Below are 72,089 nucleotides of genomic sequence, written 5' to 3' on the forward strand. Positions count from 1 at the left end.
CTCTCTTAAAAAAAAAGAAAGAAAAACAACTCACCACTGGAGCCCATTGGGGGAACAGTGTGCAGGCCCAGAGTCCAGCCGCCTGCTTAGCAGACACTCTCCCTCCCCAGCAGTGTGTATAGTGGAGAGAATCCCCACACCCTCCCACAGGGCAGGCTGTCAGCTCAGAGATGTTGGCTGGACAAGCCTTGGCCCTGCTTACCCCCACAGCCCCCACAAGCTCAGGTATGGATCATCGAAGATCAGTTTACTCCCAAAAGGAGTTATAAATCAGTCCTTTTACAGGGATGGTTCCCACAAAACACCCGCATCACTGTTGAAGAGTAAAAAGGAAAAGAAAAAAACAGGCGAAGACAAAAAGGCCTGGGCTCAAAGGCACAGAAGAAGACGCAGATATTTTTTCAGCAGGGCTGGAGCCCAGCCCCTGAAAGAGCCCAGCGTCTGGGAGAACCAGTCCTTTGAACTATCCCACCCTTTGTTATCCTAAGAGTTTGATGATAAGCCCACCCAGCACAAAGATATTCTCAATTTGAGGCATATGGACTCCATTAATCTGCCCTCGCACCTTTTAAGAACTTTGCAGCTCCTGCCGCCCACGAACTCCAAGCAGAGGGTTAATTTTCTTAAATGGATTTTAGTCAGGCGCGTCCAGCCGCTGTGGAGTGCGTGAAGTTGACAGCTCGCCCACCGGCTGCGATCTGTCCTTGGGGGTAACGATGTCTGCCCGCCCTGTGCCCATGCCAAAGTGAGGGACATGCTCGGTCAGCCAGCTGAGGGGGCCCTGCTTGGTGGGGAGGGCAACAGGCTCACATCTAAGTCTCCACCCCACCACTGCCCAGACGGTTGCCACTCTGGGCATGCTCTTTAGCATCCCTGGACCTCAGTTTCACCCTCTGTAAAACAAAAACTACAGTAACTGCCCCATAGCATCGTTACATAGATGACATGAGTTTCAACGTGCAAAAGAATGCTAACAGTCTCTGGCACATAATAAATGCCCAACAAACAGTTATCTACTGGTGAGGGAATGGGAAAAGATTGGCAATCAAGACGCATGGGTTCTATGCATGCTGGGGCTTTAGAGATGGTGTTTCTCAGCCCCCACTCACCCTCCTGGGGTTCCAGAGGCTGATGGGGCTGACAGTGCAGACACCCAACAGTCTCCAGCACAGCAGGGACTGGAGCTGAGCTGGTGACCAAACCACAGCCAACAGAGGCCTTACAGGGGTTCTAGGCAGGGAAGTCCTCCCTACTCACAGAAAGAGGCTCTTGGAGGATCTGCCCTCCTGCCTGTGAAGGCTGCTGTGGGGAGTGGAGCCTGGAGCTACTGCCAGCATCTCGAGTCAGCTCGGAGCTGGGAACCAAGGGGCTGAGGATGGCGGCAGAAGGAAAGAGGTGAGGTCCCCGAGCACATCCGTGACCATAGCCAGTCTACACTGCCTTGTTTTGTGAGGGGACATAATTCTGTCTTGTTTATCTCTGCCACCCAACGCTAAAGATTATAAGGAGGCTCATGGGGAAAGGGGAGGATCAGCCAGGTGAGAACGGTGCAGACAGCCCTGCATGCCATCACTTACTTCCCTCATTCACCCACTCACTCAAAAAAAGGTTTATCAAGTACTTACTCTGTGACAGATGACTTCAAGGGACCAGGGGCTTTTATACTTAGGCATGCGGGTCCTCAAATGGGTGTTCAGGTGAGTGGCCCCATGTGCATACTGAGAGTCCACACGGGCCTCTGGGCATAAGTCATCTGTTTCACAGCTCACTGAAGTGGGCCCCAGACATTTAAATGGGTTTTTCCATTTGTTTTTCCTTCAGGACTTTGCAGAGCCTCGAAAGTGCTCATGGGTGCTGAAGCTGTCTGTGGCATGTGGCCTTGGGCCATCATGGAGCTCTCTGGCCTCCAGTCGTTCATCTTTGCAGTGGGATAATAATACCAGCAGCCTCCCAGGTTTGACAGGTGGTTGGGAGGATCTGGGGGCTAAAGCATCAAATCCACCCATCACTGGGGCAGCAGGCACACAGGAGACGCTCATCAGTGGGTGTGCTGGGGACTGGCTCCTCCTCATTTCGAGCACCTCCACTTCATAGGGAGAACCTTGGTGCCAGATCACAGGGGCTGCCAGGGTGGGCTAGAGAAACGGCAAGTGTCTGTCAGTCCCTCTGCGGCCTCAGGTTTGTCTGCTCCTAGAACCTCCACCAATTCATGGTCCTGGGATACCTAGAATAATGATTTGAAATGAGAAAAGAGGTCAAAATAACAAATATAACACATTACACAATCCAGAAAAACACCATAATATTTGATCAAGTAACAGCCTGACAGCTCCCATGCACTTACCCTCAGTAAAGACCATGCAGGAATGTACCTGGAGAGACGTGTGCTGTGGAGCCAGAGTGCCCGCCTCCTGATGCTGGCTATGCTGGCACTCCTAGCTGGGTGGCCCTGAACCAAAGGGTACCTCACATCTCCATGCCTCCAATTCCTCATCTGTAAAATGGGCTACTGCTGACAACTGAGCTCTCTCCAAGTGTCATGGTGAAGGTCAAGTGATCGAGCTTGCCTCTGCTGTTCTAGTGACATGAGTGCCCACCATTCCTCAACAAAGTAGGACAAACTAGAATGGCGAGGACATGCATGGTGAGCTGGGACTGAGGCCACCCCAGCAGCTGTGCTGGTGAGTTGGCACAAACAGCACAAAGAAGGGATGGGAGGAATGTTTACTTAATCACAGAGGTGGTGTCTTGGGGTGTCCCAGAAACAGGCTCCCAGACAAGAATTGGAGACAGTGACCTTGACAGGGAGGTGCCCCAGGAAGCCCTGGAGGGAGTGGGGAGGTGAGGCCGGGAAAGGACAGCCAGGGAGGAGCTGTTTCACCAAGAAGCTCCCACTGTGGGCAGTGGGGCTTGTTCCTGTTAGGGCACCAGGGGTAAGTATAGGAGTTTTTTATTGCTGCTGTAACAACTCACCACAAACTTATCCTTGAACAACACAAACTTACTATCTCACAGTTTGGAGGGCAGAAGTCTGATGCAGGTCTCCCTGGGCTAAAGTCCAGGTGTCAGCAGGGCCGGTTTCTCCAGAGGCTCCAGGGGAGAATTTGTTTCCTTGCCTCGTCCAGCTTCTAGAGGGCCGCATTCCTTGGCTTGTGGCCCTTTCCTCTGCTTCCACAGCCAAAAATGGCCAGTCAAATTTTTCTCAGGCTGCATGTCTCTGCCCTTCTCTTCCACTTTCAAGGTCACTTGCGATTGCACTGGGTCATGCAGATAGTCCAGAAGAAGCTCTCCATCTTAAGGTCAGCTGATTAGCAGCCTTAATTCTATCTGCAGACTTACTGGCCCTTTGCCATGTAAAGTAGTACAATCTCGGGTTCCAGGGGTTAGGACAAGGACCTCTGTGGGACTTACCACACCAGAATAGGACCTGCATCTCAGAATATTCCCTGCTGAGGCCCTGGCCAGGTAGCTCAGTTGGTTGGACTGTCATCCCCATACACACCAGGGTTGTGGGTTCGATCCCCAGTCAGGGCACGTACAAGAATCAACCAGTGAATGCATTAAAAAGTGGAACAATAAATCTATGTTTCTTTCTCTTTGCTCCCCTTCCTCTCTAAATCAATAAATACAATTTGAAAAAATAAGTTTCCCTGTTGAAGAGAGGGAGCTGGGGTATTATACATCATCAGGCACCCGTGGGGCAGCTTTGGGTGATCATTCTTGGCCATGGGCACTGCCCTGGGCCAAGCAGAGCAGCCTCCTGCTAGTAAAAGGACTTAGACAAGGAAACCCCACAGTGCCGGGGAGGGAGCTGGGCCTGCAGGGACATAGGACGCAGGACATGGAGGGGCCTGAAGCAGCGCTGGGAAAACCCCTGATGCTGTCCTGCCATCACTCTGCCAAGAGCTGCGAGTGACGTTCAAACTCTGTCCCCACCCCCCCCACCCCTGTCCTTCCTGTAGGCCTGGAGGGTGCGAGGCCACAGAGCCCTGTGGGAGGAGGGCCCCTGCGACTTCCTGCCCTCTTCAATTGTGGCCATGCCCTGGGCCTTGCTTCTCTCGCTGCACATGTATCCGTCCAGCTGGAGGGCTCAGGGACTCAGCTTGAGGCAGGAGAGTGAAGTTTGGGGTCCCAGTTAGGTCACAAGGGGCCTGGGCCTTAATTCTGTCTGGGAGAAAAGCAGCTTCTAGAGGGCAATGAGCCAGCATCCACGCCCTCTGAGGGAGCCTGGACTTGAAAGGCAGGCGAGAGTGTCCTTCCACCTTGTGGAATCGGCTGCACGTCTGTCCCCTGCCCACACACAAAAACCTCTTTATTCCTCAGACACCAAAGGAGCTCTTTTCCACCAACTCCACAACCTCCTCCCCAAAGTGACATTTCTTCAGAGGCCCCCTTCTCAGCCTGGCCTTTTAATCACCTGAGCATGCCCGCCCCAGGCCTGTCAGGCCCCCACCCAACGGGAGAGCAGTTGGCACTGGCCTTGCCCCACACTGAGGGGCCTGTGTGCCCGAGAGGGCTGGTTCTTACCCACTGCAGCTGCACTGGCTCGGGTTTCAGCCAGCCACCAATTTCCTTTCCCTGACGAACGGCCTCAGAAAGCACCGGCCAGAAACTCTCCACCTTAGAGAGGCTTCCGCTTGCCTGGTGGCTCCCCTCCCTTCCACCAGCAAGGTCACTGGGAGAGCCCAGGACAGTCAGACAGACAGACAGGCAGACAAGCAGGAGTCTCTATCTCCTTCTCCCTCCCTCCCTCCCTCTCCCCCCGCCTCCCCCCACCCCGTCTCTCTCACACACTCTTCTTTCTTTCCCTTGTTCTTCTACGCTTTCTTCCTTTTCTCTCTTATGATCTGACTCTATATTTATTACACTAACTCCTGATTTGGACAGGATGGGGAAATACCAGCCTATCAGAGGAAGAGGGGCAGAGGGGCCTCTGAGGGAATGTGGGTGAGCAACCCTCGAATATCTGCTTCAGCGGACGTCCTGAAAGGTTTCTCCCTTGTAACCCACAAACACACACACAGGCACACACTCATGCACACACAGAGACACACATGCATAGACACAGATACACACATATGCACATGGATATGCACACACATGCACTCACATGTATTCCCCAGTGCTATGATTTCCCAGTCTGGGCTGATGAAGAGAGAAGCCCAGCCTAGCTGACTGACACCTGCTGACAAGCCTGGGCCTTGGCTCATAAGGAGCCGCTGGGAAGGCTCTCCCCACCTCTCAACCCCCAGGCCCTGCTCTCCCTACAAGGCTGAGCCACAGCGACACCTCCTGCGGGAAGCACTCCTGATGCCAGCTCAGCACCCAGAGGCAACTTGCAGTCCTCTATTTGTCCTTGCTTTTTGTCACAGAAATATCTACACACAGACTCAGAAGTTGGCACGTATCCCTTTAAATACTAAGGGATAATAACGCAGCCCCTCCCCAGTGGTCCCGAGTCCTCATAGCCAGTGGGTTCTGGGGCTGACATATGGCAAGAGAGACCAACAGGGCAGGAGACCCCTTGGCCAGAGAACCAGCTTTGTTCCACTCAGAGCAAAGCAAACATGCCAGTTAAAAGGTGAAAGGTCCACCTGGATGCTCACAGAACTAGGATGGACACTGCACCGTCTGTCCTCTTCAGGCTACTACTGCGAGTCCACATGTGGACTGAGGAGCACAGCCCCCACCTGCACCCTGGGCCCTGGAAAGCCCAGTGGGGCTTCACATGCCCTTTCAGCAGCTGCCCAGAATGAGAGACCCCACATGCTTGTTCCTGCCTGGGTGTCAAGAACTCTAGGGTGGACTGGGGCCCAGGGTGTCACAGGCCATCATGTTCTTGCCACGCTGTTAGCAACTGCCCACCCTATAGCCTCCACTGTCCCCAGTTCTGAGCTCATGAAGTGGCTTCTGGAGAAGTCGGACCAGACCCTGGCTTGCCCTATACCCTCTCTCAGTTCCTGATGCTCCAGGCCTTCTGAGAGTCTATGTAGCAGGCACTGTTCCTCTTCATACATAACCCCAAGCAGAGCACTCTGGGTGTCTCCTCCACCCACCCCAGCCCCGGGCCCAGCTTGTCAACTGCCTGGAGATGCTCTGGGGTGAAGTGTCTTAACTTTGGTAGCTGGTAGTCCAATTGGGGGAAATCATCCTAACAGATCTACCCCACCCCACCTCCTTGGCCTCATCCACCATTGCCTCAAGCTTGCTGGCTGGAATCATCCCCACTGACCTCCTCACCTTGCTCTCATGTGTTCCCTATGCTAGAAGGCCTCTCCCCTACGCAGCTCCTCTCTCACCCCCTTCAGGTCTTACTGCAAGTTCCTCAGCTCCAGAGGCCTTCCCTGCCACTGTGTTTAAAATTGCAATTTCAGGGAAGTGAAGGTCTAAGACAATTCCTTTCCTTTCCATTAATAAATATTTCCCCCTGCACTAGGCTCCAGAGTCTGAGCAGACAGCCAGATCTGAGTGATGGCTGTGGGGCCCGCTGCGGGGCCCGCTGGAAACTGAGGCTCGCATTCGACACGCATTATTCCCAAACAACCCTGTAAGGCGGGTCTTATTACCTTGCTTACATGAGTGCAAAAACTGAGGCACAGAGGTGGGGAAACTGAGGATCAGGGGCACACATCAACTTGCCCGAGGCGACACAATTCTGACTGAGTCATGACCCTACATTGGGAGAGAGGCTGCAGCTGCCGCGCAGAAGAAGGCCTGCAAGCCCTCCTTAGGGAAGAAGGCCAGCCAGTGATTTATCACAGACACCGTCTCAGGAGCCGTGAGACAGAGCTCACTCAGGCGGGCAGTGATGGCTTTCTCAGCAGACAACAAGCCCCTGTGTGCACAAAAGGTACCCAGACAGCTATAATTTCCGTTAATGTGTTGCAGTTTAATCCATTTTAAATATGGGTGGGCGGGGGATGCTGGACTTGACAATGAGTGAAATCCAAAATGAAAACTTCTCAGGCACTGTTCTCAGGCACTGGGTGGGTAATAGATTGTAGTGAAATGTACCAAGTGCAGGGCCTCCGACACGTCCTGACCTTCTCCAGCTTCAGTTTCTTCACAGGCAAAGTGAGAGTGTAATAAGATAATAGGTTTTAAATCACCAAAGATCTCAACAGGATCTAACTTCACCTTTGAACTATCAGGGTGATAATAACAGCCCACACGTACTGAGGGGGGACTTTGTACCCGGCTGCCCTGCACAGACTGACCCAGACAGTCCTGCTGGCAAGCACAGTGGCATGGTCACCACCCCTCTGTAAAGACCAGGAGGCTGAAACACAGAGAGGTTAATTACTTTCCAGAGATGGCACAGCAAGGAAACCATGAAGCCAGGATGACACCGGCATGCGGCTGACCACCAGGCTTCGGAGAGTAAGAGTGGGGGTGGCTGGACACCTGGCAGTAAATTTCAGGCTGGAGGAGGAGAAGCCAAGGGGACAGCAGACATTGAATGCTGACACCCATCTGAGGCGGGAGGCAAGCTCCCGGGGCACGCCATCCAGTGAGAAAAGGAAAGAAACAGCATTCTGATTGGACAGGAAAAAGTAAAAGTAACTTTACTCACAGGTGACCTGATACTGTATATGGAGACTCCTAAGGGATGCACACACACACACACACACACACAACTATTAGAAGTAATACTCAAGGTTATGGAACATGAGGCCTGTACATAAATATCTGTTGTTTCTACACACTAGGAATGCACAACCCAAAAATGAAGCTCAGAAAGCAATTCCATTCACAATGGCATCACAAGAATTTAATACTTAGGAATAAATTTTACAAAAATGTGCATGAGTTGGAGAGCGAAAATTATTACACTTTGCAAAAGGAGATCGAAGAGGATCTAAATAAATGAAGGGACCGTCCATGTTCCTGGGTTGAAAGACTTGTTCTTAAAACGGCAGTTGTCCCAAACTGAGCTATAGACTAATGCAGTTCCTATCAAAATTCAAGCAGGCTTCTTTTTTGGCAGAAATTGATAAGGCAATTCTAAAATTTTTATGAGGATGCAAAAATGTCTAAATTTTCTAAAACTCATTTGTGGTGATAATTGCACCACTTTTTAAAAATAAACTTACTAAAACCATTGAATTACACATTTGTAATGATTGGATGTTATGATATATAAAGTATATCTCTGTGAAGTTCTTTGTAAAAATTCCCAGAGAACCTCTGTTTAGAGAAAGAACACATGGTTTCCGCCCAGGACTCTCTGAACAAGGAAAGATCTTCCTGACCCTTCCTGCAGAGTCAGAGCAAGAGAGGTGAGAAATTCAGGTTCTTCTCTCCACCAAAAGAGGTGACAGAGGGGTCAGAGGTCAAAGGTTAGGGCTCTTTTGATGTGCTTTGTTGTTGTGGCTGTCATTTAATCCCAAGAGTCTATCTGACTTTAAGCTCCACTGGCCACTGTATAAGCTGTGTGACATCGAGCAAGACACTGACCTCCTCTGAGCCTCAAGTATTTCAGCTGTAAGGTAGATATAATTGGCGCATTGCACTGCTGTGCTAGAAATTGGACCCAGGGCTCCTGACTTCCAGTCTAGAGCTCTTTCCATTAAAATTCTATATCCTGTTCCCATTTAGTCATTAAAGACTCCATGTCTTTCTGTAGCTAGTGATAACCTGAGTTAGCCACAGTGATTTATAATGGGAAATGCTGCTGCCCCAGACAGAGGAGAAGGACCCAGTTCCCCCCACCCTCCTGCAATCCTCATGCCAGGGGATTCTCAGCTTCCACCCCAGGTAGGTACAAGCACCCATACCTCTGTCAGCATGCCCTGCGACTCCCCTCAACCATCCCATTTCACCAGGACATGATGTTCTGTGATTTCTGGTTCCCTCCAGATTCTTCCCAACCCTGTGCAATGCCCACCTCCTCTGGAGCCTCCCTGCCCAGCCACCCTCATGGCTTCCCCTCAGCTGAGCACCTAAAACAAAGACAGTCCCTGAGGCTCCAGCTGGAAATATCGTTGGCTCTTACTTCCTGAACTATAGGCTTTTTCCCCCCTTCCCCTCTAGAGAAAGGGTCACCATGGTTTGTATTTCTTGTTTTACATGACACTCCCAAGCTCCTGTGTGTCAGATCATGGTGGGTGGTTCAGCGGAGACGGGAGTCTGTGAACTGGCTAGCTGGAGGAGAAGTGACCTCCTCAGCAGGCCAGAAGCAGCATTCTTCTTGGCAGGAAGGCATGGAATAGAAGCTTGCAGGAAGGAGAGGAAAAGAATAAGAAAAATCCAGGATGGTGCCAGAAGCCAAGGCTCCAGTCCCCATGGTAAGTTGGGGCAGGTGGGGATGCAAGTTGGAGAGTAGAGGACGTTGGCTGGTAAACTGAGGCAGCCCTGGCTCTGGGGCAGCTGGCAGCGAGGCCCCAGGAAGGCTGGAATGGCGGAGTCCATGAGCCAGGCTGGGATGTCAGAGTCCTGTATCCCCTGCCCTGTCCCCTACCAGTGACTGGCCCAATCAGGCTCCCTCCCCAACATGTCATCAAGAGCCAGGAGCCAGGAGCCAGAAGCTGTCTGGCTTGCGGAGCTGGGGGATGGAAGCCTAGTGCTGGTGGGGCACTGAGAAGGGCTGACATGAGCTCACTGCACCTGTTCATTCTACAGATCATCACTGGTACCCACCAGTGTCAGCAGTGAGCAAAGTGACAGAAAGGGTTCCTGCCCTCCTGGAATTTGTATTCCTGGGCGGGGGGAGAAACATGAAAATTTAAAAAAATAATAATATAAATACCTGGCATGTCAGATGGTGGAGGAAAAACAAAAGAGGGGGCATGGGGCTGGGATGTGGAGCAGAGCGGGCAGGGTCAACAGGTAAGGGGTGGGGCACACCTGGCGGACCCCCCAAGCCACTGGGAAGTTTAGGCCCTACCATTCCACAGGGCAGGCACTGGGCAGAGCCAGTGTGGGGCGGGGTGGGGGCTGAATGAGAGGTGCAACTGCTCTCCCACTGCCCTCTGGCTTCTCTCCCAGGTTTCTTCCAGCCCATGCTGCAGACACATCATCAGATAAACTGACTCATGATGGAACCTGAGAGAAACTTCTGGCCAGGTCGGCCTGCCTTAGCACGGGGTGTGAGACTGAAGCCCTCCTCTCGTCTCCCCGCCCCATTCCTGCCCACCTTTCTCCATGACCACCACCTCCTGATCTTCCTCTCTCCTCCCTCTTTCTCTTCCTCACCCTTCCTGCCAGGGCTTCAGAGTTGAATACTGTTCTCAGTCAGAGAGGATCCAAAATGCTGCACTCTGTCCTCCCTTCTTGGCAGTGGACCTAGACCAGAGTTGGCAAATGTCTTCTGGAAAGGGCTGGACAGTAAATAGTTTAGACCCTGAGAACCGAGGTCTCTGTCCTAACCACTCCACTCCCAACCACAGATGCTATAGAAACAAATGGGCACGCCTGGACTCCAATAAAGCTTTATTTACAAAAGTAAGTGGCAGGCCGTAGGTGGCCCACAGGCCCTAGTTTCTGATCTCTGCCATAGAGCATCCATTGGGCATCCTATATTCATGAGAGTGAGTTGAGGTCCTGAGTGAATCTGGAAGAAATAATAACAATAATGGTGGTAATAATGATGCCGATGATACACGCTAAGGGCCAACTTTCTACAAGGCCATTCTTCTATCTACTGAATATTTACTAAGCTGGGAATACAGTGATGAATGAGACAGTGGGATACCTACCCCAGAGCTTTCTGTCTGATAGAAGGTTCCCAGATACCACACGAGGTAGGTGCTGTGTGTATCCCCATGTGACAGGTGAGGAAACTGACAAATATGCCCACAACGACATAGAGGGTGAGTGGTGGACACAGGTGAATCCCAGCTGTTCCTTACTCCTATTCAACACCTACATGGGCCTCACAGCCTGCATCACTGCCCGGTAGCGGGACAGCCCACAGCCACAAGGTCACGCCAGAAAATGGCCCCTGGTGGACGCAGAGAGAAAAACCACGGGGCCTCATGCCTCCCAGAGCCACCACATGAAACAGCAAGCTAGTATTGCTCCAGTGACACGTGATGCCTGTAGGACATCATCTTTGACACTCCTTTTTAAACAAAGACTTTCTTCTCTTGCCAATGTCTTCATCCTCAGATGGGAAGAAGCCTTTTGATCTATGAACTACATTTCTGCGTTCCTCGGGGCTTCAGTGGGACGACTTGTGTCAGAGTGACAGGCGTCCCGATCCCAGCACCATGGATGACGGACGTGCCTTTGACTAACAGGGTGTAAGAAACTTGACGTGGCCCCAGCCTGGCCAGCCGGCGCCCAAGTGAAGAACAGGCTCGGGGGCGGAGGCGGAGGTGAGGCAAGCCCCTGCCTGCCCCATGTGGGAGCCCACAACAGCCCACACCAGGAAGCTCCTGGCAGGATGCTGAGTCTTTCCCAGCAGCACCCTGAGTCTCCCAGAGTCCAACCCACGCTGAGGATGGACCCCCGTCATCACGCTTCAGCCGAGGTCAATGGTGCGGGAGTCCCTTGATGACATAAAGGTCCCAGCAAGAGAAAAGAATGGAACTTTCACCCCCAGACTCAGAGGCAGCGGGTCAACAAACTGAACGGGGTTGGGGTCAGCCGTGCAAATGGGGGTTTGGAGCAGCCAGAGATGACTGTGCCCAAGGATCTGGCTCCAGGTGCTACCTGGATGGAGGACCCTGCCCCGGGAGCGACCCCCTGCCTTTGTCAGAACTGTGGCTGCTCCCTCCCTCAGGCACATCCCCACAACCCATGGGTCTGTGGCTCCCACAGGCAAGGTCACTGTTCACAGGAGGCCATGCTTTGGGAACAGAGGGCCCGAGCGTTAGGCTGCAGGAGGTGGGAAGGGCCTCTCCCTGTCACATCATGGTCTGTGACCTATTCACAGAGCCACTAGGCCTGGCCCCAGGCAGGGGAGGGGTGAGGGTCACTGAGTTTCCATGAAATCACTGCTTCTGTCTTTACCCGCAGACTCACCTCACCGACTGAGATAAGTTCTGACAACAGCCCCACCTTGCTCTCCAAAAGGCCAAGGCTCAGAATCCTTGGTGGTGAAGGCCCCGATACTGGGCAATACTCGGCTCCACAGGGCTCCTGTCCAGTCACTGCATGTTCCCTTCTGGGGGAGGAGGGGTGCCTTGCAGCTCCAGGAGGCCAGCAGCCAAGGGCCCACGGACAGTCAGTCAGGCACCTTCAGACACTCTGGGTGTCCGGTGAACCCAGGAGAAGTCCCTGAACACACACACTGGCAATGGCTCATGTCCCGTCACTACGAGGACCTGCTCGTCGGCCAGGGCCACAGGAAGCAGGTGGCACAGGCAGACCAGTGTGGCCTGCTTTCGAACAGCCTGGGAGCTAAGGATGGTGTTTACATTTTTAGTGTTATAAAAAGTAAAAACAAGAACAATGTCGGAACATATGAGTGTGTTTCACAGAGCCTAAATATTTGTAATTGCCCTTCACAGACAGTGTTCCGTGACCCCAGAGGAGGGTCTAATAAATAAGGGGGAGGGAGCAATTGCCATGGTTTACAGAACTCAGAAAGCAGGAGTTTGGGGAAGGCACTGCCTGTGAGGAGCCGTGTGAGGAGGGACGAGGCCAGCTCATGGGACCCTGCCCCCATGGGGAGCTGGAGACCCTGCCTTCCCAGTCTTCTCTCTTCCGATGTCACATCAGGTCTCCTACAAGCCAAACCCACCTGGAAGCGGAGGTCGGGGGTCCCACTGACAGAGTCCACACAGGCTGGCCTCCCAGGACAGAAGACAGGGGGTAGGTGGGAGTGGGGAGCCCTGTAGAGTGGCCACTCACCCTGACTTTACCTACGAGGAAGGAAACCTCCGAGAGGTGAAGTGACCTGCCCATAGCCACCAGGTCTACATGCCTGAGCAGGGAAGAGGACTCTGCTCTGTCTCTGCTCTGTCTGTCCCCAACCTCAAGTCCATGTGTCCACACGAGCTCGGATGAAGCCCCAGCAAGTGCTGAATTTGCTTTGCCTCTGTTGCTGGAGAGTTCACTCTTCTGCTTGGATTCTATACTCACTAAGCAGCCTTCTGAGAAAAATTCCCTCTCATGCAACATTCTTGCAGGGAGAAAGTGTGCTAGCCAAGCTGAAGTGAACATCCAGCCTAGGCACAGTGTGGGGGCGGGTTATGAAGGTGTCATTAGGCCCATGGAGGAAGGCACTGACTGGCTGATACCAACATCTGGCCCACCGCGGCCCCCTGCTCACCACATGCAGCACTCTGGCATCCTCATTTGCACATTAGTCTCTCATGAGTCGGGTTAGTGTGAGTCATCCTTCCAGAGTGTGGGCACATCTGGGGCCCAGACTAGATCACATTTCAGAACCCCCCCTTAGGGTGTAGTGACCTCCTTCAGGCCCTGCTTCCTGAGTGCCCTAGCCTGGGCCCAGCTGGCCTTCCCTGGTGTCCTCAGTCAAGCCTTCCCCAGACCGTAGCAACAAAGAGCCCCCCCCAAGGTCCTCCATCAGAATTCCTGGGGAGGGCTGAGAGCTGCAGTTGCATCACTGCAAGGGATCAGGAATCAGAAAATCAGCTCTTTTAGAGAAACTACATAATGGCCACTTTCAAATGCAAAAGAAAGTAAGGACTGTCTTTGAAAATGCGGAACAAGGATGGGTCTGCCATCAGTGGCTGCTGTGGCGAACCTTTTGCATTGAGGGTTCGAGGGCAGAAACACACCACCACTGCTCTTGCATCTCCAGGGATGCTTCGGCCTTCAGAGGGGAAGGGTCCCCACAAACGCTGCAGACACGGACCAGACACGTGACCCTGAGTGCGGTGGGGCTGCCAGCTCTCAGGCCACGCAGGCTGGCTGGGCGTTGGCACAGGCTCATAGCCTCTTCTCCAACACACAGAGAGTGGGGTGGGGTGGGGGGATGGGCTTAAAGGAAATAACATTTGAAAGCCACTGAGCTCAGTGGCCCCTGATGAACTGTGAGGGGCAGACTGAGGGGTGGTCACTAGTACCAGGAAGAAGGGCCCTGCCATTTCTCATGTGCTCTTATGGAAGTTGTTCGCTGATGGGATAAGAATTGTCACCATTATCACTCTGCAAACACAGGGTTGGCGCCTTTTCCCCAGAGGAGTACCAAGTTCCACCCTTTTCCTGGCAACTCTGGGGGAGACTGAGGGGTGTCCCAGTGAGAGAGATACTGTAGAGACCCACAGACAGGCACTGTGGGGTCACGGCCACCAGGCGCAGTGCCAGCCCATCAGGGCTGCCACAGACCCACGTGCAGGACACCTCCACCTCAGAGCATGTGCCGGGGAGCCCAAAGCTGCTCCCAGCACTCATGGCTTCAATTACTCTCTCCCACACTGACTCTGGGCTTGTCCATGCGACTTGCTTTGGCAGATGGGATATTAGCTAATCTGAGAAAGCAAAGGTTTGCTAAGTACTTGCACACTGTGGACCCAGTGGTCCAGCTGTAAGGAAGCAGAGGCATTTCTGCTGGAGAGAGAGGACCCAGGAGAGGCGTTGGGACAGAGACCCCATGGGAGGGAGGGGGCAACCTGCATGCTGAAGCACCACAGAGCTGCCAGCTGAAGGCAGCCAGCCAGTGACCCCTGACACTGTGAGAGAACTCCCACCTGGACAGCCCACGGAGTCATAAGAAACACAAAATCATGGCGTAAAGCCATTAAATTGGAGGGTGGCTTATTAGGCAGCAGTGGGTAACTGAGGCAAATGCCTGTGCCATTCCCTGGGAGTCCGGAACACCTCGCCTCTCTAGCTCATCTCTAATTGCACTGAAAATTACAACCTAGTGGCAGCAGCCAGCAGCCCCCTCCTGGGCTTTGCCTTTGAAAAGGAATGCCAGGAGCCGGGACAACCCAAATTCTAACCACCTCTGCACAAGCAACCATGAAGAACCGCCACCATCAGTCATGGTATTTGTGCTGCCGGAGTTCAATGGCCCCGTTGTCACTCCTTGTTTTCCCTGCCCTCCATCATCGGCTGTAGATCCCTGGCTGAGCTGCCCAGGCTGTGAGCTGTGATGTCAGGACCCAGTAGGGCAGTTAGTGACCAACCCAAAGTCAATAACCTGCACAGTGGCCCTTTGACTTGGGGAGTCCCAGGGGCTGCTCGCTGGTGGCATTGGAGCTATTTAAGAACACTGCCTGCCTAATTGCATGGCCCTTTTCTGCTGACAGGGCTTGCAGTGGGGGCAGGACTTGGTGATGGAGTGAGTGGGTCCCCCACAGGTCTAAATCTGGGAGGAGGCTCCCCCGTGAGGAGGCGACTGCAGGACTTCTTTAGTGTCCAATGTGTGCCAGGCACTGTGCTAGGATATTTGCATACAGGACGGCATTTTAATAAAAGCCCCATCCCATAGGGGATCTTTGGAGCAGTGGAAATATTCTGTGTGACGCTGTAAGTGTAGATACGTGACATCATGGACTTGTCCAAATCCAAAGAGTGTACCCCACCGAGAGTAAACCCTGTGGACTTCAGTTAATAATAACGGACCAATATTGGTTCACCACTTGTCACAAATGTACCTTGCTAATGCAAGGTATTAGTAGTAGGGAAAACTGTGAGGGAGGAGGAGGGTGTATATACTATCTGCTCAATTTTCTATAAACCTAAAACATCTCTAAAATACATTTAATAGGAAGGAGGAAGGGAGGAAGGGAGAGAGGGAGGGAGTGGGGAGGGAAGAGAGAAAAAGCTGCAAAGTTTTGAGGCTTTGGAGGGTTTCCCCAGAACCATCTAGTCATGGTTCTCATCTGTTGGGCACGAGCATTGCGGTGTCTAACACTAGGACTAGGACTTGGGCTCCTACAGGAAGGACAGGGTGGAAAGCAGAAGGCAGCCGGTTAGGAGGCTGTTACTATAATCCAGGGCTGTCGTGAATGTGCTGGGGGTAAAGTCAGCACCTCTAGGGACCAGGGCAGGATCATGGAAGAGAGAGGTGGGGGCTCCCCAGCCCATCTTGTTGGAGTTGTGTCCATGTTACAACTAGGGCTCGTATACGGTCACTTGGGATGAGTCATTTTTGCAAATAAAATAAATATCAACAACGTTACATACATAGTTTACTCAGTTCAAATCCTAGGAGTGGTGTTCCAAGAACTAACAATTTATGGAAGCAAAAGAAACCCTTAAATTTGCAATTTTGACACATGATTCTGTGCAGTGCCGTTAACATTTCTAGAAGATCTGAGCTTGGCATTATTTCTGGTGTGTGAATATTCACTGTTGGGTGCTGATCTTTGTAAATACTTCAACAGAAGAAATGCAAGCAGAAAAGTGGTGAATATTGCTGTTAAAGAGTCCAAGTGGAATCGAAAACTGATCTTACCTGAATTTGCAAAAGCCAGTCTCAATGGCAAAACCATAATCCAGCCAGCAGACAACGTTTTTTCACCATTAAAAAAGGAACTGAACTCTCGTGAAGTGACAGGAACCTAACACACAAGTCGCAGATGCTCTGCGCGTCCTCTCAGCCACCCAACCGATACGAACACCAAAGAAAAGAAATTTTTCTCCATCTGGATTTGAACATTAAGACCTTCAGATAGGACCAAAGGGCTGTGTGTTCTAAATTCCATCATTAAGATGAAGTTTTCATTACTAAATATTTGTGGTACTTCAAAATTTTAAGTGATTTTTATTTGACATTTATTTTGTGTTAATGTGTCTTTCTATTAATATGTTTTATCATCAAACATCTGAGTCAGGTACAAATTAATGTAAAATGCTATCAGTTATTGAATTATGTAGTCTTTTCAAAATACATCGATCTAAAACAATAATAAAGTATTCATATATCACTATATTTTTAACTAAAAAAAACCCTAAAACTTTTCATATAATCTCATCACAGAAAAATGATTTACTATTATGGCTTCTCATTCTTATGTAAACCACATAAAGTGCTGTGGAAAATGTAGAATAATTTATGATTTCAGGAATTCCTGCCATTTCCCAGGAATTCTGATATGTTGTTCCCGGATCCCAAAGATTCATATCTGTTGTGAATTTGGAACTCCTAGCCTGGATTGAGTAGCAGGAGCCAATATGGGTCAGCGGATTGGACGGGATGCGGACACGGAGCAGGGCTGTCTGAGAGCGCAGAGGAGGCACGTCCTGGGGACGGCAGCCCCGGCCAGCAGCCGAGTTCTTTGGCATTTGTATGAGTGATCAGAAAAATTTAAAAGAATGGAGACAGGGCAGACATCTGGGTTGGGAAGACCCACTTTCTCCTTCAATCTTGCCCCCCACTGCAAACTCATAGGTGCAATGGTGCCCGGGGAATGGGAATGCTTTAGATAGGGCTTCTCTCCAGCTGCTGAGGGTGGGGACAAGGTCTGGCTGGACCACTCAGGCCACACAGGTGGCCACCCCTCCAGACAGACACGGGCACACCCCACCCGTCCCACCACACACAGCCTGGGGGAAAGTGGGTGGGCTGGCTCTCCACGCTCCGGTCCAATTTGGCCCCAGTTGGGCAGCAGCTTCCCAAGCCTTGTCTGCAGGGCCTCTGAGTGGGCTGGATGTGAGGCCCTGCATAAACACACGGTATTTTTCTTTGAGGCTTATGAGTGCTTATCCATGTCATAAATTGTCACCTACTTCCAGTGAGGGATTCCAGGCCTGCATTTCCAGGGAGGTCTCGGCTCTCCCAGGCATGGGGGAAATGAGGGCTCCTGATTAGCTTGGGGGGAACTCAGAACAGCTCCCACACAGAGACCCACGGAAAACGTGAGGTCCAGGCAAACTGGCTCTGTGTGCTTGGTCACTCACTCACTCAGCAAACACTTGGCAAGTGCTCCCTCTGGGTCAGGCCCATGCTCGAAGCTTCAGACGTACAAAGAACACACAGTGCAGGGGGAAATAAGCACTTAAAAATGAGACAATCTTTTAGAGACACACACTGAAATATTTATGAGTGAAAATGCTAGTATGTCTGGGATTTGCTTCAACATCCCAGATTGTGAAGGACAGGTCGTGGGAGGAGAGGGTCTCTGGGGTGGCGATATGTCCACCTATACGTAGAAATTTGGTAGGAATTATGACACTGAACGCTAACAGTCATGATGGGGCTGTGCAGCATGAGAGCTACAAGCCAGAGGGTTCAGCCAGAATGCCTGGCTCAAAGCTCAGCTCTGCCATCTACCAAGGGGTATGGCCTGGGACAAGTGTCCTAGCCTCTCTGTCCCTGTTTTCTCATCTGCAAGGTGACACTGGTGCCTGTCTCACTGAGCTGTGGGGATTAGATGGGTCCATGTTGGTGGAGCCCTTGCTGTGTGCTCAGGAAGTTCAGCACTCAGTGCGTTTCCCCTGCCTGGTATGAGTCTCTTCATTTCCCAGATGATGACACCGAGGGTCAGAATGGTGGAGAAACATGCTTGAAGCCACAGAGCTGGGAAAATGCCAGAGCCGGGATTGGAACCTGGATTCAAGGGGCTCCCAGTTCCTTTCATCTCCAATGTAGGATTGAAAACAGTGCAGCAGGAAGGAAGACCTCGTCTGCTGGGATGGACGAAGCTGGCGGGCTGCGACGGGTAGCCCTCTATAGTCCTGAGGCCCCACTCCAGGGAAGGCCTCCTTCCTTATGCATGCCAGCACCTGTCCCTCCCTAGTGGGTCTTGTAGGGACCCAAACCTGACCATAGTCTGGTGCCTTTGTCCCTGAGAGGGAGTGGTTTGGGGCAAACTTGGTCTCCAGGAGCTGGTTTTGCCACTTTGCGTGAGCTGCTCTGTCCAGCCACACTGCCTCCAGTGGTCCCTGCTGGTCCTTCAGGTCCTCACTTAGATACACCTCCTCCAGGAAACTACCCCCAGCCTCCACACTGGCAGCTCCTCAGAAAGTTAAACATGGAATCAGTGCCTGCAATTCTGCTCCCGGGTTTAGACCCAAGGGAGTGAAAACTGGTCCTCAAGCAAAAATTTGTTTCCAAACGTTCATAGCAGCATTAGTCTTAATAACCAAAAATACAGCAAAGAGCCCAAATGTCCATCAATAGGTGAAAGGATAAGCAAATTGTAGTAAGTCCACACAAGGGAATACTATTCAGCCATTAAAAGGAATTGACATGAGCTACGAGGGGGCTGAGGCTCACAAACATGCTAAGTTCAAGAAACCAGTCACTAAGGCCCCATAGTGTACGTTTCCATTCAGACTGTCCAGGACAGACAAATCCACAGGGACAGAAAGGGCATTAGTGGCTTCCAGGGGCTGGAGGAGGGGAATTGGGCTTGACTGCTAATGGGTACAGGGTCTCCTTTCAGGGTGCTGAGAAACCTGGAACTAGATAGAGATGGTGGTTATACTAAACTGCCACTGGATTGTTCACTTTTTAAAAGGTTCACTTTATGTTGTGTGAATTTAACCTCGTTTTTTTTTTAAAGGCAGAGTGGAGTCCGGGACGATTCAAAGCCCTGGAAAGTCCATTATTCCATTCCCGACATTGTATAAGCGTGAGGCTGGCGATGGGGGGGCAGTAGCGCAGGCAGCTGCTCCGGCCAGGAGCTCAGGGTGCGGCTTCAAACGCTCGTGGTTTAAAGTAACAGGAAGCCTGAGCAATATCATAAATCAGGATTTTCTGACTGGGCTGCTTGTACTGAGCAGGACAAAGTGTATTGAATGTCCCGAGGAGGTGTGAGTCCCGATTGCCAGGCCCTGCCAGGGGAGGCCCCTAATTTGACAGTGGCCTCAAACTGAAAGTCGCTCAACGAAAAATTAGGTTTCAACAGTTTAACGAAAATCGAGCTGGAACTGGCATTAAACATGAGCCAGAGGATTTCAGTAACTGCAAGGAAAACACAGACGGACAAATGTCTCGCATGGCTAAAGCTATTGGGGGGATATTTCCTCTTCTGGAGTCTCACTCACAGGGCTCAGTGCTACGGCTGCAGGTGACCATGCTGGCCTGGGGGAGGGTTGTGTCTTCCCTGCTTCCAGCTGCTATCTGAACCCTGGGTGCTTTATCCACCCATCCCCTTCAGCTCTTTTCCTACTGGCCCATGTGGGCTCAGAGACAACAGCACTTGGAAACGGGACCCTAATATTTCTACATCCTGGTCGGCTGGAAGCCAACACATATGGTTCTATTAAGTCCCAGCCTCTCTTTCCTGCAGCTCTGAGGGTGTAAAGCTGGAACTGGACTTTGGGAAGGTCCCACCTGTGCCCCTGCACCATCTCCTTCTGAGCCAAAGTCTTCCTCATCTGGACAGTGGGTGCTGATACCACCTTGTCAGCTGTTCTGCCTTTGCTCTCTGGTCCCTCTGCCAGGCATGGTCCTCCTTCCCTTCTGTCATGGGCCAATTCTATCATCCTTCAGGTCTCACCTTGAACCTGAATCTCTCTGGGCTTCCCGGTCTGACCCATACACTGGGCTAAACCCCTCACTATACTCTCACCTGTGCTCCCCTGCTGTCCGTCTGCTGCTGCCTGGAGTGCTTCTGTACGGGCCCACATGGACAGTCCAGGATAACCTTCCCTTCTCAAGATTATTAACTTGATCACATTTACAAATTCCCTTTTGCCATGTAAGATAACATATCCATAGGGCCAGAGATTAGGACGTGGATGTCTTTGGGGACATTATTTTGTCTAACACAGGTGAGAAAGCTGTTCTCACATCTCCATACAAAACAGACACAAGTTATGGCCCCATGGAACTGACAGCTTGTAGAGGAGAAAAATAAAAAACAATTGCATGAATAATTGCTCTAAGTGTGGCTGATATTTCTATCTCAATAATGACAGTGACAAATATATATATGTATATATAAAGATATATATACATATATTTCTTTCTTTTTTAATGGAACACATACAAGGCATTTTGTCAAATACTCAGAGACATTAGCACATCTCAGCAATGATATGAGAGGGCAGATCTTGTTATTCCCACCTAACAGAAGTGGAAACTGAGGCTTTGGAGGATTATTACTGGCCTGTGGTTCTTGTGCATATGCAGACGCCCAGACTGGATTCTTGGCCACTGTGCTACAAAGGGAACGCAAGTTCTAGTTCATGACCACATGCAACACAACCACATGTTGCAACGGAAGTCCAGGTGACTCAATAACTATTTGTCCACTTCTTAATTGCCTAGGAGAAGAAGAGAGGGCCCAGACAGGCCCCAGGCAAGCAACTAGTCCACCTGGACCATTCAAGCCAGGAAATCAAAAATTGTGGCTGATGGCATTGTCGAAAGCCTGCAGCATTGGACTGGGTCTCAGATTGCCCCTGGGGAAAGGCATTTTTCTCTTTGGCTATGAACAAAGTTTCTAATTATCTTGACTGCAATTCTGAAGTGTATTTCTCCTCTCTTGACTGAGTATTGTTTCATTGTCCATTCCAGCTTTCAGAACATCTGATATTTTCACTGTCCATTCCCCAGTTGTTTCAGTTATCCAGAACTTAGACATCCAGACCTCATTGGAAAATGAGGAAGGAAGGAGGGAGGGTCTCTGAGTACCCAAAACATGTACAACAGGTCTGTAACAAACTGGGTTCTTTTACCCATAAACAGACTAGAATTATCAGATGAGAAAGGAAAAAAGAAAAGGACAATCATGTGTAATGGATTCGCTGATACTGGTGGCTTTTGATGACACCACAGGTATCACAATAAAGGCAATAGGGCAAAAATGAAGATGCAAGTATGCCTCTCAGGAGACATACAACTAGGAGACAACAAGTCCTGTCCACCTGAGCAGTCCCTGAGGGCACTGCGCATTACACAGTAATGGGCACTTCCATGTCCCTCTGTAAAGTCCAAGAGGAAAGCTCAGACCTCTCCAAGGTCGACTTTCCCAGTTGAAAGCAGGGAAATGTGGTGAAAGTGGAGGCAGGGGTGCAAATCCCACTTCAGTCTGGGGGAGCTGTGGGTCCTACCAGACTCACAGGCCTTCAAAAGAAATAAAACCCTCTCTAGGTCCTGACCCACTCAGGATGACTGGGGGAAGGGACTGCTGCCCGTGAATGCCAGGTGCCATGTGGGTGCCCTGTAGGTTGTCACATTTGGTTCTCACAGCTATCCCTCGTGGTGAACACAGTTTCCCCCATTTTAGAGGTACCAGAACTGGAGACGTGGGACGTGAGCCACCCAAGGTCCCAGTGATGGAGAAGCGAGGGTTGTGGCCCAGGTCAGTCTAACTCAAAGCCACAGGTTTTTCCCAATGCCTGTTTCTGCTTGCCCACCTGACCAGAACAGGAAGACTCACGCTGATGGGAAGGTTACCCCATCCTGAGCTGTTTCATTCTGCTGTATTTCAGTTCAGGGAAATGGCGGTAAGGCAGGCTCGATTTGAGTCTTCTCAAACCTCCACATTAAAAACAACAACATGAATTGCAACGGGTTGAAAATCATTAATTAGGTTTAAGTCTACAAGTTTACAATGATTTAAGACACCCAGTTGATCACCTTTTGAGAATGACAGTGAATCAGCTTATCATCTTGAGAACTAGGTAAATAAAAGAACCAATCGTTTGCCCTCTCTTTCCTATATGAACTGTCCCCCTGGGTGACCAAGGGACAGACAAGGGGAAGTGTTTCTGTATAAACTCATTCCAGCTCGTAAATGAAAACAAGAAAATGGAATTACAACGGGGCTTTTTTGCGGCCCCTGCTGAACTAATGGAAAGCCATTGAGCTTCAACAACTGCTAACATCAAAATAGAGTGGAAATAGAAAGAACTTACAGGGAAGAAAATCAGAACTCTTCTCAGTAGGCAGGAGAAAGACAAATTCTGGACACACACAACAGTGACTTCAGCCCCAGCAGGGGTGTGTGTGTGTGTGTGTGAGAGAGAGAGAGAGACAGAAAATGTACCTGGCAAGTGTCAACAATATGCTGATACTTGACTGGGATAAATTACCTCTCCTCATGCCTTGGAAGCAGAATTTTAAATAACAACAAGGAAATAAAAACCCCACCATTAATCTAAAAATCTCTTCTTATTTTCATAGTAGTCCCATCAAGTACGAATTGCAAAATTGCATTTAATATTCACATTCCATGACCAGGGCAATTCCATTGTCCTTTATATCTATTTTTGGTTTTGATCCTTGAGGCAACTAATATTCATTTTCAGGAAACGAATCTATGAAAATTACACCAGGTCTTGTGCTAAAGGCAAAGCAAGTGCACGGGCTCCACGTTTCCGAGCAGCGAGGGCTGCAGCCCGCACTGCTCACCCTGCGTTACTGACATCTGTGAGTCCGCAGCAGAACTCCTTCTTCAGGAAAAGACCCCTGCCCTAATTAGATTTTACTTGGTTTATTAGTAAATCTCATTCACCGACTTAATGAGAAACAAAAGTTATGTGATAAAAGAGTCAAGAGCAATAAAATGTTAACTAAATTTATACAGCAGAGGGCTTGAAATTTTCCCTCCATATCAGCAAAACTGAAATCCACAGTGGAAACAGGAATTGCTATAAATGGCTTCAGACCTAGGCACGGGGAACTTTTTATATTCAGGATGTAGCTAATTCCAGAGAATTAGCTACACACAATTTAGGCATTTAAAGTGCTAGATGTGTCCAAATCTTTACTAATTGGGAGTAGGAATCATAGCTAAGATTTATTAAGCACTTCCTATGTGCCAAGCTAGTCTAATAACTTTAAATGTGTTAACTCATTTAACTTCATGAGGCAGGCTGTTATCACTGCCAGTTTACAGATGGGGAAACTGAGGCTCAAAGGTAAAGGGACTTCTCCAAGGTCACTCAGAAACAATCGGCAGTGATGGAGTCCAACCTTTAGGACAAGAGCCAGAACCCAGCCCTTCCAGGACTGTTGACACTTAAAACTCAAGGGAAGTATTTTTCATACTCTTTTGTTCACAAATTAATTTTTTGAATTGTTATAAAATAATTCAAAAAGACAATTGCATGTTGGGATTTCCATGGATGTCAGTGGCAGCTTGAGTACGAAGACTCTTTCAACTACATTTTGTATTAGTTTTATCACAGTATCTGAATTTCAATTACTATCAGAGGGGAGGCTGAGATCTTCACGTTTCTCAAAGCAGAAGATGGGCTTTAGAACTCAAGGTCAAGATGGAATTCCACTGCCCTGCAGGACATCTTTATGTGGCAAGTCAGCCTCGCCTGGGGTGGCTCTGCAGCCACCACGACATGAGAGGAAAAGAGATGTTCACAATGAGCACACCTGCAGTTTGGATGGAAATGGGTACTTTTTAATGATTTTTTAAAACATTTTTTCAATTATAGTTGAATGCAATATTATATTCGATTTTGGTGTACACAGCGTAGTGGCCAGACATTTACATAACTTATGAAGTGATCACCGGATAAGTCTAGCATGGAAACAGGTACTTTTAGTAAACAGGCATCCACGTAATTTACAATGGGCTTGCTGAGCTCTGATCTCACTTGGTTGCCCTGGGAGCTCTGAGAGGGCAGCATCGTTATGGTGCTGCTGTTGGAATCTCATCATTATCTCAGCTGTTGGAAGAAAAAGCCCAAGGGGAAAGGACAAGCCCAGGTCCCAGTAAGGATGGAGGAAGGTGCATTCACCCCGAACTTCTTCAAACCTCACATTCCTTCCACCACACAGCAGCCCTCCTGCCAAGCCTTTGAGCAAAGCCCTTGAAGGTATTGGAATCCAACCAGAGAGAAAATGACTTTTGTATGGTCCAAGCCATGGAGGACATCTGGATGTGCAACTGCTTAGCCTCCTCTTCACCCTTGGACACCTCTCCCCTGCAGGTCGGGCACGGGCCCTAGGCTGGGCCAGTTGGGTGGAGTGTTAACCACTGGAGCCGGCGTGTGGATGGACTGCATGGCTTCCTGGTGCCAAGAGGCCAGATGCTGGTTTGGCTCCCTCCTTCCTAGAGTCTGAAAGTGTAGTTCTTCCTTTGCATTTGTCAGTCCCAGTATCCTTCTGATAATCCTTGTTCATGGTGTATCATCCCAGTTGGAGAATTAGTTGGGACTCCTGGCTGCAAGGACCAGAAAGCCCTCTCAAACCAGCCTAACCCAAAGGCTATTTATTGGTTCCCTCAACTGGAAAATCGATGAGGTGGGCCTGGCCATCGTCACGCTGGGGTTGGGGCATCCTACTGAACTTGTCAGTACTCTGTCTCTCCCTCTCTGTACTTCTTGATGCTGGTTGTCTTGATTTTGTTCTCAAGTAAAAATGATCTTCAGTAGCATCAGATCTTCCTGGTTCATGAAACCTGGGTCCAGAGGAGGTCACGTCTCTCCCCTGCAGTTCTGGATAAGGCCTGGGGAAGACAGGCTTGGTTGGAAGAGTCTCTGTCTGTTACTATGTGAGGGAGAGGTGTGGAGAGCCCCGAGTGGCCAGGTCCAGGCCACATGCTGTCTGTCTGTGGGCCAGGAATCAGGGCCAGCCTCACCCGAGATGCACAGATTACTGTGGAATGAAGCGTTGGCTCTGCAAAGGAAGTGAGGCCAAACACATAATCCCACAAAAATGTTAGATAGGACAAGGGTCTCAGGGTCTAGGTGGTTCTTACTAAATCCTATTCTTGCTAAATACTAAAATGTAGCACAGTATTTTGTGGACCAGCTGTAAACAGGAGCTTGACAGGAACTCAACCAGATAAGTGAAGCCAACTGCAAAGAAGAAATCAATGGACCAAATAGTGTCTATAAGTAATGGCTAAGCCTCCCTGCAGGGAGGCAGAGCTCTGAATGCGATCCCCTGTCTCCTTCAATTGCTGCAAGTAAATAAAGCTACTGGAGTGGGACGCCCCAAGCTGCAAACCCCTTGAGTTCAGTAACAAAACACATGCTCCCCCAATAAAAATAAAATCAGTCCAGTTAAACCAAAGGGCCCATCTGAAGCCAAGTGCACTGAATACACTCAGAAGGTCAGAGATTCTGAGATAAAGTGAGCACATGGAGGGTTGGCGTAGTCAAGGAGCTTCCAGAAAAGACATCCATGGGATGTGCATAATGTGCCTGAAAAAAAAAGGACAATCTTCCAGCACAGTGAGGGCAGCTTCAGGCTCCACTGGGGATCTTGAGAAGACTTACCTTCCAGTTCTGGTGAGAGGAGGCAGAGATAGTCCACAAAGAACAGCACGTCCAGGTCATGGTCATCTGAAGTGACCGGAAGGAGGTAAGAGAACCCTCATGAAACCAAGGAGCTGCTTTCCTTCAGGAATAACTGGCATTAGGAATAACTTCAGGAATAACTTCCTTCAAGCAGAAAGGAGATGGCGTGAACTCTGAGGTGCTGTTCTGCAGGGACGGAAGCACAGCAGGGTCGGTAGCACAGCAGGGTCGGTGACCCCGTGGGCACCTCATCCTCCTGGGTGTTTCTCCTCCAGACCCTGCTGACTAACTGGTGCTATCAGCCTCCCAAACATCTGTCTACAGGTATTTTATTTGCCTCCTCTCCAAACTACACGTAGATCCACCCTTCGGTACAACACAGAAGAGAGCCTGGAAGACAAGGCTGGCCACAGCTCCTGGGAGCCGGGTGCTCACCTGTGACCAGCCAGGGGGCCGGGCTCCATCAGGTGGCACAACACTGAGATGGGTTCTCTAGGCCCCTGAAAGCGCCCCCAAAGGATGAGCCCCACTTCCCACAGTGGTGACCTACCCTTCAATGGCATCTGCACTGGTCCCTGCCCTTCCCATCCTCTAACGCACCATGGGACCCCCTCCCTGTGGTTTGCTCTGGGCGGGGGAGAATCTGTGTCTGTCTTGTTCCCTGCTGAGTCCCCAGTGCAGGTAGTAGATGCTCAATAAATTTGATTTGAATGATGAATGAATTAAGATGCCTCAGCTTTACCTTCTGAGAATCAAGTCTTAATGCTCTATGGTTGGGTATGGATGGACTGATTTACATGTCAGGGAATTTCCTGGAGTGAGAGAAAGAAAATGACCTGTCCAAGGGCACAGAGTCAGTAGCTGATGAGCATCAAGGACTCAGACCATCCGTGGGCATCTTTTCATTTTAAGAGAAAGAAACCCAATCCATCTACTTTAACAAAGGGGGTTTTAAAGATAAAGACACATGGTGTGTCTGGAAGTCCGGGCAGCGCTGTTCCAGGAGCTGGAAGGCTGGCTTGGCCCCATACTCACTGCTCCTGTGTCTGTCTCTTCTCTGTGTGAGCCAGCACTGTCTGCTCCTTGGTCCAGAGGGGAGCGGGGTTAGGCCCAGGACACGAGTGTGCATGTCTCCCCAGTGAGGACACCAGCCCAGCCTCAATGCCAGAGGTTCTGATGCTACAGGCTCGAGCCAGTCCACTGTGGTCAAAGGAGTGGACATTCAAGACACAAGCACTGCTTCCCAGGCATGGGAGGGGGGGCAGGTGTTACAGGCTCGCTTGGGGTCTACTTCCCCCACCCAGCCACCAGCTCACAGCCTACCTGCCACTCCGTAAGCTGTCTTCTTTCCATCATCATAGTCTTTTTGCCATCTCTACATACCACTAATCACACATACTGGAAAACCTTTCCTTTTCTTTTTTAAAGAAACTCACTTTTTAAACCTTAATGTGGCTATTCTCTAGGCAGTACCATCTGTGAAGTCATGGGTTTCAGTTGTTAGAAATGTTTTTCTCTTGTCAAATTACATATGTGAGCAATATTGGAACCTGAGGCAAAGGGAAAATCAATAATATGGATCCTGTCTGCATTTAAAATGCTGATATTTTATCATGCATATTTTTGCATTTTGATGTTGAAATGTTGCAATGTAGTATTTATCTTGATGACTCTGGTTTGTTTGGTGTCCCCTTAAATGCTGAATCAAAAGCCAGTGGCTTCCCGGCCTCCCCTAGCCCCTGCCCTGAATAACCACTTAAATAAAGATTTCAGAAATCTTTCAGAAATACCAACACTGGTGTCACCTAAACTCTCCTACATCCTGCACTGTGGACAACACTTACTTCACCTGCTAATACAGAATCACTGACACAGATGAGCTGGTCCAAGTCCCTTTTCAACCAGCTGAAGAAACCAAGGCCTGGAGATGTTGAATGACTGGCCCAAGGCCCCATGGCTGTTTGATGGCAAACTCAGCCCTGGGGCCTAGGTCTGTGGGGTTGGGGAGGGGGGCGCACACGGAGCATAACACTCCCTCCTGCCCCCTCGGCTAGTTAGCTGCCTGATGAATCAGGGAGAAAAATAAAGTCACACTGTGGCCTCAGCCTTCCACAGCTTTGTTTTATTTCTGGAGGAGCAAACCAGCTCTGGCCGAAGAGGGAATCATAAATTCCGCTGGGAAGGAGCCTGGAACTCCTGAGCCAGGGCCAGCGCTGCCCCTGGGGAGCGTGAGGCTGGCTGGGGAGAAATCTCAGCGAGTGCCCCTTCCGCAGCCCCCGTCTGCGCCCGACATTTTTAGGCAGTGACATCATGGTGCAGGGAGCAGAGACCACCCTTGAAAGGAAAAACAAGTCACCAAGAGGGCAGAGGGGGGTTGGTGGAAGGGAGTGGGGGGCTGGCTTCTCCTTTGCCTTGGCAAACACCATCAACTCAAGAATAAAAATAATCTCTAGTTATATAAGGGTGGTATTTTTTAAGCCCGTGCATGGGTGCCAGGCCCCGGGCTAATGATGAAACACATCACCTCTTTTAAGGCCTACAAGGAAGGTGCTGTTTCATTCCCATTTCACATATGAGGAGACTGGGGCTCAGGGCATGAGTGTGGCCTGCCCAGTACTTACTCAGCCAGCATCCAAGCCCAGCTGCCAGAATTCATCCACAGACCCCTTGTGAGCAGATGGGTGACCAAGACAAATGAGTGAGCCTCATCCTCTGCCCACAGCAGGTCCCAGCAACTGCGACAGAGTCAAAGGCATGCTTCCTAAACCCTGAACTCCAGGAATTCAAATCCCCCATTCCCCAATTCTCTTCCCTCTTCCTCCTCTACCTTCCGCCCACCACCAGGTACCCAGACCCCCCCACACCTCCAATCCTTCCCTGGTGTCTCTTTTACCAGATCATTTGAGCTACCTGGGAAGGGGAGGCTAGGTCTGTGCCCCAAGCTTGCACCCCTTGTGCCAGACAGAAGTTGGCCCTGAGTGGATGAAACTCAAGATAGATCTGTCCACCCACATGTGAGGTGCCTGCAGAATTATGTGCATTTTTTTGGTGGGAAGAGGGGGGCTTGAATATTTCTGATGAGACTGAACCAAAGCTGGCTGGAACCACTCTGTCAGTGGGCCATCTACTGAGACGTGCGATCTCCCCACTTATCAATTAACTGCCAACAAGGAACCCACACTATTGCTTAGCCAGAAGCGCACCACCTCGAGAATGCATCCAGTACTCCTTTCCAGAAGTGGGAGAAAAAGCCTTGCTACTGCGAAGCCCATTTCCTGCTCGGCCCAGGTGGAAAATCTGCTAAACTCAAAAGGTCAAACCCAGTTTAATTTTATACCCTTTTGTTAAGAATGTTCCCTTAAAAAAAAAAAAGCCTAATGTTTCTTTCCAACTTTTCAAAAGTTAATTCATGTGGAAGAAAAAAAAAGATTAGGATAAAATTTCAAATACTAAATTCAAATGCAGGATTAATGACTTTTATTTCTAAGCCCAAGAGGTTGTCTGGAATTTAGGACATTTTTGGAGCAGTCGAGACCAGACATAACCAGATGCAGTTGTGTTTTGGACCAAGTCAGCACAAATTTCATACCTTGAAAGACTATATCCCTGTCCGTCTTAATACAAACAGTCCCTCCTTTTCCAAAATGCTCCATCGAAAGTTAATTCAGAGCCATTGGCTTAAAGACAAAGACTAAACACTTTTTGTAAGTGTAGGTGAAAGTAGCTGACGAATGTAAACCTCCATTAAACACTCTGCGTGCACATTAACCCTTTCTTCCCGCCTCCCTTTTCACCCTCCTCAGACACACACGTAAACACAGGCCAGAGGGACAGGGAACATGACTAATCTGAAAGAAGAAAATACTCCTAACCCTGTGATAACATGCCTGATGGGGCATATCAAGTTCTGTTGACCTTCCAAAGTACTGAAAAACCTCACATGTGGGCCATAGCTGAGTAATTTTCCCAAAGTGGGTGGAACTACTCAGGATAAAGACTGAATAGGAATCTAGATGAGTTATCCTCATCGACCAATGAGCCTCCTAAAAGAGTATCCCACCATCCAGCAACAGGCACACAAAGGACGGGCATAGGACAGTGGGGCTGTGCTAGGTGATATCTGAGGGTCAGGGGCTGGCTGAGTGAAGAGTGTGCTCTGGGGAACATGAACACTCCTTGGAAAAAGAACTCTATGGTTCAACATCTGGTAAATACTCCAAATGCTAAGACGGGTCACCAAACTATTGCCAGTGGGCAAAATCTGGCCCACTGCCTGTTTTTGTAAATAATGTTTTATTGGAACAAGAGTTATACCCAGTCATTTACATATGAGGGTGGACCTCCCCCAAACAGAATTATCTTCTAGAGGACAGGACCCTTGTACTACTGGCTTCCCCCACCAGGTGAGTGTTCTAAGAACCCATCTGTATCAGTGTGCCAGCTGGCATTGTTGTGAGAGGTGGCATTCAGCTTCAGGGAATTTTATTGAAGATTCTTTCAATGCAGTTGCCCATTTCATGACAGGTAACTTACAAGTGTACGTGCCCACATTGAGTTGAGTGTTCAGCAGTTTTTGACCAAAAACATCATGACCCCCATGTCCCACCCTACCTATTCACCCAATTTCACCCTGAGTGACTTTTGTTTGTTTCCCCAGATGAAAAAAGCCCCCAAAGGGAAATATTTCTCTGATGTGGAAGGGGTGAAACAAAAAATTGCAGAAGCACTAAGAGGCATCAAAATTGACGAGTTCAAAAACTGTTCTGAGCAGTGGGAAAAAAATGCATCAAATCAAACGGAGAGTGCTTTGAAGGTGACTGAAGTTTAAACATGTAAGAATAAATACACAATTTTTCATGAATAAATCCCGGGGTTTTGGGGTCCCCCTTGTATTTTCTGGAGCTGCTTTTAGGCTAGGACAGCAGAGTTGAGTAGTGATGGCAGAGACAGGGTGACCCTCAAAGCTTCAAATATGGACCAGTCCTTTATGGAGAAAGTTTGCTCAGCACTACTCTAAGACCTTCTTAGAGATTCATGAATTAATTCCGTTAGTGCATTAAGGATTCCCAGAAATCCTACAGTAAGGTAATCCATTCGACTGTGTTAGGCATAATATTTCACAACCATATGTGATTTAAAATTTTCCCCTCCATGAGATGTGTATTAATTTCTCACACAAGATGTGCTCCATACATATTGGGAAATGCTGGTGTGTGTGTGCCTGCGTGTGCAGGAAGGAGGCGTGAAAACAGTCACCACAGGGAAATGTCTGTGCTCAGGTGCCTCTCATCTAACATGCATGGATGCAGAACATCCGCAAGCGGTCCTTTAACCAACTCTTGAGATGGATTTAACTGCACCACATCCACACAGCCAAATAAAACGGATCGATTGTTCAGAGGGAGAGGATGGTTTGATTTCAAAGGACTTGATAGTTTCCACAATGGAGATCTCCTTATTGCTAAAACAGGAAATAAAAAGTAGACTCAGGAAAACAAGACAGAAGCTTCCCATGATGAGGAGAAAGAAAGAAAATGCAAAGGTCCTGAGCTGAATTGTGTCCTCCCCAAGCCCCTGTGTCAGAACCCTAACTCCCAGTATACCAGAATGGGACTGTACTTGGAGGCAGAGTCTTTAAAGAGGTGACAGAGTTAAAGTGAGTTCACTAGGGTGGGTCCCAGTCCAGTGTGACAGGTGTCCTTATAGGAAGAGGGATTTGGGACAAAGAGGTACAGAGGGAAGGCTGCGGAGACACAGGAACAAGGTGGCCATTGACAAGCCAAGGAGAGAGGCCTCAGACAAAAAATCAACCCTGCCGACACCGTGATCTCAGACTCCCTAGCTGCCAGATGGTGAGAATATACATTTCTGCTGTTTAAGCCACCTAGGCTGTGGTGCTTTGTTACTGAGTCTTGGGGAAACTAATTTAGCATGTAAGGTATTTCAGCAGAGTGCTTATGAAAAATGCCTGATATTTTATAGCTACATTCTATGGAAAATGATTCATAGCTAATGTCTAAGCATCCAGCCTACAGTTAGATCTGAGTTTAAATCCATAAGTGACCATGCACTAGCTGTGTGAGTTTGGGCAAGCTACTTACCCTCTCTGATTCTATGCTTTTTCAGCCATGACATGGAAACACCTTCTCACCTGCTGCCTGCCTTCCCCACAGGTGTTTGTCAAGTTTGAGGGAGATCATAAAAGTAACACAGTTAGCACAGGGGGGCCGACAGCAAGCAGCAGTGGGCTGCAGTGGGCCACTGGATTTCTTCCACAAAAGGCAACATCAGCTGTGACCCGTCACCAATTTACCAGGAGGTCTTATGGGAGGAGAGACACTAGAATACATATACTCAGCCAATGATGAGATGCATTCTGGTTCAAGAGACACTGGGCTCTGAGGGGAACAGAGATGTGCTGCTGGGCTCTGAGAAAGTGTGACATTCCTCTTGGTCTGATACTTAGAGAGGCACACCCTCGTTGGGAGGTAGACCAACAGTAACAGATCCTGATGTAGGGCTCTGTAGCATGGACTCAGTCACTGAGCCCCTAAGCCTTGGGCTGATAGGTCACACAGCAGCAGATAACCGATGCAGAAGCAATTCCTGCTCTGATCACCCTGCTCGGTGGCAGGAGTGTCACAGAATCTATTTGGTTATAATTAGAAAAGCTACAGACTCAAGGACACCAGATGCTCTGCTCCAAGCACAATGTGGGAACTATCCTAACAATTAGACAAGCAAAAATAATGTCTTGCCTCTTTGCTCATTTATTTATTAACCACGTAACAAATATAAATTAATTACCCACCTGTGAATGGGCAAGTGATTCATCAATACACAGGGCAGCCATGGCCCCTGCCTTCCGGGAGCTTACAACTCACAAACGTGTCCAGCTCTATGTAAGGACAGCATGCCCAGTATAGTGGGGCATAAAATGAGGTAATCAAACCCCATCTTGGAGGGCAGGTCAAAGAAGTCATCACCCAGGAAGGGGCATTTAGCCAAGATCCAAAGGATGAGCCCTGAAGGCAAGGTGGATATGGGGGAAGAGAGTGTCCAGCAGATGAAACAGCCTATGCAAAGATCCTGAGGCAGGAGAGAGCAGTCTGGGTAGGAGGAACTAAAAGGAGGCCCGTGGAGTGAGAGACTGAGTTGGGGGAAAAGAGGATTGAGATAGGGCTGGAGAAGCCAACACCTCCCCCCACTTCTTGAATTCCATTCTTATTTGTAGTCAACTACCAACAAAACTGAACTACACAGCCTCTGGGTGGAGACCGCCTGAGTGAAATTCTAGCTCTGGACACTTACCAGTCGTGTGACCTTGAACAAGTTACTAAACCCCTCTGAAGCTCACTTCCTCATCTGCAAAATGGGGATGACTAAAGGACCTGCCTCATAGCGTCGTTGTAAGGTCTAAAGAGTCGATTTACAGTAGGCTCTTGGAACAGGCACATGGTAGGTGTAATGTTTCTTATTACTATCATTACATGGAGCTGTTAGGAAGATTTACTCAGATAATAAATATACAGTGCCTGGAACAGAACATGGCTCCCAGAGTGAGTACTAATGTCATATTTATTATAGTTACAAGAGTCCCTGGCTACTTGAATCAAACTGATTTCTGAGTTTGGCTCAGTGAGAGTGTGCATAGTGGATAATGACCATTTTATCACTCTTATTATCAGGAATTCCTGCAGCCTAGCTTCTCTAAGCAGCATCGCTCACATGGCAAAGCAGCAGCCATGCTTCCAGAGGAACCAGTGAGGTGCCAGGCACCAAGATGCCCACCCATCGGGGCCCTTTCCTGTCCTGGGTGGTGGAGGAGGGGACAGGCCCATTCCTCCATATGCAGCTCCACCAGCTGTGGGCTGGGCAGCCTGCCCATGTGGATGACACGCTCCCCTGGGACTGAGGAGGCTACACAGGCTGTCAGGGCAGGAGAAAGGGGCCTGGGCTGTGCCGGGTGCAACATTCCCACAGGTGCGGCTGGCAGGATAGCCAGGGAGATGAAGGCCAGGGGAACTTGGAGTCAGGCCAGGCCAAGTAGGGGAAGCCTGCGACATGCCCATTTGCTCCCCTGCCTCAGGGGTCACAGGCGCTGGAATCAGCCAGCATGCCTCAAGCCATAGGCCCTCAATCTGTCATGACGCCCCAGGAAAAAATACAGTGAAGTACTGTTTTTTCATCCCATTTATTACCCTAACAAGACTTCACCTGGAAATACTGTTGGCATCAAGTGGCCAGATGCGGCCTGCAGAGAGTGTGGGGACACCCGTGTGCGGCAGGCTTGCCCAGGGGGTGAGAGCACACCCTGCAGAGCCCCAGCTCACAGAGGCCCAGGCCTTCGAAGGCTGAGGCAACAGGAATGGGCGAAGAGCGTCCAAGGGGCAATGTCTGCCCCGACAGCTTTACGGCCTGTACCCATTCCCATAACAGTTGCTGTTGCAATGATGTCGAGGGGCCTCCCCAGCAGACGTCACTGTTCTGGGCAGGGCCGCCCAGTTTGGAACCCAGAACCAGAAGTCAGCTGTTTCCAGATACAAGAGGTTGTGACCCTTGAGCTAGATTCATGGGGGGCTGTCCAAAAGCCATGGCCCCTTCCCTACATCAAGCAGTTCACAGCCACTGGGCAGATTCCACCACTAAAAAGTAATGTTCCTGGGCCCTGGCTGGGTAGTTCAGTTGGTCCCAATATGCCAAGGTTGTGGGTTCAGTTCCCCAGTCAAGGCACATATAAGAATCAACCAATGAATGCATTAATAAGTGGAACAACAAACTGATGTCTCTCTCTCTTCCCAATCAATATTTTTTTAAAGTGGTGTCTCTGGACACTGCTGCACTTGGATCCTGAATGGTCACCCAAAGATCCTGGAAGTGGACAATTGATTATTATTTATCAGCCACTGACCCCTGGTGTCTGAGGGGTCCTGCTACCTCCTGGGTCCTTTCTGGGCCAGGATGTAGATGTTAAAGGTACTCCAGCAAGTGTAAGAAAATGTATAAGGCCCATGCTCAAAGGGACCCACACTAGCTCCAATGCTCTGCTGTAGCCAACTTTAGATTCTTCATGATGTGAGGACCAGGGGCCCTATTTCATCTTGCACTGGGCCCCCACATTATGTAACCAGTGCTGTCCACATCTCACCCTACCTGATCCTGGGCCATTGCTGACCCTTCTCAGACCACTGACCTCCCTTCAACCAGTATCTCCCGAATCCTCAAGACAATCCCAGGTTTGGGAGATTAGTTTTGATTCCTATTCTACAGATGTGGAAAATGAGAGGCAAACATAGCCCTACTGAGGAGGAGCCCTATGACCCAGTGCTAGGTTTCTAAACCCGGAACCCACGTTCCCTCCCCCCGCAAGTGGCAGGGGCACACAGAAGGGTCCTAGGCCAGCTCAGGGCTGCTGGGAGCAGCCTTCTGGGGGAAGGGAAGAACTGGGTCATTGCCAAGTGGGGAGCATTAGTGGGGCAGGAGGCTAAGAGAAAGATGGTTGCTGTGACACCCACAGCTCTGCAAGTAAATGGGAGGACCCCTAGGTCCCTCCTCTCCCCCGGCCTCCTCATTTCACTTACCCTCCCTGAAGGTGTGTTCAGTGAGGTCACACCGGGTGGCCCTGGGCCATTGTCAGGATGACAGAGGCACCCAGGAGCCTCTGACATCATAAGGTGTTGGCCTTCCAGTATTAAGGACACTGGGAGCCCTCAGCACCACAGGAGGGGCTGCAGCCCATGCTCCCAGTCTGTGTGACCACAGTGACGATGTGAGTCCCTCCTTGGGAATGAAAAGGAACCTGACCTCATCCTGTCCGTGGCAGGGCAGCATTGGCAACATAACCAGGAGCCCAGGGGAACAGGTCCCATGCAGAAGGAGTGGAGGCCATATGCAAAGGCCAGAGGAGTTCAGGAGGGTCAGTCCAGAGAAGCAACAGCTCTGAGAAAACCTAACACCGCAGTCCAGGGCATGTGCAGACCATGACTGCCAGGCCCCCACCTCCCAGGCAAGATACCATAGAAGCAAGCGACAGAAGTCCTGGCTGAAACTGGCTTAAGCCAAAATGAACTGCACCCTGGGATAGGCCAGCGTTTGGGGAGCAGTGCTGATGGAGCTGGGCAATGCCACAGGACTCGGGCTTTCCATCGTTCTGCCCTGCCAGCCTCCTGCTCTAATCAGATGCAAATTCCCCCAGGCAGCTGCTGGCAGGTGGGCTGAAGAAGGCGGAGAAGTGAGTGGAGTGTCCACAGCATGGCCAGGAGCGTCTCCAGACCAACACAATGCTCAGCCGAGAAAGGCGTTCTGGTGAGAAGCTCAGGGCAGAGTACTTGCCTCCAAGCCCTGGCTCTGACATTTAGTGGCCTTGTGACCATCCAGTAGCCTTTCAACCTCTCGTCAGCTTCCTGTGGCTTTTAGGAAAAATAAAGTTTGTATCATGACCTAGAAGGCTGTATTAGATCTCGGTATTACTCCCACATAACTGAGGCTCAGCTGGGCTGAATTAAGTTATTTTTTTTTTTTTAAGGGACTTAAGAGGATGTTACTGGCTCCCATTATCTCCCGGAGTATGGAGAGCAGGATTAGGGGCTGAATGGCCAGGAGTGACCCCCAAGGCCATGCCAAGGATCGGGCACAGAGGGATTCCTGGCCACTGCCTCGAGGCCCACCGTTAAAGCTTGACTGTGTCACAGAAGGCTTCAGCCGCACTGAACAGAAACAAAGTACCAGTGGCTGGAACAAGATGTACATAGAACTTCTTTTCTTCACAAAGGACTGAGTTCTGTGCTCTAAAGTCACTGGGTTTTTTCTCTCCTGTAGGTTGTTGGTTTCATCATGTGGGCTGTGAAACTTCATCACCATATCTGCGTCAGGCCACTGAGAGGACCCAAAATGAGGAAAGAGGAGGGCCCGCCCTTCCCTTGATGGACACACATGTCCCTTCTCACATCACATTGGCCAGGGCTTGTCACATGGGCTTCACAGCTGCAGTGGAGGCTGGGGAAAACGGCCTTTATTCTGCGTTGCAGGGGACTTGGTTAAACACTCTATTACAATCCTATGGAAGAGAGCGGGACAATAGGCAGGGTCTCCTGCCCTCCCTGCACCCCAGCTGCCCTACCAGCAGCTCCTTTCGTTTCTCTGAGAGGACGAGTTCTGTACTCGGTTGCTCCCTCTGCCTGGGACCCTGTTCTTCTTTGCCTAGCGAACTCCCACACCTCCCTCAGAGCCCAGCTCAGATCTCCTTTGCTCTCTGTCAGGCCTCCTGCCACATGTCTTGCTCATCCTACCATCTTCCAGATTTGGAATGATCCCTCTGGGAGACCACCTGACTAAGGCAGCCATCCTCAGGAGATGGACAACTTCCCAAGGGTACAGACCTTGGTTGCTTTCCCATTAGGTGCTAGTGCCCAGAGCAGGGCTATATCTATTGGCTGAAGGACTGAGTAAATAAATGTGCCTTCCTGAGCTCCAGGTCCTCGCCTGCAAATGGACACAGCTCAGAGATTGTAGGAAAAACAATTATGATTGTAACAAACCTCATTACTGCGTGGCAGGCATGGTCACCTGTCTTAATCTGTTTGATCCTCCCAACAGCCCTTTGAAGTATGTTATTGTCCCCATTTTACAGAAAAGGACACTGAGGTACAGAAAGGTAGAAGCTAAGTGGCAGGCTAGGACTGAATTCCATGACTCTGACACCAGCACGTAATAGGGACTCAGGCAGTTCTCCTTCTGCACAGACCCGCCATGTGTGGCAGACTGGCTGGGGTGGAGGGTGTGGGGACAGACCCTCTTGTCCCCAGATGCTTCTGGGAGCAGGTCCCCAAGGCCCCACCAGCATAGAGATCCATGCTTCCATGAACCCTGCACCTCCAGAGTGCAGCCACAGGGCCCAGTCCCCTGCAGCAGCTCCCAGAGACATGAAGCTGGGTGACATGTGCCTGTCCCCTCCAGGGCCACAGGCCAGAGAACAGGCAGGCACATGCTCCACAGGCTAGGACAGAGGGGCACCCAGCCCTGCTGGGCCACGAGGATGTCCAGGAAATGCTAAAACATGCCTGTAGTGACATAGCCAATTTTTACATCATTCTTTAAAAAAAAAAAAAAAAAAAGCTGTTTTTATTACAAAAGGGACACACACTCCTACAGGAGGGGAGAGGGGAACACACATAATACAAGACAGGAGAATTGCCCAAAACCCCATCAGCACTCATGCCCAGTGCCCGCCCACAAGCCCGCCTGGGGGGCCACGCTCTCTGTCTCAGTCCTGACAGAGAAGACCATGTTGCCATGACATTTCACCTTCTGCGTGTGCATCCCTTCATGACTTCTGGATGCCGATGGTACGGTTTCCAAGTAAACAGAGCAGGTCGGTTGTGCAGACACCCTCACGGGGGAGATGTGGGTGTGGTGAGGATGGAAGGTGGTGAACCCCTTGGACAGATGGTGCCCTGTCCACCCCCCACACTAAAATTCGCTGAGGTCCCCTCTGTGCCCTGGGGGAAATGCAGAGCTGGCTCAGACTCAGTTTCTGCCTCCCATTCATTCTTAAGCCCACCCTCAGCCTCTTACCACCCTTCATTTTGCTTCTAACAAACATTTTCCTAGCACCCTCTATATGTCAGGCATTGTTCTAAGGCCTTTACAAATATTAACTCACTGAATAACAACCTTAGAGGTAGGTACTTTTATTATCTGCATTTTACAGATGAGAAAACTGAGAGGCCAAGTGACTTGCCTGAAGTCACACAGCAAGTAAGTGGTGGAGTCGAGTTCAAAGCCAGGCGTTTGGCTCCAGAGCCCTTGCTGGCAGTCACGTAACAAGCTGGCTGACCGTGAATGTGAGGACCATGCTGCAGCAGCCTCGCCCAGGGGAAATGTGGAAAGATGGGATGTGACACATGGGACATAAGCTCCTGCTAAGTCACCACATTATTTTTTAAAGAAGTCCAGCAAGAAAAAAAAAAAAAAAGGTACAAAGCAGTGTTTCCGAACCCTGGCTACAGAGGAAAATCAGCTGGGATGTCTTGAAAACTGCTACCCATCTCCTAAGCCCCTTCATCTGGGGCAGGGCCCAGGAATCAGTATTTTTAAGACTTCCCAGGTGATTCCACTGTGCCACCAGGTTTAAGAACCCCAACTCTCAGAAACAGGCTCTCTCCACACGTCCTAACTATGTGGCCCTGGGCTATTCACTTCACCTCAGTTTTCACAGGCGTGAAATGGGAACGTGGTACTCGTGAGTATGAGAAGCCACACGTGACGAGCACACCGCGGAGGAGCTGGCGCAGATGACCAAGCCTGGGCATCGCCAGCTCACTGCACAGTGTGCGCTGCTCCAGGCACCCCGGCAAACACCAGTGTTAGTTTGCTCAGACTGCCACGACAAACTGCCACGGACGGCCTCCCAGACCTGGAGGCTGGAATTTGGAGACTGAGGTGGTGTCGGCGGGGCTGGTTTGCTCCGAAGCCTCTCTCCTCAACCTATAAACAGCTGTCTCCTCCCTGAGTCTTCACGTGGGCTTCCCTCTGTGCCTATCTGTGTCCTAATCTCTTCTTATAAGGACACCAGATGCATTGAATCAGGGCCCAACCTAATGACCTCATTTTAACTTAATCACATCTTTAAAGACCCAATTTCCAAGTACAGTCACATTCTGAGGTTCTGGGGGTTAGGACTCCAACACGTGAACTTTGGGGGACACAGTTAGCCCAGAAGGGTTCGTAATTGCAGACAGCACCCATGCTTCCTTGGGTGTCCTGTCCCCGAACTACAAGGCGCAGTGAGGCGGGCGGTTTCCGTTTGTGAGTGAGCTGGTGTGGGCTCGGCTCTGGGCTTCGTGCTGCCCGCCCCTGCCCGCCAGCCCTGCGAGGGTTAATCTGAGGTCTCCGAGTTGGGTGGATTTACTGCCCCCAGACCTTTATCATCTCACACTGACGGTGAGGGCTCACATTTCCCACTTAATTACTTGTCCCGCAATCAGAAGAGATAGCCGGTTCTGTGTTGAGTTGGCTGCAGCTGTGAACTGTTTATTTACTTTTCCTCAGCCCGGGAATGGCTGTAATTTAAAGGTTCAGATCTCAGCTACCCTGCCTGGTGCAAACGCTGCTTAAACACTTCCATATTGCTGGGGAAGAATGCTGCTGGACACTGCCCCCACCTCCCTTCCCGGACCTGGAGGACCAGGAGCACTGGGAAAGCAGGTGTTCCTGGTTATTTATCAAGACTGCGGGGCTGGTGAGGGAGATGGCTGCCGGTCAGTTACTGCCAACCCTGCAGCCTACCCGAAGGCCTCAGCGCTAAACCCACAGCTGTAACAGGAGTAAGGACCACTCGATGCTAGGACGGGACTGCCCCCAGCAAGCCCCCTCCAAACAAAGAGTTGTCCCTGCCACAGTTCAAGCCACGGCTCTCACTAATTCCTGGACCAAATGGTGTAATTACCACTTAAGTTGTCAAATGGCATCCAGATGGTCTTACCTTTCACACCAGCGGTTTAATAAGCTTTTAGGCGTGACCTTTGCAGCTTGTCCTCCACCTGCACAGCCCCCTGGTTTGTGAAATCTGAGCCCACAATTAGATCTGATAATGAGCGCCCAGGCGACCAGCCTTGAACTCTGCAAGCTTGCTTCAAGGGGTGCCCAGTGAGTCACCCCATGCCACTGACAAATGGCATGTGTCCACCACAAACGGAGGGGCCCCCCATGCACAGACCCCCAGAGGCCTGCCTGGGGAGATCACAGAAACCCTGAGAGACACACAAGAGAACATTTGGGGGACCAGGCAGCGCTAGGCAGGCTGTTTCAAGAGCTGAATTCTAGCAAACCAGCGGGACACGCCCAAGCGTGTCCTCCAAGGCCTGCCTGATGCAGGGCAGCCCACCGGGGGAACTGCTTCTGAGCCTGCTATCCCAACCACACCAACAGGTTGTCTGCCAACATGGGAGCCACCCTGCTGCCTGCAACCCTCTCCCAATTCATCCCCTTGAACAGTGAGGCTTTGGTACAGGGAAGAATGATCTTGCGCCACAAAGGATCATACTCCATTGTCTCTTTTGTCAAATTATTCTTTTCCAGCGCAGGGCAAACGGTGCTCGTCGTTACAGAGCCGGGAAACACGCACACACCAGGCACCATTCCCAGGACTTCATGTCTTGTGTCACTTAATCCTCACAACACTCTAGGGGCTGTTTTTACCCCTCCCCTGTCATTGGTAGATCAGAAAACTGTGGCACAGAGAGGTTAAGTAATCTGCCCAAGGTCACACAGCCAGTGAGTGGCAGGAATGGGATTTGAACCCAAGTAAGAAGCAGATATTATGAATGTGTACAACTATGATCCCATTTGGGTAAGCAAATAATAATTTAATTAAAAATGTATCAATATGCATATAAGGTAGCATATTGTATGTGTGTGTGTGCGTGTGTGTGTGGATATATACATATAACAAAGTTTAAAGGTTTGTGCAACTGTTTGGAAAATGCCAAATATCCCCAGAAGAGCCCCACCCACTGGTATCCTCAGTGCCCCAGCAAACTGCAGGGGAGGGCGGGCACAAAGAGAAGGGCAACTGGAGCCTCCTCTGTGGTGAGCTGGAACAGAGGGTGATGAGGAAGGGCCAGGCCCTGGGCCAGGGAGCAAGGTTTCCCTGGGAGAATCTTGTCCCAGAGGGTGCTCAAAATGCTCAGGGTCTCTGCTCTTGACTCCAGCCCTGTCAGCTCAGTGGTCTCTCCCCACTGTGATCACCAGAATTTTGTCAGGAACTACCATTGGACTATCATTGTGGACAATAAGAAGCCTTTTTGGAATACCCTTCCCAAGCTTGCTGTGTGCAGAGCACCCTGGGATTTCTCCTAACAAACCCATAAGAGAGTTAACATCATCCCCAGTCAGTAGAGGAGGAGACTGAGGTTCCAAGAGGATCCAAGACTCAAAAGATCAGGAGGGGAGCAGTGAGGATGAAGCTCGGCCTATCAGACTCCAGCTCCTGCCCGAGCTTGCCAGGCCAGCATTTTCCCAAACATGCCTGGTCAGAAGAATCACCTGGGGCCTGGTGTATGCGAGGACTTGGGGTCTCACCCACTCCTAATGGGTCTGACTTAGAAACCCAGGCCCAAGAATCTGCATTTTCAAACAAATATCACTGGGGTAAGTGTGAGAACCACTGCCCACACACCAAGGTAGAACCAGATGAATTACCTACTTCCATCCTCTCCTGGCTTCATAAGAGCCTCATTCAGAAGAGGCATTCATGTTGGGGAGGAGAATGGAAACCTAGCCCCAAGCCAGGAGACATGCCTCCCCTGCCCTCGCTGGCAGACAGCGCCCCCAAGGGCCAGGCAGAGCACTGTATCCCCCGGGCCCCTCCCTTGTGGAGGACCCACCCCCTGCCCCCACTCAAAGAATGGGCGGAAACAGCCCCCCAGGCAGGAATTCACCCCTGCCATTTCACACTGCTGTCACTGGGACAGGCCTGCAGGGGAGCGGAGGGCCTGGAGCAGCTGAAAAGGCCAGGGACACACGGAGCCAGCAGTGCAAGGGGCTGGCAAACAAAACACAGCCCCCCCAAAGCTGGGCTGGAGGGCGGCTGAGCAATCGCCCTCAAAATCTGCAAGCTCATCAGGGCACTTGGAAACCTCGGTGGGGACACAACACAGGACGCATCCTGCTCGGAAGAGATAAGAGAATTCCCAGGTTCTCACTGCCTAGCCTCTCCCCGGGGACACTGAGCTGGCAGGGAGTGTGGAGGGACGTGAGAAAGATGCCCTGAGGCAAATACACTGCAGGGAAGCTCCTGTGCGCCCCTTACCCTTCACCCACTTTGCGATGAGACCTGGGGGAGGGGTCCCATGCTAAGCTGGGATCCCAGTCACCCATTTTGCTTATCCCTGAAATCACCCTTCAGACTGACTTTCAAGCTCACCCTACCACACACTGATTGTGGACCCAGGGCCAGTGGTTTTGCCTCTCTGTGTCTCAGTTTTCCCATCTGCTAAATGGGGCTGCTGTGGGGAACCACTTCATGGCCTTCTCCCAGGGTTTGTGTGCTGCAATCACACGTGTGGAGTGACCGCTGGCGTTAATAGAGGGTCCACGGCGTCCTCAGCATTTTCCTGTATGACCTGGTCCAGCCCGCACAGCCAGTCATGGGAGTGGGGCATCCTCACAAGCTCCGTTATTTCAGTGAGGAAGCTGGAGACAGGAGAACATGGAGAAGAAGTGTGATGGAGCCAGGGAGGCCAGGCTTGGAGCCAGAGGCCACACTCACCCTGTTGCGCAAGGCTCATTCTGAGAGCCTGATAACAGAGTGGCGACTCTAGTTGACTCAAATTACATTCCTATTGCGTGGGGCCGTGCCATGTGGCTCAGTTCCATCCAGATGCTGCGTAGTCGAGCTGTTTGCGAACATCGAAAATGATAATAAGCACAGAATGAAAGCCAGCACTTGCACAGCAGGACCTGCGTGCCGGGCCCCTCCCATGCACTTTCCACACTGGGATCCTGGATCCTGGGGATGGACCTGGGGGGAGGTGCTGTTCTTTCCCACCCCGCCCCCCACAGGCGAGGTCATTGAGATTCAGAGAGGTTTAATCACTTGCCCAACTGTAACCCAGCGGTAATCACGGGAAGTATAGTTCAGGGACCCAACACTTGGGCGCTCACTCTCTTCTGTGTCTTCCCTTGCCTTTCAAGGGCAGGGGTCTCACCTCCTCCCTCTCTGTGACCCCACAGGATTTGGGGCACAGTGACCAGTAGATGGAGGGTTCAAAAGTGTAAGTCAAATTGACTCCAATTTTATTTCCCAGATTGTTTTGAGCACATGGTGTTCAGAATGAGCTAGAAGAGGCACCATGCTGTTTGGGGAATGTGGGGGGAGGGGACTTGCTCAGTGGGACTGCAGTAGCTCCTGCCTCTAGGAGGGACCCTAACTGCCCAGGAGATTTGTTTCCATAACCCCAAACAAGAGCAATGAGTTCAGACAGAACCAGTGTGTTTTGGGGGGAAATCAATAATGAGGGCTCCCAGGACCCAGCTAGGACACAGAACTATGTCCAGTTTTCCAGGCAGAACCCACATTGTGCTGATGTGCTAACAACCCCAAATGGGGCTACTCATTCAATATGCCCAAGAGTTCAAAGGTTGAGACAGAACAGCCCACAAAATAGAAGTGCCAGTGGGAGAGCCATAGCCTTTCCTTTGCCATATTGATGCCAAAACAGTACCTGCATCTCCAGCTCCGCCTACTGCAACCATGAGCTCACTGACCCCACACCCACCCTGGGTGCTGTTCGTGCTTTGCTGAGCAACCACTTGGAATGAGATGTGTTGGACACTTGGCACATATTCGTTCTAGTTCTCAGGTCGAGAAGGTGCTGGAGCCCTGGCCACTGTGGCTCAGTTGGTTGGAGCATTTTCCAGTAACCAAAAGGTTGTGGGCTCAATTCCCAGTCAGGGTGCACACACCTAGGTTAAGGGTTCAGTCCCTGGTCTGAACGTATATGATCCCGGCCCGGGTGAGAACAGAAGGCAGCCAATGGATGCTTCTTTCATGCATCAATGTTTCTCTCTCTCCCTTCCTCTCTCTTCAAAAAGCAACAAAAAATGCCGTCGGGTGAGGATTTTAAAAAAAAGAAGATGCTAGAACCTGAAACAGCTCATTCCAATACCTGGAGCCTCCCTCACTTCCAGGGACAAATTTTGAAGTGTCTTTTTACAACTCCCAGAGCTCCTGCCCACTGCAATCCACTGGAAAGCCTTAAAGACATCTCCAGGAGCCACCACTGCCTACTTCTGATGCACTGTCAGCGAAGACTTGAAAACGAGTTCTGGAGCTTGGGAGCTGTAGCAGGCACTGCTGATGAGCTTCCTAGCATCATTCACTCCCATCCTCTCCCTTGCCGCCTCCAATTTAGAGGAGTCCTATTGTGTACCTTACCAGCCTCAGTTGGAGCTAGATGTGGATGTTCAAGGCACCAGTTTCTAACCCATGAAATGTAAACCGTCTCTTAGGACACCACTGGGCAAGTTTTTGCTTTCCTGATAAAAAGGCACAGATCCAGAGGGTGTAGCCCTGGAAACCTTCTCCTCCCTTCCCTCCCTTGAATGCAGACATGATAGCTAGAGATGCAGCAGCCACCTTGAGACCATGATAAGACAGACAAAAACAACATGGTAGACAGAATGATGCCCTGCAACCCCAAGAAATGTCCACATTCTAATCCCCAGAACCTGTGAAAATGTTACCTCACATGGCAAAGAGGAATTGAGGCTGCAGATGGAATTGGGACTGCTCATCAGCTGACTTTGAGTTGGGAAGATCAGCCCGGATTATCCACAGTGGAAGAAGGACATAAAAGAGGGGATCAGAGAAAGAGATGTGATGATAACAGAAAGGCAGAGAAATGCACATTGAGGGCTTGAAAGGCCCGTGGAAGGGCCCGCAAGCCAAGGTCTGTGGGCAGCTCTAGAGGCCGGAAAAGGCCAGGAAATATACTCTCCCCCAGAGGCTCCAGAAGGAATGCAGCCCTACCGACACCTCGATTTTATCCCATTGAGGCCCATTTCAGACTTCTAATCTACAGAACAGTTAAGATACTCAAGGTGTGTTGCCTTAAGCCATCAGGTTTGTAGTACTCTGTTCCAGCAGCCACAGGACACTGATGCAAACCGTAGGAGATGCTGAATTACCCTTGCTGAGCAAATGGAAAGATGCCAGCAGCCGCCTTTCTCCAGACATCCCCATCCTGTGAGGAAAAGGACCCTGCACTGGTTTAAGCCACTTCAAGTTAGACTACTTGTGACTTGAATCCTTGTACAGTTCCAATTGCCATCTGTGTCAGCGAGGTAAGCTTTTATTTCAAAATTCCTCTTGTAAGAGAGAAACATAATCACCAGCCCAAAATGTGAATGGAACCCCTATAACAGTACCCCGAGGTCAAAGATGAGTTGTAAATGGCTCTGGGACCTTTTCTGAGAAAGAAGGTGTAGTAAGAAACGATTGTTAGTTAAATGTTTATTGAATCATAAAGTGGACCTAAGACAAAAGAGCTAGTTGCAATAAACAGAACCGTTCATTTGGTTGGACATCGTGGCCACAGCACGCAGGGTCCCTGGGACAAGAGACGTGTTCATAGTTGCCCGATTTACAGAACTGGGTAAGTTAGTCTCCAGTTTAAAGGGTCCTGCAGGGCTGGTTCCTTGTGCTTTGCATTTATGGCAGGCTGTTATCATTCCCGTGAGCTCGCTGATGAATAGCCAGGTTTCAGGACCACAACTTTATCGGACTGTAACTTCTGAGCTGCATGTTCCCAATCTCTTTCATCACTCGTCTTACAACTGGGTTTCCAGAAGGGGTTGCAGTAAGATGCTGGGACTGCCTCAACCTATTCATGATGGACAAGTGAATCCACAAGTTAGGAAGCTATGGGCCATTGTCAGGGACCTGCCTGCTCTGTGCTGGGTGCAGGGAAACTAGGGCTCTGCAGAGGATCGCGCTGTGCAGGCGTGGGCTTGAGAAGCCCTGCAGACATTTTATCCTTGCTGCTCTGAGAGTGGTTGATGCCAGTTACGTGTGAAAGAGATGATCCAGTGGAAGGTTGGGCAAAGGGCCTGGCAGATGATCAGTTCTTAGTAACTGTTAACTATGGAAATGTTTTTCTTTCTAAAACTCACAGCAACCGTACAAGGAAACCTGAGGAATGTTCCCACATTGCAGGCCAGGAACTGAGGCTCACAGGGACTAAGTGACAGCACGAGGAAGGGGCCAATCTTCCCATTCCACCAAAGATGCCTGCCCATGGCACCCGATGTGGGTTGCCATGGTGATCACAGCCCTCATGATCGCCCATGAGCCAGGCACCGTGCAACCACCTTCCTCTCTCATTCCCCACGACAGCCCTGCCAAGGGGCCTCATGCTGCCCACTCTCAAGATGAGGAAGCCACGACCTAGGGGAGACTAAGTGCCCACCACCGTGTGATGTGTGGAGATGGGTATGAATTCAGGCTGCCAATAGCCCTTCTGGGCTCTTATCAGTGACTGTACAGCCTCGATGGCCGCAGCAGAGCCTTCTCTGGCCCCACAGGGCACAGGGAGGTCAGGCAGAAGCTCTCAACCAGAAGCAGAGAGATTTGCCCTCCCTCCCCTACCCAGGGCCAGGCTCTGAGAGCAGAGAACCAACTTGTGGAAAATCCGGGATTGACATTAGGAGGGAGAGGGGAGCAGTGGGCCCCCCAAAGTCCAACATGCATCACCTCCCAGGGGTGCCATCTGGACGCCCCCTCCCAAGCACGCCCCCACCTCCAGGTGTGCCCACCTTCTCCCCACAACATCCCTGTGGGACCAGGAGGGAGTTGTTTGAATCGAACCCCAATCTGGCGACTCTGGGCAATCCCCCAACCTTTCCATGCCTCAGTTTCCTTCTCTATGAAATGATAGTCGTGAAAGAACCCATCTGTGAGGGGAGTCTTGGCCAAAAACACCAATCCCTTATTTTCCTGACACACAAACACAAAATCACTCATTTTATCTTCAATGAGGCCATCAGTAAAACATTCAGAATGCTCAGAGATAAACATCTCGTCAGTGTTTTGTTTTGTTTCGTTTCCTTTTAAAGTCTTCCTCGTTGAATCAGGAGAGCGGCAGGTAATGGACGTGACCACGCAGAGCTCTGGGCCCTCTGCTGGTTGCCTAACCATATTTGCTGCCAACCCCATTCCTCCTGGTGGACGGGATTCTGGTTTTATTTGGCTTGGCAATGGACCTGGCTAAAAATATGCAGTTTCCCAGACTCCTTTGCAGTGGAGAGTGGTAGGTGACACAGTCCCTGCCAAGGCGACAGAGGTGAGCTGATGGGAGGGGTCCCTCCAGAATGACAAGGCTGTGCTTCCTCTCCTTTCACTCTTTGTCTTTCCTGGACCATGAGTCTCAGGCGTGGCCTTCACCTTGTGATGATGAACCTGAGGGTGGGAGGCACAGGGGCCCCTGCCAGGACTACCCACCTCCAGCCTCCCCTGCCTGGGACAACCTCACGTCTGTTAGGCATTTCGTTACTAGAACTGAACACATTCCCGACTGATGCACCAAGCATCCAGATTTGAGGAGCAGCTGCCCCCACCAAATCACGGAGGAGTGAATATCAGAGGAGCGACAGGCAACCTCCACGGAAACAACTACCACCCAGGCCCGCCTCTCTCTTGTCTGAAATGATTCATGGCTATCAGGTCCAATCAACATTTTATATTTCCCTTGAGACACTGAAAGGCAGGCCACTTCTATTCACTAAAACATTTTATTTATTTGTTTTGTTTTATTTTGTTTTATTCACTCATTTATTTCCGTGATAAAAGGAGCCTTCAGGTTTCCTGAGGCATAAAATGTAACACCCAGACTGCCTCTCGGGCTGTTGTTTACTCCCCCAGAGCTGATGGAAATGGCCGCTCATTGTCTCTGTCTGTGAAATGGGGGTGACCAGACCTCACCTGCTTGGTCTTGCCCAGTTGCCTGCCCTGCCCTCCATGATCTGGCCTCAGCCAGGTTCTCCAACCACACTACCCTCACAATCCACTGTCCCATCCTGGCCCCTGGGTGGTCCCCGTGCACCCCCACAGGCTCCCTTACCCAGGCCAGTGCCTGGAATACATCTGCCCACCCCCACACTGGGCTGACCCCTCGCAGACGTCTCAAGAGCTTCCCTGAAACACTTTCCCAGGCACGGATTTGTCCTCCCTGATGGACGGAGATGACCTTGCTTAGTGTTCACAGCCATAAACCCAGAGCCCCCCTGGCCCAGAGTGGGTGTTCCATACATACTTGTGGCCCATCCATGGACTGTGCAGCTGGATCAATGAGTGAATACGGTGATTTCACAATGAGCTTATATTTGGAGGACTGATGTAACAAATCTTCATTTTGCCACATCGATGTTTTTCTGCCACAACGCCATACCCTTGCATCTTGCACCTTGGGGGAAATGTGTCCAGTGAGTGAGTGGCATGTGGGCCCTGGTATGAGTGAACTCTCACACTCCACAAGGCCAGAGACAGCTGACCCCAGGTGACCCTAGAGTTAAATGAAGAATATGCTCCCACATACAGGGGAGGGTGCAAGTAGGCTTACAGTCATACGTATGCAAAACACAGAGTTTGTTCTTGTATTATTATTCATTAATTATTGGATTATTTATTTGTATTACAACTATAAACCTACTTTTGCCCTTCCCTGTCTAACAGCCCAAAAGGACAGGTAGGAGAAGTGAAATACTCAGATAATTACTCTTCAGTTCCTGGCTGCCCTGAAGTGCAGTCCTGAAGAAACGAGGAGACTCACTGGCTGCAGGGGAGGGAAACAGCATGCCAGGGAGAGGGAAGAGCACATGCAAAGAGCGTGGGGCACAAGAGAACGTGGGCGTTTGAGGAATGGCAAGTCAGGGCATGAGAGCAGAGAGAGGAGGGCAAAAGTAGATCATGGTTGTTGTTGGTTTTATCACATTATAATTAATTCTGCTAATAACAATGACCGACTTTATTAAGTTCTATGTTCCAGGTACTTTACAATCATCATCTCAATTCCTACAACCACATATGAGGTAGGTCCTACTATTATCCCCAGTCTATTGAGGACAAAACTGAGGCCCACAGAACCCAACTGACTTTCCCAGGACACCATCAGGAAGTGGCAGAGCTGGAGTCCCAATCCAGGTCTCCCTGTCCACAAACATGGACCACATTCCACGCCTCTGGGGCCACGTGAAGAGAGCTGCTCATCACCCTGGTGGTGACGTATCAGTCAGCCCTTCCCACATTTGTGCAGCACAACAAAAACACAAACCCCCATGGCCTACAAGAATAGCATTCATTGCCCGTGTGTCTGGGGTGGTCAGGTAGGTGTCCCTGCTCACACTGGCCATGCTAATCTATTCACACCTATAAGAGTTCCACCACAGGGAACGAGTGACGAGGCTCTGCATGTCTCTCATTCTTCCTTGGGCCAACTCAGGCATTTCTCATGCTGACAGCAGACACAAGAGCTCTAGTGGAAACACACTTCTGCTTCTGTGATGTCTGCTAGTATCCCACTGAGCAAAGCAAGTCAGATGGTGAAACCCGGAGTCCAGGGACAAGAAAATCTACCCCCCTCTTGGTAGAAGGAGCTACGAAATCCTTGGCAAAGGGCTTGGACCCAGGAAGGGGTAAAGACCTAAGACCATTTATTTACTCCACCTGCTGCAGGTTAGGAAGGCCTGCACCAGGGCCAGAGGGGCTGTTGGAACAGGAGAGGAGAGGCCCTCGCTGAGCCTAGCCCTCCCCTGGGGCAGGAGAATAGTGGCTTGTTCAGGGTTGCAGCGCATGTCAGCTTGAGAGCTGCAGCCCTTGTCCAAACCATCTGACTCCAAGACCCTTGCAGCATGAGCCTGGGTGGATCACTAGATCCAACCAAGAAAAACAGAAATTTCCTTGAGTTTTTAAAATAGAGAGAATTTTCATACATGGTACTGGTTGCTCTGGTGATGGAGAAGCTGAGAAGCCAACCAGTAGAGCCTGGGGGCTAAGCATTGTCAGGAACCGGCTAGCACCCCAGGACTGGAGGGACAGAGAGGAGCCAGAGCTGGTGAGAGCCTGTCCCTGCGGGCTGCACCATGGCGAGACAGTGATCGGGAGGACAGAGAGGAGACCTGCTGGCTGCTCCATCCTCTGCCCTCCCTCCTGGCTCTCAGAAGTGCCTCTCACCAGCCAGAAGCTGGGTGATGACCAGGGAACCTGTGAAGTGCAGGCCCTCAGCTCTTGCAGTGCAGAGCAGCAGGGGAGAGCAAGGGGCTGCTGAGGGCAGAGAGTGAGCTACTGGGCAACTGTCTCCTGGGGACAGGTGGCCTCTGTCTCCTGAGTGCCCCTAGGGCATAGCTTCTCCTATGGCCAGGCCAGTGCTCACAAAACCCTGGTTCTGACTCGGAAGCTGGGGTGGGGCCTGACACTCTGCATTTCTGACGGGCTCCCATGTGACTTGGACGCTGCTGATCCAGGGCCACATGTTCTATGGCGAGGCAACAGGGGAGTACAGTAGGACATGGAAGCGCTTCGTGGAGATGCTGAGTGGACATTTATTTAGTATTTACCATGTCCTGCTCTCCTTCCACGACAAAAGGAATAAACCAGGCCCCAACATATTCAAGAGACTGAACCAGGGTCACCCAGCTTGCGGGTGGCTGAGATGCAATGCCCAGTAGCCACTCTGGCTGTTTATTTCTGGGCCCCTGGGAAATGACTCGGACACAGTTGTGATGCAGTCTTCTATCTAGCACATTCCATGGGTCCAGTCTTCTCATTCACAATCTCAAATCCTCACAACCTGAAAAAGAAAGATCACTAGCTCCAGTTTGTGTAGGAGGAAACCAAGGCTTGGAAAATTTAAGGAATTCACCAAGGGTCACCGGTGAAGGAAGGGCAGAGCCCTATTTGAACCCAAATCTGCCCTGCTCCAAAACCTTTGCTCCAGGCGTTACACCCCACTGCCTCTCAAACTCAGCCCTTCGTTCATTCACTCAGCAAAGAGTGGTTTAGCGAAGTGCTACGAGGCTCTGATTAAGAGTGCAGGGGACCTGTGGTCTGCTGGCCTGGGTTCAAATCCCTGTCCTCCCCAGCCCTCCACACCAGCAGCGCCACCTTGGGAGCTCCCCTTGGCCTCCAGGGACTCAGTGTCCTATATTGTCAAATGTGGGGGGACACTGACATTCCCTACCCCAAATGGTGACTTGTTGGGAGGCACCCTCTGGTTGTCTCATGTGATATCTGGCACATTGCACACTCTGGGTATATTTCAACCTTGTCATAAGTATACAGCAAGTCTGACACTTAGATTCTGGGCAGAGGAGACAGTCGGCTCATTAATCAAAAACCTAAGGAATTTGTTAAATGACTGAGTGTCCAAGATTAGTGTTCCTGGAGTGTAAGTAAAGTGGTCTAGGACGAGAGTCCTGTCACACAACAGCGGTGTGGCGTTGTTGTCGGAGCCCTTGCCCAGGCTGGGTCTGTGGCCACATCTGCAAGTGTCCTGGCCAGAACTGAGACAGCCCCGGCTCTGTGACCACATGACAGCTCCCGGAATGGGAATACACTCTGTTTCCGTCACTGCGCATGCCTTGCTACAGGGTCCAGCCTGGAATGTCTGGGGCCCTCGTACAGCTCCTGCCTGGACACCTTCCATTCAGTGGCAGCAATGGCAAGTCCATTGAAAGGTGGCCTCAAGCACTCATTTCTCCAAACAGCTCAAAAGACGTTGGGCAAGTTCGTTTCTGAGAGACAGGCAGGGATTTGGGTTCCCGGCACTTGTTTGCACAAAGGATCTCAGCCTTCTTTCCACTGACATGCAGCTTAAACATGCTAGCTGACCCTTAAATGGAATCCCCAAACCTCCCCCACTCTTCCGAGAGAACGTCACTGAGGGAGTGAGGAGGAGGCAAAACACATTGTGTCTGGCAGGCCTTATTCCTCTTCTGGCAGCACAATCTGTTTAGGGTTCAAGACTGGATGCTAAACGTGTCTTCTGGTTTGTTTGGGTGTATTTCTCTCTCCTCTTTTACCTTTTAACTAAAAGACAACACAAAATAAGCATTCTGATTGCATTCAGCTGTTAGGAGGGAAGCAACCATGACTCCTCACCTTCATTGGCAGAGATCAAACGTGACTTTCTCAAAAAACGAAACGTGGAAAGTTTACAAACACAGAACCCAGAATCTGCAATGGCACGCCATACCTTCACGCCAGTGGTGTGTGCATCCGACACGCCACGGGGCCTCCGCTTTGTTTCTGCAGGCCCACATGCAAGGATGGTGCTGGGGCCACTTTCTATCCTTATACAAAATAAAAATAAAAACAGAAAAGCCCAGAAGAGGTAATAATCTTGGTCCTACCAGCCCGTTAGGCAAAGTAAAACAAAAATATTTTAAGCTGATATTGGTCAAATAGGCTGCTTGAATTCACTTTCTAAAACAATCTTGTCCCAAACCAGTTTATTCACATATATAAAGCCTGAAAGTGCTTTTCCTTGCTGGGTTTCTGAAACCTGAAATATTTGCAGCTAAATGAGAAAACGCTTGCTGTTGAATGGCCTATTAGAGCTGTCACAAATGTGACTGCTGGAAATAAACACGATAGTAAGGTTGGCAAGAGCAGAAACGTAAGTCAACATTAATAGGTGGTGTAATTAAATTATCCCTTAAGCCAAGGTGCCAAGTGACACAAATTTTTTTGTGTTAATTCTAACATGTTCACCTCCTTGGGCCGCACAATCTGAATAGATCTCTCTCCAGAATTGCTAATTTTATTTTGTTCAGTTTCTGCACAGCAAATAGCTCTCTGTTCTGCTAGCAAACCAAAGTACTTGGGACGTACAAGTTCATATTTTCTCCATATCATTTTACAATGGTTCACTTGATACAAACTTGGCTCAATAAACAATGTTTATTTTTTATAGGTTAGTGTCTTGCTGAAGAAAATTAGAGCTGAGTTTCAGGAAGATTTATTTTCATTTTAATTATTGTTCACTGGTCCCTGCCACTCAATACTTAAATGACTTTCTCCCCAAAAGACAAATCTTTAAAGCAGAACAGAATTTATTTAAAGAGTTGCTTTTTTGCACATTTTATTAGTACATTGATTTGAATTATGAATAATGGGTGACTTGCATAGTTTATAAATACATACAGGTATAATAGGTGGAATGTAATTCAATTAAGTTTTAAGAACAATACATGGTTAATTACTACCATTCATGATGATGAAGTCATTGTACTATTCTACATTTGCATATTTCTACATCTTTAAATAGTATTTCACATTTGAAGTCTAACAAATTCCCCCTTCTTTATTTTCAAGGACCATACTATCATTTTTAGGAAAAGAAATATCTTTTGTTGCTCATGTTGAATTTTTTTTAATAGTTGTTAACATGTGCTCTTTCCTTTTTAAATTAAAAAAAATAATATGGCAAATTACTACATGAAACAAATTATGGAATCATGTTCCATGAAAAATCAAAACATTAAAATCATCAAAAATGTTTTAAAGTAATTTCAATTTCAATATTAAAAGTGTTGAAGAGTGTGCTCAGCATTCTTTGGGATTCTCCTTAACAGAAGATAGGGATAGAAAAATGTGGAAGGAGGTTGGAACTAAAGCAGAAACTTGGGGAGATGGAGATCTAAAAGCCCTAAGAATCTGGTGAAACTGTGTTAGCAGGTGCTGATCCAATGAAACGCAACACGCAGTGTGGATGTTCTCACAAACACTCATCACAGGGAAAGGTGAGACTCTGACGTCACTGAAAACGCCTGGTTTTACTTGGCCATTCATATGCATATAAAGCTCCATGCAATACTACAATGGACATTCCCCAAGATTATTATAGAACCGTAAGGTTAGCTTTTATTTCTGAAAACATGGACAGGCAACTGATAAAATACTGAAACAGCTTTTATATTGATCATTTCCAGGAAGTATTTCTTTGAACTCTCCTGGGGCTCTGCCTCAGGCCATTGCACGAGGGTGAGACATTTGGTAATTAATATTTGGCTTAAATATCTTAAATACTCTTGGGTAGTCCACACATTTCAGGCTGGGTCTTAAAAAAGGTTTTCTTCTTACATTTGGCGCTTACTGGACGCACTCCGAGAGAAGCAAAAGGGAGACCCGACTTGATTGGGGTTAAATCTCCGTGTCTATCTTCCCCACCCCCACCCCCACCCCCATGTATCACTCTAGAAGTAACATCGCCATCTACTGGTCAGCAGCCAAACCTCCCTAAGAAGGCAAAGGTTTCTGTTTCGATGATCCAAATTACAAAGCTTAAAAAATATATATATATATTTAAGGTGTAGAATGCCATTGTTTCAGGGGCAGGAGAACAAGAGCTAAATGCGCTAATCAAAAGCAAAGGAAAGTAGCAAAGCCTTTTTGCTCACCTTTGATCTGTAAACAATTTTGGAAACTGGCTATAACCCATCACCCTACCCCCTGCAAGAACCCCCAAAGAGGAAAAAAAGTAAGAAGTGTGCTATTTTTAATTTCTAAACACTTTATACTAGTTATGAATTTCTGGAGTGAAGAGTTTTTTTCACTAGTCAGCACCCACCTTTTCCTCCCCACATTTCCTGGGTGCTGGGGGAGTAAGAAAAGCACATACAAACACATACACACACCCCATTCCTTTGGAGTTCTTTAACCTAACAAGGCTTTGCGAACACAAGAGTACAAAACTGGGATAACCCAAATATTATTCTAAATTTCTTTCAGGCACTTAAGCAAAACAACTACCATTTTTGAAGTTTATGTAACTTTTCCTTACAAATATAATCACATTCCGATTATACGTCTACAGTTACAAATGTTGATTTCTGGATTTTCTCATGCAAATAACCATCTTGCTTTCCTCTTTCTTCCTGCCCCTAAGTGATCACTGAATTTGCCTTGAAATTTGAGCATTAATTGCTTTCTCTTGGTAATTAAAGCCAGGGTATTCTTTTCACTAGAGAACTACATTGTTTTACAATTTCCCATACTTTGGAATAGTTTCATGAAAAGGAAAGAAGTCAACTGTGGCTTAGAATATTAGCATATATTTTCTTTAAAATTCTCCTAACATTTGACAAGATGTTCAGAAGGTTTTTAAAAAATATATAGACAACTTATGTTAAATAAAAACTATGATTAAATTTATTAAGGATCATAATTCACCCATTTTTAAAAAGAAACATTTTTACTCAATCTTATATTTTCTTATTACACATCATTAAAAATTTTTTTAGTGTCCTGAGAACCTAAACTCAGGCTTGCTATTGCATTACAGTCAGAAATCTCTTTGTTTCATATATATATTCATTTCACATATATATATCAAACTATTTACATTTTGTAACTTAATTTCTCACTCACTAGAGCTTGAAAGATCTGGACATTATAAAGGCAAACTCATTTTCTGCTGGAATGAAATGAGAAAATGAAAATTTTTAAAATTTATTTTATTAGGTAAATTCAGTAGGGACTCACTGTTAGCCCCTGAAATAAACCAGCCTGCTTCTGTTTACTTTCTCCATCTTTCGGAGCCTTAAAATGAAAATTGAAGTCACTTGAATCGGTAAGCACACACCCCCCCTTCCTATACGTTGTTTGTGTAGAAACTGTAGAGTCTCTTTTCCTAAAAGTGGAGCATGGTTCTGAGGGCTGACAGTGAGTGCAGGCGAGGCGCCCGGCAAAGTTAACTGGTAGATAAAGAGAGGGAGGGCAGGACAGGCCGGGATGGGACACGCCGGGCCAGAGAGACGCAGGAGAAAGACCACGGAGTACTCACAGTTTTCCAGTGTCTGTGCTGTCTCTGTCCTGGTCCCGATTCCAAAAGGAAATGTGGCTCTTTTGTGCAGAACCAGAAATGAACATCCAGGAAGTTGGCAAAATCACTAGCTAAACAATCAATAGAGGAAACACAACAAATTAAAAGACCATTTGGGTTTTTTTTTTCCTCCAATAAAAAGAAAATGAGTCAAGGTGGGTAAAGGAAAAGAACATATTTTAATTTTTCCTGTGACCTGAGCTGGGCCCCAGGTTAATCTCAGTTCGAATTGAACATCTGCTCTCCCGCATCCACATTATGCGAAGATCACTGGAATGACAGCCATGGATTTAGGCTGTGGCAACCCTGAAATTCGCTCTGTGAACCGGTCTGAGTTCCTGCTGCAGATCTGAAATGAGTTTTCCTATGAAATCCACTTTAAAACTCAGCGACCCCCACCCCTAATGAATGCCTTCGGTGACAGGAAATGTTAACCATTTTAAGCGTTTTATTTGCATTTGCTCCAAAGCTGAGGGAGTAAGGGGAGAAATGTACATTTAATGATTGGTCGTGAAATTGAGATCGATGAAGTGAGCACAGACGTGTGTGTGCGTTTCTGAGCAAGGGGTGAGCATCCTGGGTCCTGAATCAGTCCCAGACCAGAGTGGCTTCCCCTCGAATTCTCACAGGAGCAAGTGAACATTTGCCTGTCGCAGTCCGGCCATATTTCAGATTTTCTTCTGTTGTTGATAAATTAAAGGCCATGTTCCCCCACTTTTCAGCTGCAGAGTCTGAAGAAAAGTGCCCGTCTCGCCATGTTTGCAGTGCTGAGATGTGTTTTTGTGTGAGTGTTTTCTCCTTGGGATCAAAAGGGAAAAAAAAGAGATTTTCGCCCCAAATCAACTAAACACCAAAGCTCAGAAACACACGGAATGTGTATAACATTGTCCTTCAGAAATCCATCTTGAATTTTTTTTAAAGTCCTCTCTTTGATCAAAAGCCGACAGAGAATTACATTTTTCTCCATTCTGTTGCATTTAACATGGACTAACACAGGGTGAGTTTAAACAAACAGATGGCTCAGGCATCAATGCTCCTTTCAGTCTGAGTAGCTGGAGGTGGGCTGGATCCATGGGGGGGGGGGGGGCAGTGCGGTTGGGAGGATTAGTTAGGGAGAGGGGCGAAAAGCTGCAAAGCTTGAACAGGGGGAAGCTGAGACAAGAGTAAACCCGAGATGAAAAATTTTTTTTAACTACCTCTACGTATTGAGCCTACAATCCTGTTGCCAGTGTGCAGTGTAACTGTTGAAATTCTTCTGCCTAAAAGATAAATGGCCTATTTTATTCAAGAGTGTCAAGTAGGAAAACAAAACAAAACAGAAAACCCTCAAAGTATATTTTCAGAAGATAATCTAATGCATAATGTGTGCCCGGCAGGAGGGGTGTGCGGGTAGCAGGGCCAGCCCTTAATGAGAAATCCTGCACAGCAACCTCGCCTCAGCTACCCAGAGAGGTCGGGGACAAAATGAGAAAGTCCCGTCCTGGTTGAGTGTCCTCAAGGGGTGTGAGCCAGGCCTACTCCCTGCATGGCCTCCTGTGTGCGGACTCTAAGCCACTAACAGAGCCACGAAATCTTTGGACCAAGAGGCATATCCGAGGGTACACAAAGCTAGGCGCAAAGCTGGGGCAGGTGGATGCTTCGAGGTCACTGCTGCATAAGACACGGTTTATGCTGTGGCTCCCCATGCTGAAGAGCAGAGGTGCTGGCTGGGTGCCAGTCTCCCCACGGTGAGCTGGCTGTGACCATTCCCCATGTGCACCTCAGAGTCCTTCCAGAAACCTGCTCCTCCACAAGGGCAAGATGGTCAGAAGAAGGATAGCCGTCCTCGCCACTGTCCCGCCAAGCCCCCAAATCCCCCACCTCTCCAGATCCCAGGTGTTAAAAGAAGTCCTGCATGTTCCCGCCGGTTATTTGGACAGGGCCTGTTACCCAGCTCTGGGGCCAGGGGTCGATAAAGCAGAAGGCATTGCAGAGAATGGTCTAAGACAGCTTCTCCATTTTTCCCTTTCCTGCACGCAGAGCAAGCATAACCTCCCCTCTGTGCCCCTTCCCTCCGGTGCTCAAGGCCGGCGGCTGGAAGGAAGGGAAGAAAAAGTTACAGGTCATATAGAGTAATTTATTAGCGACCGCGCATGCCCCGGGAGAGTGCAGTTAATTAAAGGCCAGGCATTTTCTGGAGGCTCCAAGCACAGTAGAGGAACCAGGGCACTAACTGCAAATGCTGACAAAACCAGGCTGCTGTGTGGAAAATTGGGAGGCCTCTGGAACCCCACCACCCAGCATCCACTCCCGCACCTCACAGGCTCCCATTGTGGTTTCATTGTTTCCCAGGCCTCCAGCTAGTGTGTGTACCTGGAGCTCTTGGTTGCTCAGATTCCAGTTTTCCAACCAAGTTGGGGCAGACACAGCTGCCCCAAGCCTGGAGCTGACAGGGTCCTGACAGCTTGGCCAAGGCAAGAGGGCCTGCAGGGGAGGAAAAGCAAGAATGTTCTAGAAGGCAACAGAGCCCAGACCCCGGGCCCCAAAGGCAAGTGGCCCCAAAGGCAAGTGACGTGCACTTTTTTCTTTCACTGGTCTTTCTTCAAAACACCAACAATTAACCGGGGTGGCATGCGCATATGCGCAAAAAGTAATTTAGAGACTGCACACACACAAACACTTTTTATTTTCAATTTATTTACTTTAAATATCCGGCTATTTCTCCTTACTGAAGGCCTTTTCTCATACTGTTTTACCCCCCTTGCTCACAGAGCTTCCCTCCTTAATGTAAACGAAGGCATTTCCCACAGCCCTTTTGCTGGAATGTTCTAAAATGCTAGCATCGACACATTTCTATTCCATTTTATTGCAGAAACGTTATTTTATGGCACGGAGTGTGTGGTGTGTGTGAAGAGCGGGCAGGGAGAGGGGGGTCCTGCTGCAGAGGGAGCCCCCGTGGTGCCGTCGGCCTCACATAAATCCTGGAAAGTGACAGTAGAGCTGGCAGGAGAATTTGGGAAACCAACAGACAAAATATACAGTGCAGCCCATAGGCCTCACCTTTACGAGGCAGAGAGCTTCTGGAATGGATGGGCCGGGACCTCCGAGGCCACTCATTAGGCACTTGATGAATTGGACGTGGGGCCCATTGCCCTCCTGGGGCAGAGAAATGCTCGAAAACCAAGTTTTATTAACCTAATAAAATGAAAGGGGGGAAAAAAGTCAGGAAAATTTCAGCTGGAAGAATAAATGCAGGGAACACAGTAAGTTAACCTACTTTTAATATATTTAGAACCATTTTGGCAGCCAACAGTAGTTCCCAACAAGACCCCGTGTTCCTAACGGCCGATTTCAGCTGACTGGCCAGCAACACACAAGCCCAGTCTAAAAAGACCCAGCGATGCCGGGTTTTCACATCCACAGGAACAAATGACAAGGCAGTACTTTCTCTCCTTGTTGATCACCAAAGCCAGTGCAAGAAACGTGGCACGGAGATGTCTTTGGAGCAGAGAGGCATTTTTGAGAATGAAATGGATGCCGGCCCTGCCCTCTGTGGACGGGAAAGGAAGCCATCAGCACCCAGGAATCTCAGAGCTCCGGCCCCGCGGGAGAGAATTCTAATAAGGAATTAGAGAGAATAAGTCAGGCTCACACAGACGCAGTAGGGTCTCTTTTTATATGCAAATATCTTCGTGGACCCTAAACTTTGGAACTGGGGACTGTGAGGTTATATTTTAGAACAAGATCAGCACAAGCCGGCTTCCCGGCTCTCCCAGATGGTGCGCCCAGCCACCAGGAGCAGCGAATGGCCCTGTCAGTGGGCCACTGCCATGCGGACCTCAGAGCACGCTTTGTCCAGGGCCTGGGCCAGGCCACCGCTCACTTCACTTGAAACCCCGGAAAGCAAGAGAACTTTATTATTTCTGGATCCCAGAGGCCAAGAATGCCGGTGGCTCTGAGCTCTCCCAGCCTCTGCACGGGGAGGGAGGACACGTTTTGGCCGGCAGCAGACTCAGCAAGAACGTGCAAAGGGAAAGCTGTGCCCTGCTGGGTCCCAATTAGGGGCACACCAGCTCAGAGCTGGCCTCTGGCACCATGACTCATGTGGCAACACATCGACAGCAAATCCTTGGTAAACCAGAATCAACAAGCTCCCTGAGCCCCCAAACCCCACCTTCTAAATCCAGGAGGGAAGGCTGGTACTAGTTAGTAGCTAACTCATGCTTCGCCATGGTCATTCCCCCTTTTTTCAAAATCCTCTCCTAAGGACATTTTTTCACCGCTTTTTTAGAGAGAAAGGGAGGAGGAAAGGGACAGGGAAACATCAGTGTGACAGAGAAACCTTGATTGGTTGCCTGCTGTATGTGCCCCGACCAGGGATCGAACCTGAAACCTGGAAATGTTCCCTACCAGGAATCGAACTTAAAACCTTTCAGTGTATGGGACGACCAACCAACAGAGCCACACTGGCCAGGGCCCCATGCTTATGCCCTTAAAAAAGCACGTACACACACTAGCATTATTATATACACGTGCACTCACATATTCTCCGCTCCTCCCTAGTCCAGGGGTAGCCTCTGGCGGCAGTGCGAAGACACCCACACTGGGGCACTGGCCGCCTGTGCCTGGGTGATAGGATGTCATTTGCACATTCACTGGGCTGTCTGATCCCTAAGGTATTTTGGCAGCTCTGAAATTTGGAACAGCTCTGTTTTTTTAAAGTTGCTGTAAAATTTCATTCCCACACGGGACTTTTAGGACAGTGAAGCCCTTCAGCATGACACTGTGATGGTGATTACATGACATCATGCATTTGTCAAAACACATAGAATTACAATACCAAGAGCGCACCCTCATGCAAACTGCGGACTTTACCTGATAATCACGCACCAGGGTGGCCTCAGCAACTGTACCCAATGCACCAACGCAAGAGGCTAAAACAGAGAAAACTAGGGCGGCAGGAAGTTGTTGGCAACTCTATTTCTGCTTAATTTTTCTGTAAGCCTAAAACCACTGGAAAAAGTGAAGTCTGCAAATAAAGGAAGCCTCATCGCTGAAGTGATAGAAGGCATCTTCCTTTGCCTGCTCTCTTCCCTGATTGATATTTCCTGGGAAAGGACTTTAAGAAAAGAGGAAAGTTTAAAACAAAACAAAACCAAAAGCCTCGCCAGTAGGCAGCTGTTTCATCCACCCCATGGGAGGCCGTTCTGTGCAGGGTCCTGAGGACGTTTGCTGGGACGGGGGTCAGCAGACGAGGCAGCCTGATGTTTCTGCGGCGGCGATGGTGACTGAAGCCAGGCTGCTTCAGCAGTGTTCTCTTTCATTTTTTATCTTTCACACCAAAGTCCCGTGGCACTGGCCGCAGCGACATGTCACTGGCAGTTCCCTGAAACCCTGCTTTCCTTCTGCAGTTGGTTAGATCCCATTTACAGTCCAGTGTCAGCCTGTCTGTCAATCAGGATTTCCAGAATCATTCTGCCCTGACCTCTGAGGCCAGAGAAGGGCTGAGCCTGTGGATCCGAAAGCCTGGCTCAGGTTACAGAGGAGGAAGCCACCTTGGGGAGCAGGTGCTGAGGTGGTGGTGACCTGGGGGGCCTCCTGCAGCAACAGGACCCCACTGCCAGCCTTTGCCAAAGACCAGCCCTGTCTCCAGTGCAAGGGGAGAGGGTGGGGAGGTTAGGGAAGGGGAGAGAGAGAGAGATGACGAGAGGGATGCTTAAAAAACTGTGGCGTTCACCTGGTGTCCTCAGGGATGCTGACATCTGCAGCTTAGGCCATTGTGTCAGCCCAGACCTTGGGCCCAAGCAGCAGCTCTGTCCTGCAGCCACGGTGGCACCACCAGGTGGCGACGGGACCCACTCAGGTTCCCACCCCTTTGGACCCTCCGCAGGATCTTTTCACGGGGGTGGCCCCAAGATTTCAAACACCACACAAAGAGGAAGACTCCGTGAAGCCGTGAACACACCGACACCACCGCTTTCTCTTCTACCTGGAGCATGTGGTGTGGCCCCACTGCGCCCTCTGAAATCCAGCCAGATGAACACAGGGGAGCAAATCCCGTGCCTGACAGCCCCCCACTCAGGAAGAGGGCGATGAGGGGCTCCGAGCACTGGGGTTTTATTTTGTTATATTTTATTGTTTTTGCTATTACAGTTGTCCCCACTTGTTCCCCCTTTGCCCACCCCTCAGAATCCCCTCAGGCAATCCCACACTGGTGTTCTTGGGTTGTGATCACGTGTTCTTTAGCTAATCCCTTCACTAGGTTTTGAAGCATCAGACTCGAGGATGTGAGATGCAGCCCTCTCCTGTCCCTCGCTACCTCAGACAGCACAGCCAGTTTCCAAACCCCTAAGCCTGGCCCAGTCCTTAAAATTCTACCTCCTTCACAGGGTTGAGCGGGTTGGGGAGACAGGATATCTAGCAGAAAACACATGCTCCAACAACAAAGGGCCTCATTAATATTCAGTGAGGCTTTGGGCCACGGGGTGGGGGCACCAGATGAGGCCAGCAAGGGGGAGAGGACACCCAGGCACAGCTGGTTCTTCCCATTCCTGTCCTTCCTCAGGGTTATTCTCTAGACCAAACCACAGACATTTTTATGGCACTTTTTAAATGGTAGTTGGCATTAAAAAATAAACTTCAGCTAGTACTAACCATAAACAAGTAATAATTGTCAGAGTCGATGTTTATAGGGTGCTTCCAACAGGTTGGCTGAATACCTGAAACATGTTAATGCAGATAACCTGCCACATTCTACCAGGCCCTTCTGAGGGAGGTGCCAACATCATGCCCATTTCACAGAACAAGAAGTTGAGTCACAGCAGCTCAGCTTTGTTAGTAAGTGGTTGAGCTGGGATCTGAAGCCCACAGCCAGGCTCTGTCTCTAGCTGCCTCTTGTCACCCAGGCCACGAGAAGTGCTGCCTCTTGCTAAGGCTGATTATGGAAATTCAAGACCTAGGGAAACAAGTGTTTCTTCACCAGAACTGCATCAGGAAACAGGAAGCTCAAGGAGAAATGCTGGAGACTGAGGAAAACAGGCTCAGCTGCTCCAAAAGTCACGTGGGGCTGCTCTCCTGTGTGGGCACAGGGATGCAGGAATGTGCCAACCCAGGGATGGTGCCTGCCTCTGGCATGCACCTCTCCCGAAGAGAGGGAGTGAGGGTTGTCGCATCTCTGTGTGGGCACTTCTACAAGTGAATGGACAACTTTCCAGCACAACCGGTAGGAGGTTTTGCAAAATAAGGCAAAATAAGAGGGTGTGAGTAGATAGGAGTAGACTGGCCCAGGGCCACAGCCCTGCAGAACAAAGGGCAGGGCTATCACAGAATTGCATTTTCTTCTCCTTTTTTTAAAATTAAGTTTGTTGGGGTGGCACTGGTTAGAAAAATTATATAGATTTTGAGTGTAGATTTCTATGATACAAGATCCACGAGAATCACATTTTCTTCTTGCCTAGCCAACCTTCCCCCCAAAATTATCGCCAAATTAATGTGATCAACAATGAAACAACTTTCCCCACCATGACTTGAGTTTTTCTCTTTTCTGTTAATAAGAACAAGTATTTCTTTGCCTATCCCCTAACTTGGAATCTTTTGTTCCCTTGTCTCTCCACTGTCCCAGCTCCAGCCCCACCTGCATGAGGGGGGTGGGGCTTGCTGGGCAGGAACTCTCCCACACCTTACTCTGGCCATTCCCACCCCTCCGCAGGGCAAGCAAGTATTTCTTGTTTTCAAAACGACTCAACACCTTGCATCTAATTCACTTAATAACACACCACATGTGCACTACACCAACACGTGCAGGTCTACAATGTTGTATTAAGAGCAGCACACCATTCAAGATTTCGAATGTGCCCAGTCCATCCCACAGTCCCCTAGTGATCGAGGGCCAGTGGTGTCCAGCTTTGTATCCTACACATACAAGTGTCCTACAGGGTCAGGGCACCTGCTGCTTTTTGTTTGTGTAGGTTAGAGTCCCTGAGTCAGACTGAAGCTCAAACTTCATGCGCATTTCAAATAACCAAAACGACTCAGATTGTGTTCCCTCGCTGGCTTGCAGCAATTTACCTGACCACAGCAATTCATCGACAGGCACTTTCCTCCACGTTAGCCAACCGCGGCACTACCCATGTTTTCATGTTTTGTCAGTCTGAATCAGCCCGACTTCATTCTTTTGTCATGTCTGAGCCAGAGGATGCACATGTCATCCCTTCGGGTTAGCTTCGTCTCTGGTTCCCTTCCCAGTCACGTGGGCAGAATCCCAGCAGCCAAAACGGGGCTCCTTGGGTAAAAAGTTCCACTAACCAGGTACATGCATATCCGTTTCCCTCCGCCCTTCCTTCCACAGAGGACCTAAAGAGGTTGGACATCTTCTGAGGATGCCTCGGAGCAGGCCCTTTCATCTACCTGCAAATCCTCAAGTCAATCCATGAGTTAACTCCTGCCACACCTGTCTCTTTTGTCCCCAACTAAACAATGTCTTGGTCACTTTCACCTGCAGTTGCAGGTAATAGGAATACAAGGGGAAGAATTCAGTACGTTTTAACTGAATGTCATCAACAGGTTCTTGGAAACTGTGACTTTAAGTGGAATGATGTATAATGAAAGCAATTTTACCATAGGCTAATTGATATAAATAAAAGTTCCCAAACATATTTCTGGTCATAGAAACATCACCAAACTTCTAAATAAAGACCCCCAAACACTTCTAATATTAAACATTGAAATAACTAAATGTATGGGCTATACATAGGTTTAGAAAGATGAATAAAACAAGGTCGTTATTTTCCAACTTATTTCCAACCCGTTTATTCCAGTTGAGGGTCTCAGGTGGCCAGAGCCTCTCCTGGCAGCCGAGGGTGCAAGGCAGGAACCCACACTGGATGGGATGCCCTTCCATTGCTGGGCCACTCACACACACATACACCCATGCTCACTCAGATGGGGACCATGTAGACACACCAGTTCACCCAACGTGCACATCTTTGGGATGGGGAAGACACCAGAGAAAACCCACTCAGACATGGGGAGAACATGCAAACGCCACACGACAGTGGCCCCAGCTGGACTCAGTTTATTTTCTCATCAATATTATAGCAAACCAGCATCAAAAGAAACAACACAGCTCGAAGACCTGCTGCACGCACACACATACTGCACACAAGGAAAGTGTGGCCCGTGAATAAACGTGTGTACGTATGTAGAGGAAAAGTAACAGACTGTACCATAAGTCAGTATTCCTCAAATGAGACTCCCAAAATATGAACGTTCCAGAAAATGTTATGCCTTAAATAAAACATTCCATGGTTAGGTCAATTTGGAAAATGCTGCTTCCTCCAACCCTTTCGGTGCTTTGCATTGGGTCAAAGATTCTGAGGAGTCTTGCTGTAGAAGTATCTGCTCAACCACGTTCAAGGCAGCATCTCCAGCACACACTTGGCTTTTGACTTTTTGTTGGTCTGCATGCACTCACTTAATTAAGCAACAAGATGCTGTGTGTCTACCATGTGGAGCAAAACCAGATCCATCCCCTGCCATCCTGGAACTCTGTCCAATGACAGAAGAAATAGACATCAATAAAACCGTCACACAGAAGTAAAAGTTACAGCTGCAGTAAGTGCTAGGAAATCAAGTGGGTGGAGTGTTGTGAAGCATAAAATAGCCAGAGTGGATCCGGCCTGAGACACCCAGGACGGCTTCCCCGCTGAGGTAGCAATGGTGGTGAGTGCAAAGTGATGTCGCACGGGAGACGGCAGGAGGAGATGCTAACTATGCCAAGCACAGAGAGCACATGAGCAGCAAACCCCATGTGAGCCCAGGACCTTGGAAGGAGAGAACACAGCAGATCTTAGGGAGAACAGAGCCAGGGCAATGGAAGCAGAGGAAGCCGAGACAACTTTGGTTAGAGATGCGACTGGAAAGGAGACAGGGAGGAAGCACTGGGGTTCTTACCAACTATATTAACCATTTTGTGCATTACCATGTTAAAGCCCCGAGCCCCACCAGACACATAGCTTCAGCTAAACAATGAGCAAGGGAGAACAACCATGAGAAACCAGGGCATCTCAAACTGGAGAGTCAGGAAAGGATACTTGTTTCATGTGACATGAGTTAGCAACAGGGTAGTCTGGGCAGGGATCAGTCAGAATTTGAAAGCTGGACATGTGACTGGAGGAGATGGGGGGAGCAGCGATGGGGGTATGACACATAATCAGACTTGCATTGGTGGAATGAGGCCAAGTTACAAATATATTTTTAACTGATGGGTAGATGTTTTGGTTCTATTCAATATTTTACTATGAAACAACTGTCACAGACTTTAGCAGTTTAAAACAAGGATAACTATTTTGCTCATGAATCTGCAACTTGGGCAAAGATCAGCAGGGGCAGCTCATCTCTGCCCTACTCCCAATCAAGTGGGCAGGCTCAAAGGTAGGGAGGCAGCATCATCAGAAGGCCACATGTCTGCTGGTCAGTGCAGTCATGTGGAGCCCAGCTGCGTTGCCCAGCAGAACATCTGCATGTGGCCTCTCCATGTAGCCCAGGCTTCTCGACTGCATGATGGCAGATTCCAAGGGCAAGTGTCCCAGGAGGAGTACCCAGTGGAAGCAGGATCACCTCTTCTAGCTAACACTTCAAGGTCACATGGCATCATGCTGCCACATTCTTTCCACTGACACTGTCACAAAAACCAGTCTATATTCAAAGAGAGGAAAATGAGATTCCAGCTTTTGTTTTAAATCCATCACAGTAGAAAAGTAGGGGAGAAGGATGAGGAACCACGTGATTAGATTTGCTTTTTGGAAAGATCATTCGGGTTGCTGTGTGGAGAATAAATCTGAAGGGAGAGGGGGTGCATGTAGGGAGACCAGGTGGGCAGGTGGGACTGCGGTGTAAGAGATGAGGGTGCTCTGGACCAGGGGTGTGGAAACAGAGGTGCAGAGTTGTGACAATCTCAAGAGTTAATGATACAGTTTGGTGAATATGAGCCAAGAGTGAAGAACGATTACTCCGTTTCTGGCTGACCTCGTGATCGCTCTCCCTCTTCTCTTCCTCTTGGCTTTCGCAGGCTTCACTGTGTCATTGAAGCATCATGTCATTGAAGCGTCACCTCTAGAAGACTTCCCTGACTCCTCATTCTAATACAGCTCCTCCCACTGGCCCCACCCTTCAGGCTCTCCTCACCAAGCTCTACTTTTGCCTGTGGCATTTGCCCTTTCCTGAAATCCATTGGTGTGTTTATTTCCTTGCTTGCTGAATGTTTGTCTCCTCCACTAGAGTATAAACTCCATAATGGCAGGGACCTTGTCTGTTGTTCATCATATCTCCAGTCTCTTACACAGGATAAGTGCTCAACAAACATTTTTTTCAATGAGTGAATGATGGTGGGAATGATGGCAAGAGTGGCATTTTCAGAGACAGAGACTCCTCAAAGAAGACCAGGTTAAGGGAAAAAAAATAATGACCTTTGGGGAGGAACGTTGAGATTTCAGTTAGCTTTGAGATATGTTAGGCAATTCAGACACAGACCAAAACTGAGGGGAGAGATCCAAAATAGATCTCCAGAGTTGTCATCTTCTGGGTAAATGTAGCGATTAAAGCTGTGGGGATGAATGACTTTGCTTAGGGACAGATTGTCAAGTAGGAAGTCACACAGGCCTAGAAGTGAATTTTGAGAAATCCAAACATTTCATTGTCTAATAGAGAAGATAAGCATGCCAAGAGAACACAGCAGAGGCTCCCAGAGGTGTAGAAGGGAAACCAGATGTTGTGCTCCATAGAAGCCAAGAAGGGGTGTTTCAAGAAGGAGGGTGTGACCAATAGTGGCAAAGGCTGCCTGTGGTCTGATGTTAGGTTAAAAAAAATGTCTAATTGGGTATAGTAATATCAAGGTCATTGGTGACTTGGGCAAAAGCTGTTTGATTGGAACAATGGAAATGAAGCCAGATTTTTATTGATTGAATAGTCAATAGAAGTATAGAGAATGAAAACAGTAAATATAGACACACTCCTGAGGAATGTAGCTTGAAAGAAGAGGGACTAATCAGGTGTAGTTGGAGGATGGTATGTTTGTTTGTTCTTAATATGAAAGAATTGGTCATGTTTATACATCTTTTAAAAAATATTTAGTAGCTACCCTGGGGTTTGCAACGTGTACCTTTATTTGATCAGAGTTTACTTTTAAATAACATTATATGAATTCACATGTAGTATAAGAATCTTACAACAATATACTCCCAAGTCCTACCTCATATTGTTTTCACTGTTGTTATACATTTTACTCCTACATGTGATATAAACACATCGTAAGTTGTGACTATTTTTGCTTTAAATATCTTGTAGAGAAATATCTTTTAAAGAAATTAAAATAAGAAAAAGTAAACTGCATATTTATCTTCACTTTTATCATGTCTAGCACTTTTCACTTTCTTGTGTAGCCCCAAGATTCTGACTGGTTTCTTTTTTTAAAAATTTTTATTGTTATTCAATTACAGCTGTATGCCCTTTCTCCCCATCCCTCCACCCCACCCCAGCTGAACCCACCTCCCTCCCCCACCTCCACCCTCCCCCTTGATTTTCTCCATGTGTCCTTTATAGTAGTTCCTGTAATCCCCTCTTCCCACTGTCCCCACCCCACTCCCCCCTGGCTATTGTTAGATTGTTCTTAACTTCAATGTCTCTGGTTATATTTTGTTTGCTTTTTTCTTCTATTGATCATGTTCCAGTTAAAGGTGAGATCATATGGTATTTGTCCCTCACCGTCTGGCTTATTTCACTTAGCATAATGCTCTCCAGTTCCATCCATGCTGTTGCAAAGGGTATAAGCTCCTTCTTTCTCTCTGCTGTGTAGAATTCCATTGTGTAAATATACCATAATTTCTGGATCCACTCATTTGCTGATGGGCACTTAGGTTGTTTCCAGTACTTGGCTATTGTAAATTGTGCTGCTATGAACATTGGGGTGCACAGGTTCTTTTGGATTGGTGTTTCAGGATTCTTAGGGTATAATCCCAGCAGCAGAATTGCTGGGTCAAAGGGCAGTTCCATTTTTAGTTTTCTGAGGAAATTCCATACTGTTTTCCACAGTGGCCTCACCAGTCTGCATTCCCACCAACAGTGCACTAGGGTTCCCTTTTCTCCACATCCTCTCCAACATTTGTTTGTGGATTTGTTTATGTTGGCCACTCTGACTGGTGTGAGATGGTACCTCATTGTGGTTTTAATTTGCATCTCTCTGATGGCTAGTGATGCTGAGCATCTTTTCACATGTCTCTGGGCCCTCTGTATGTCTTCCTTGGAGAAGTGTCTGTTCAAGTCCTTTGCCCATTTTTTAATTGGGTTGTTTGTCTTCCTGGAGTGGAGTCGTGTGAGTTCTTTATATATTTTGGAGATCAGGCCCTTGTCTGAGGTATCATTAGCAAATATGTTTTCCCATACTGTTGGTTCTCTTTGCAATTTGGTGCTATTTTCTTTAGCCTTGCAGAAGCTTTTTATTTTGATGAGGTCCCATTTGTTTATTCTTTCCTTTATGTCCCTTGCTTTAGGGGACATGTCTGTGAGGATGTTGCTGCGTGGAATGTCTGAGATTTTCCTGCCAATGTTTTCCTCGAGGACTTTTATGGTGTTACAACTTATATTTAAGTCTTTTATCCATCTTGAGTTTATTTTTGTGTATGGCATAAGTTGGTGATCGAGTTTCATTTTTTTGCACGTAGCTGTCCAGATCTCCCAACACCATCTGTTGAAGAGGCTGTTTTTACTCCATTTTATGCTCCTGCCTCCTTTGTCAAATATTAATGGACCGTAAAGGCTTGAGTTTATTTCTGGGCTCTCTGTTCTGTTCCATTGGTCTATGTGCCTGTTTTTATGCCAGTACCAGGCTGTTTTGATTACAGTGGCCTTGTAATACAGTTTGATATCACGTATTGTGATCCCTCCTGCTTTGTTCTTCTTTCTCAAAATTGCTGCAGCTATTTGGGGTCGTTTATGGTTCCATATAAATTTCTGAAATGTTTGTTCTATATCTGTGAAATATGTCATGGGTACTCTAATAGGGATTGCATTGAATCTATAAATTGCTTTGGGTAGTATGGCCATTTTGATGATGTTAATTATTCCAATCCATGAGCATGGTACATGCTTCTATTTGTTTGTGTCTTCCTTAATTTCTTTCTTTAGTGTTGTGTAGTTTTCTGAGTACAGGTCTTTTACCTCCTTGGTTAGGTTTATTCCTAGGTACTTTATTTTTCTTGTTGCTATATCAAATGGGATTTTTTTCCTGATTTCTGTTTCTGTTGTTTCGTTGTTGGTGTACAGGAATGCCTTTGATTTCTGAGTATTGACTTTGAATCCAGCTGTTTTGCCAAATTCATTTATTAGGTTGAGTAGTTTTTTGGTGGAGTCTATAGGACTTTTCATGTACACTATCATGTCATCTGCAAACAGTGACAGTTTCATTTCCTCCTTTCCAATTTGGATGCCTTTTATTTCTTTTTCTTGTCTGATTGCTGTGACTAGGACTTCCAATACTATGTTGAATAGGAGTGGTGAGAGAGGGCATCCTTGTCTTGTTCCTGATCTTAGTGGGAAAGCTCTAAGTGTTTGTCCATTGAGTATGATGTTGGCTGTAGGTCTCTCATATATGGCCTTTATTATGTTGAGGAATGCTCCCTCTATTCCCACTTTGCTGAGTGTTTTTATCAGAAATGGGTGCTGTATCTTATCAAATGCTTTTTCCGAATCTATTGATATGATCATGTGATTTTTCTCTTTGCTGTTGTTGATGTGATGTATTATGTTTATTGATTTGCGAATATTGTACCATCCTTGCATCCCTGGGATGAATCCCACTTGGTCATGGTGGATGATCTTTTTAATGTATTGTTGGATGCGGTTTGCCAATATTTTGTTGAGAATTTTAGTGTCTATGTTCATCAGCGATATTGGCCTGAAGTTTTCTTTCTTTGTTGTGTCTTTATCTGGTTTTGGGATTAGGATGATGCTGGCTTCATAAAAAGAGTTTGGGAGTCTTCCATCAGTTTGGATTTTTTCGAATAGTCTGTGAAGGATAGGGGTTAGCTCTTCCTTAAATGCTTTGTAGAATTCTCCTGTGAAACCATCTGGTCCAGGGCTTTTGTGTGTTGGGAGTTTTTTGATGACTGCTCCAATTTCCTCTGCTGTTATTGGTCTGTTCAGGTTTTCTGCTTCTTCTTCATTCAGTTTTGGAAGATTATATTTTTCTAGAAATGTGTCCATTTCACCTAGGTTTTCAAATTTCTTGGCATACAGTTCTTCGTAGTAATTTCTTACAATCCTTTGTATTTCTGTGGTATCAGTTGTAATCTCTCCTCTTTCATTTCTAATTGTGTTTATTTGGATCCTCTCTCTTTTTTTCTTGATGAGCCTACTTAAAGGTTTGTCGATTTTGTTTATCTTTTCAAAGAACCAGCTCCTGGATTCATTGATCCTTAGAATTGTGCTTTTAGTCTCTATGTCATTTAACTCTGCTCTGATCTTGGTTATTTCCTTCTGTATAGTTTCAATCTGTATAGTTTCCCTGTAGTTTCTGGTAGTTCTCTGTGAGCTCAGAGAGCTTAGTGAGCTTCCTGATAACCATTGCTTTGAACTCAGTATCTGATAGTTGACTTGCCTCTTTTTCAGTTAGCATTCTTTCTGAGGCTTCCTCCTTTCCTTTCATTTGGGGATTGTTTC

This window comes from Desmodus rotundus, chromosome 12 (genome assembly GCF_022682495.2).
Source record: "Desmodus rotundus isolate HL8 chromosome 12, HLdesRot8A.1, whole genome shotgun sequence".
Classification (NCBI taxonomy): Eukaryota; Metazoa; Chordata; class Mammalia; order Chiroptera; family Phyllostomidae; genus Desmodus; species Desmodus rotundus.